General features: G+C 36.4%; 1 protein-coding gene across 1 annotated transcript; it reads left to right on the top strand.

Moving 5' to 3' along the window:
• The first annotated feature begins 14,727 nt into the window (after positions 1-14,727).
• LOC105442642 (EGF-like repeat and discoidin I-like domain-containing protein 3) lies at positions 14,728-29,587 on the top strand. The gene is made up of 12 exons (XM_030981496.1): positions 14,728-14,898; positions 15,684-15,776; positions 16,015-16,122; positions 16,726-16,839; positions 17,558-17,671; positions 19,860-20,018; positions 23,035-23,211; positions 24,255-24,583; positions 25,277-25,433; positions 26,354-26,589; positions 28,673-28,822; positions 29,384-29,587. The coding sequence occupies exons 1-12, from the start codon at positions 14,847-14,849 to the stop codon at positions 29,546-29,548; spliced, it is 1,854 nt and encodes a 617-aa protein (XP_030837356.1). The 5' UTR covers positions 14,728-14,846; the 3' UTR covers positions 29,549-29,587.
• Positions 29,588-72,089: the final 42,502 nt, after the last annotated feature.

Consider the following 72,089-nt stretch of genomic DNA (forward strand, 5'->3'; position numbering starts at 1 on the left):
ACAGCATATGGGCAGGCATAGGGATGGGGTATGAAGGGTGTAAGCCCCCCTTCCCTTCTTTCTTTTAAACCAGGCCCAACATCACGATAGGCGAAAGAAAACATCATCCAAACAAACATCTCGTTTTGCGCCTAATGATATTAAGAACTTTTTTCTCTTCCAATTCAATGAAAACAGTAGATTCGATTTTGATTGAATACACCTCCTTTGAACAAATGTCCTGTCCCTAGTCCCCCAAGGGCAATATACAAATATTTAATCGTATGATATCCACATGTTCCATATCTGTTTTTCATTGGTTTCTTATCTAAGAATTTATTAATAGGTCATCGAGAGACTTGTATAAATCCATAAACACATGTTGAATTCACATGTCTTTGAGTGATAATCATTAAGTTATCAAGGTACCTTTAGGGATGCAAAGTTTTCGAAAAAATAAACCCAAATCTTGAGTGCTGGTCATCCGGTTGTAGGAAAATATCAAACACGATGTATCGTAAAAGCTACATACATTTAATTAAATTAAAAGCAATTAGTCATCCACATCATAAGCATTTTGTCCATTGTTGCTGCTTAATGGCTGAATATAATAAAGAGAGACAGACAGAGAGAGGGCGTGAAAGAGAGAGAGAGAGAGAGAGAGAGAGAGAGAAAGAGAGAGAGAGAACAGGAAGAGAGAAAATAGAGAGCGAGGGGGATAGGAGGTAGAGGCAGAGAGGGAGAGAGAGAGGGAGTGAGGAAGAAGGAGGGAGAGAGAGAGAGGGAGAGTGGAAGAGAGAGAGAGGGAGAGAGTGGGAGAGAGAGATAGAGAGAAAGAGAGAGAGAGAGAGAGAGAAAGAGGGAGGGAGAGGAAAAAAGAATAGATACTAAGATGGTATAGGATGGTATAGAGAAGCAATAATCACTTAAAATAATTGGTATGATTGGTATGAAGTACGGCGCCAATACTTTATCAAAGTAGGCCTATAAGAATAATCAAAGTCACTCAGAGCAGTAGCATAGCATAGGTCTAACCATCAAGGGGGTACTGGTGTCATGTGGGGGGGGGGGGGGCATTGGTATCACCTGTGTATACAATGCGAAAAAACATCGTCATCGAGGAGTAGAGGTGGAGTCATCGTATCATCATCTCTGCATGTTGCCCTCTCCTCCTCCTTTACCGCTTGCGTCTTATTTTTTTCTTTCATTCTTTAGCCCCCTCTTTTGGTCATTCGATGCCAGGGTGAAGGGGGGGGGGGGGTAGAAAGTCTAGTGTCAACTAAAAACACGCCATTGTCTCCTTAGTTGTGAAAACAAACATATCAAAACGTTCGGGTCACTAAACAGTGCTTGTTTTATTACCCAAAGATGTTCTATGGAGAATGAAGTGAAAACACGTCTTTTTTTACATCCATATTCATTCTGCTAAAAGTACCACATATTTCGCCCAGTTTGACTAGTAAAATACGACAAAAACTATGTTATTTTGGGTAAAGCAAACAAATTACAATTTTATTATGATTTACTATCTCGTTTTATTTGTTAATGTAGTAAATTTACTGTTATTTTCAGCTCGCTTTCTGTGTAAAATCAACGGGTCGAGCGAGCGAGAGAGCTTAACTACTATGTCACAATTTGGCATACCGCCTTCTTCTAATTTTTAGGTTGAGAAAGCCATTTTCTATGCGATTTTATATTTCTAACCATATAAGACTCGTTTAGATTGATCAACGTTATCCCAGCGTATCCAGGATGTAAGATCATCACATCTTTGCCGAGTGAAAGTTTTTGGTGAGATGATTCAGTTGAGACCTGTGTCGCCTACAGTCTTTGTCGCGGTGGTGGAACGATACTAATCTCTTGTGCACAGAACATGACTGATCCATTTTCTTCAATTCCCAATAGAGTCCATTTAGCTCCAAACGTTTTGATATGGATCGACTAAGGATTAACAGGACGAAGTGAAATCTAATCACATTAAAGGCCCACTGCACTACTGGTAGCTACTTGCGCCCTCTATATAACAAACAATGCCTAATCGGTGACCATTGGTCCCCCATGATCCTCTTTTTCTTATGTTAACTGAGAGCTGAGTTGATGAGATAACCCCCTATCCAGTGACCTTGCAGAGCGTTCTAATCCCTCCTGTAAACTACAGCAGATAAGCTTTAACCGCTGCTGCTAAGTGATGGGGTTAATTAATCTACAGTTATTAGTTTCGGTTGCTAATATAGCGTCCGAAAATAAGGCTCAATAGTTATATTACTATACATTGTGTGGCAGATAAAGTTTTTCTTATATTCATTGGCGAGAGAGAGAGAGAAAGACAGACAGACAGAGACAGAGACAGAGACAGAGAGAGAGAGAGAGAGAGAGAGAGAGAGAGAGAGAGAGAGAGAGAGAGAGAGAGAGAGAGAGACTTTCCCAGTTCCGCCCTGGAGAGATAGATATTTCACTATACCGTCACCAACCATCATCCATTTCAAATTTGAATATTCTTTCGATATTCATGTGTTATATTTATTAAAAAAGACCCCCCTAAAAAAATTTAAACAAAAAGATTACAATAATTAAAACGTGCATTGGAAATCGACTAGAACTATGATAAAAAGGGGGAAAAGTTATAGAAAGCAGGAAGAGAGATAAATAGAGAAGGGAGGGGAAGTACTAGTCTACTGAATTATGTGCATTATCCAAGTTAATTAATAACAATCGTCACTACACATCAGGAGTTTGTCAACTTTGGCCCTTACAATCGACTCATTAATCAAATGATTATCAAAGAGATGAAGGTAAATTGATTGCCTTCTAGAGCAATTGATCTAATACCAAGGACAGACTTTGAGAGGTGGAGGAGACCTTGATATTAAATTAATTGCATGGAGGACAATCAAATTACTTTCATATCTTTGGTAATCCTTCGATTAATGTTAATGTGATTAATATTATGGCAACCGCGCCACGAAGTGGTTGCTTTGGTAACCATAATGTTAATCACATTGAAAAGATATTGTCTATATCCATTTGTATGTAGTGATGGAAACGGCAAGGTCGAAAAGAATACAGACATGATGAAAGCACGTTGAAATTGTGCACTGGGCCCAGGAGATCCGATCGATCTTCAACGTGACGCGACGTGACACTAAGACCACAGTCACATCAATCAGACTGATAGAAAGGACTACAACTTTGTTTTTCTTTATGATATGTTCGTTATTATTTTCTTTCAAATCAAATATATTTTGTACAAATCATTCATAACAATATTGTACACATTTTTCATAATACAACTGGATTGACTGTACATTGATATTTTGGCTTAAAGGTATAGACCAGTTTTGGAAACGCCCCCCCCCCCCCTCAAAAAATGAAATGGAAGCTCTTATTACCAATCATGTGAAATAATATGTTTTGACTTATACGTGATGATACACATTTTGCCGAGAAACCACTAATTGATATATTGAATAAAATATTATATCTATCCGGACTGGATAGATATCCCGTAGCCCCATATACATCTTTCTGTGTACAGTGCTTGTAACTTTACCAAGACTGGACCAAATTTCTTCTTATAATTTTGATGATTCCAGAATCTTGCAGTATACACCAATATACATATACTAGATGATCAACCTTTGCTGATCGATTCCACAACGTTTCTTTCACAATGCAATCGCATGACCAGAACTGGTCTATACCTTTAACATAAATTGCAATAATAAAAATTAAATTAAAAAAAAGAATACATTTTCATAACCTGTTTAGAATATATGTCATATGATCAAAGAATAGTATATGTGAGAGATTTTATATTATTCGTGTCTATTCTCCCCCCCCCCCCCCCCCCCCGGATGAACGATTACTTGCCCCGAAGAGCCAAATATCGTTTAGTGTGCATGAGTCGGCGCGGTGTTTGCTTGGCGGTGTGACTGAGGTATTACTATTGCATAAAATATTACGATTTGCTTTTGATCTTTAGCGGAGCGCTCATATTCATCAGCATCTCTCAGTTACTGGAAAACAATTGGAAGTGAAGCAATTATCGCCAAAGCATGTATCGAGGAACGTTGGTTCGAGATGAAATAGATGCAGTATTTTTTTTTTGTTAACATGGAAGGTTATATTCCTCTTGCGAGTTTAATGTACATCTTTGTACAATTTTTTATTGGAGGTAAGTAACTTTGAATTTACGAATGTGCCTCCAAATCATCTTTTTTTTCGTATTATATATTTTATTTGGCGTTTCATTCAAATCAGAAGCGGCAATAGAACTTTTAAACTTGGAGGGGAGGGCGATGTGTTTAAGCACACAACGTGAAGAAGGGTAGGATCTAGGGGCTGCATTGATATCCATGATTATTATTGATATTCGTTCCAAACTAATGCCTATAGCATGCGGTGTTCCTCAGGGAAGCATTTTAGGCCCAATTCTATTTTCAAGTTATATAAATGATATGTGTATTTGTATAAAAGACTTAAAACTATTATTGTACGCAGATGACAGCGTACCACTCTATTCAAATCCTGATCCCAAATATATTGAGGAAAAGCTCAGTGAACAGCTGTCTACGTGTATCGATTGGATGACTGATAATAAGCTTTCTTTACACTTGGGGAAAAACAGAAAGCATTTTGTTTTGTTCTAAAAGTAGTTCTAAAAAGTCATTTGAATTCAAAGTGACACACAATAATCAAGTAATCAAGAGAAAAGATTCTGTATTGAGGCATTGAGTTGGCTAGCGCAATTTCATTTTCATCTTTAGTATAATCAGTTGTAAAAAAAGCAAATTATCGTCTGAAATTTGTGTACAGATATCAAAGTTGCATGGATTTAAAAGCAACCGTACACTCTGTTTTGCTCTTATTCAATGTTTATTTGACTATACTAACCCTGCATGGTATAGTAGCATAAACAAGTCAGATCAAAAGAAGTTGAAGATTATACAAAACAAAATGGTGATATTTATCAACTGTTCTGGTCCAAGAACTCATGTTGGCTAAAGCGAACTTTCTAAAGCTGGTTTTCTTGAAGTCGACCAAAGATCAAAACAACTCGTATTGCATCACGTGCATAAATATATCATACTAGGTCGCATCATTATATTTGATCCAACTTCGATCTTGTTACTGACGTACATGATTATAATACAAGAAATAGCTGATTCAACTTTAACTTACCAGAAAGAGTAGGTAGTATTGGAAATTCGTTTCATTACAATGCCATAAAACATTGGAATTCCCTTCCCAATGGTGTAAAAGAAATAGGAAACTATGCTCATTTTAAGAGGAAATCAAAGGAATACCTAATACTTGACAGTCAGAGAAGAGAAGTGAATGACATGTTATATGATTGAAATTGTATTCTTCTGCCGGTTCATACTTTTTTCATTTTGTATATACTTATGTTTTCGTACGATATAGAAATTCTACAAAATTCATCATTATTTTCCTCTATTCCTCCTCCTCTTTTTCTTCTTCTCCTTCTACTTCTTCTTCTTCTTCTTCTTCTTCTTCTTCTTCTTCTTCTCCTTCTTCTTCTTCTTCTCCTTCTATTTCTTCTTCTTCTTCTCCTTCTTCTTCTTCTTCTTCTTCTTCTTCTTCTTCTTCTTCTTCTTCTTCTTCTTGTACTCATTATCATTTACATCATCAGTTTAAGGTTGTTAGTATTATTATTATCTTTAATAAGTAATTCTTTTAATTTTCTTATCTGTCTGTAAATGTTACTATTTTAACTTATTAATTTTATACATGTCTGTAAGGGACCCCACTGGAAAAAAGCTCTCGAGCTTTCGTGGGTTATCCTGTTCAAGCTGACTTATTTTTGATCTGTTATTATTGTATATTGTTCTTTGTTGGAAGCTTGCCGAATAAAAATCAATTAAAAAAAAATCAATCAATGTGCTTTTATATCAGACGACTGTTAGTCATCACGTTTTTGAAGCGAAAAAAGTAAACAACTGATTATTGTTAACAAGTATTAGTATCTCATGTTGCATTACACCCCTCTGCACTAGCCTTGGGAAATAATTTAACATGCAGCGATGGTCTCGGGCTCAACTACACCATACCTATGTTTGAAGTCTGCCGGGAACGCACCGATGAGAATGGGAAGATGGTAGCTACAATCCCCAAGATAATTCCACGCCGCGGGTACGGATCATGCCATAACTCTGGGAGGACAAGATTATCTGGGCATCGCCAGTGTAGATTCCCAGGTAAGATATCTTCACATGCATCTATCAGAATAATTACAGATCTAATTTTCAAGAATACTAAAGAGATTTTTTACAGATTTTGATTTTGAACTTTTGTAACAGTTAAATAGACCCCAATGAAAAATACATACAGGCTTATGATGTTTACTTGAAAGAAAATCAATTATATCTAGAAATTATTGCGTTATAGAATATCAAAAATAATTCAGAAAATTATCAAAATTAACAACAGAAATATATAAAGATGTTTCTTAAATTTAGAGCGAACATTTTAAATTATCTAGTTCTGTCATGATATTGTTCTATGACATCCAAGTTTAAGGCAGTCTTTATTGCTTTTCAAAAACACTGTCAAGGAATAAGCGGTTTGAGCGGCTTGTACACTGCAGATCGGATTAGTATATATTTTGCATAGTGGTGATCGGTATGTGAAGAGTTCTAGGACAATTACCCCCTGGGCAATCACCCCCGGAAAATTACCCCCGGAAAACTACCCCAAAGGACAATTACCCCCTGGAATATTACCCCCGGAGAATCACCCCCGAGGACAACTACCCCCAAGGACAATTACCCCCCGGAAAATTGTAAATCACAAATAGGAAAAAGTTTTGAAAATTACTTTCAACAAATGAAAAAAAAATTTATATGAGAGATTTTTCAATTTTACCCTTAAAATGGCGTAATTCCGTTACCAAAATTTGAAAGAAGTTTTACTCACAAAGTTATTTCTAATTTTTTTTGTAGTTGCAAATTCTCTTCCTTCATCTACCTACCAACAGCCCAAAACATCAATTTCAGAGGTATCTAATTATTTTCCTATTAAAACCCTGGTAACGGAATTACATGGTAACGGAATTACATTGTTAACAGAATTACAAGGGGCAGCAGCATTAGTAATGAGTGGTATTTGTTTTCAAGAGATGGACCTGCTGCCTCATGTACATATACTGTATGCTGTGTTACAACATTTTTGATGGATTTTGCCCCTTTTTTGAAGTATTGGCTAATTATATTAATTGCCTAACTAAAAACTAACGATCTGGCTTTGATAAATTCAATGAATGTTTTTTTAAAACTTTTTTTCAAATTTGCATAAAGACTACAAACTAGGCTGGAAATTTCAGATGTGTTTTTTTTTCATTCACTCTGAACTTGCAATTGAAATTGTACCAACATCTCTTATGAAACCTTTTGATTTAAAGTGAAGGTTGAGTTCTGGGAAGAGGTGAAAAATAATTTGTGAGCGTTATCATTCTTATCATGCAAGTGTGGAAGAACATCAGATAAGACATGTTCCCTGAAAAGCATGGCTCTTCAAATGCCTTCATATTCTAAATATGTCATGTAACATCGTAAAACTCGGGGGTAGGATTTTTACGCCACGTGTTCGTGTAGTCACATATATATCTTTCTGTGTACAGTGTTTGTAACTTTACCAAGACTTGGCCAAATTTCTTATCATTTTGATGATTCCAGAACCTTGCAATACACACAAATTCTTATATGCTAGATGATCAACCTTTTCTGGTCGATTCCACACCGTTTCTTTCACAATGCAATCGCATGACCAGAACTCATCTTCATCTTTAAGCATGGAAATACTCCATATTACTTCACCTAAGGCGATTTTAAACGGTGCCTTTTCTGATTTTTATTCTTCACTGATCTCATCTAATCTATCGAGAAAAAAAGAAAAAGAAAATCATTAGAAATAGATAGCTAAGCCATAGGGGACTAGCTCTCTTGCAGACTGTGAATTTCCATACTCTACGTATTATACATATGGGACTATATTTAAAGGGAAAGGGGAGGGGGTGACATTGACGATGTCTGCTAGCACTCAAAGAAAATACCCCACAAAAACACCCTAAAAATAGCTAGGTGGAGGTTGGAAAGCAAGGTTTACATGTAAATTACCAAAAAAAAAGAGAGGATAATTCATTAAAAGTTAGATGGCTAAGACCATAGCGGACTAGTCTTCTTGCAGACAGACACTTTTGTTATACGGATGGTGCCATTGGAGGGGAGGGGGGTGACTTTGAATCAGTCCGCTACACAGAACAAATACCTTTACCGATGACTACATGTAGGTGGAGGTTGAAAAAGCAAGATTTAATCTAGCGAAAAAATATTTAATAAAAAGTAAGAAGGCTTTGGCAGGTACCGGACAAGTCTTCTTGCAGACGGTCACTTTGCCGACTCGTAACACGTAAAACATATGGGACTGAGGGAAGGTGTCAGGGTAACATACGGTACAGGTCCGCTAGCGCTCAGAGAATATACATTAAAAAACGACAAGGTGGAGGTTGAAGGGGAAGGTCTTATCTATCAAAAAACATGTATTTTATTAGAAGTTAGATGGCTACGACCATAGCAGACTAAGCCCTCTTGCAGACGGTTAATTTCCATACTCTAAGTTTTATACATATGGGAAGGGGAGGGGGGGATGGCAGGGCGCCTTTGACTAGATCGCTAGCGCTCAGAGAAAATATAACTGTTTGGAATGAAGAATGATGACAAACACTGATGAATTGTGTAATTAATTTTAAAAGAATGACAATAATTTAGTGAATTGGCGTAATGATTTACAAGGTTTGACATTTTATTGCAACTCTGTTGATGACATTATCTTAATTAATTAGTTTTGAATCGGGTGCTAGCTTTTGTGGATTGAAATTGTAGTATGGAATTATCTGACAAGGTTTGTAATTAATTTTAAAAGAATGATAACCAGTGCTCCCTCTAAGGCCCTACATTAATGTCGCAAAATTGGCTCAGCAGGTTGAAAAATTGGCTCGACAGAAATATGAGATAGGGGAATGATTTACAAATTCTGGTGTGAAATATAATTGAAACACTGTTGACAAATATATCAAGGTCTCTTTATATAGTTAGTTTATATTTTGGTGGTTGGTTTTATGGACTGAAATCATTTTAAATAAATATTCATGTGTTTTGTTTTTAATTTACACCAAGATCCCTGTGTTCCTGATGTAGGCAGTGTTATTAGTAGCACTTAAGTGTTTTGGATTTGTTTGAATGCTTAAATGTAACCATCCACGACCAACAGGTTGTAATATTGCAATTTTCAATCGATTTTGATCAAACCTGCATAAAATAAGCTTTGAAATAATGTATTGCATGTGGCATTTGCTTGGTTAATAGGCCCTCACAATATTCAATAAAATAATTGAATATCCTTTGTTTCCTATTGAATACTGTGGAGATTATTGACCTGTTTCTATAAATTTGCATTGGCGACTTCACAACCAGTTTGTCATGTATGGTCACAAAAGGGATCTGTATATGTGTTACCGTTACCGGCAAATGGGCAATAATATATGTAGTTTGTCATACTTTGTGTGATGTTCCTACTTGCAAACTAAACCAAATTAAAATTAGTTGTAAACTAGTATATGATAACACATATTGACATAAATTTAATCACTACACACCAATATTTGCTCAGAAATGTCATATTTACTTGCCATTTAACAATATAAAAGACGCGTTTTCCAACAGTTTTTAGAAATTAAGTACACATTATGAATTGCGTTTTAGATAAAATCATTTATTGCAACCCCTGAAACAATTAAACAACAATTTAATCCTACATAATGTTTACAAAACCCCATTTTTTCAAGCTTATTTCAGAAGACTTAATTCCGTTACCATTTATGTAATTCCGTTACCGCTACCTTCTTTCATAAAACCACCCAGTAAACCATGACAACTTCACCCAAAAAATCTTGCCATGGGACAGTGAACAATATAAGCTCCCTTTATTAGCATTACTTCACCCCAATTGGCTGCAGATTTTAGACGAAACCTTTTCAAAGTTATTGTAAAAAATATCCTGATTTTTACTGCCGTCATTCCGTCACCTACACACTTTTGGTCCTAGGGTGTTTTTTTAATTTTATTTGCTAACAGGTGCGTAATGCAGAAAGAATAAAAAGATAAATAACCCCCCGAGGACAATTCCTCCCGATGACAATTACCCGCAAGGACAACTACCCCCGTGGACAATCAGGGTTCAATACTGAGCAAAAAAACAATCTAACACATTGAGAGATGGCTACGAGCCCATATTAGATCCCCTGCATGAACCCATATTCTTTCAAATACTATAGCACGTTGTCTTCCTCATTACTACACATTTACCTTTTATTATAATTTATGCAACGCCAGTGCGGTTGCTTATTTCCACGAAGGATGTAATTTTAGGTAATTGTCCAGCGCTTTTCAAAATGCATAGAAGTACATTTCTCTAGAGCAGCGTTATTTTAATTTTTTGTTAGTCTCCCAAATCCCAAAGTCTTTACAGACTATAAATTTTGCATGACTCTGGCTCTCGTCAAGTGCTATGCACACACGTATGGGCACATTTCAGAATAAAAAGGAGAAGACATTTTCAAACTGGTAAAACATTAGTTTGTAATCCACACACTAGAAACTATTTAAAGTACTGTATGCGGGCACCTTGCCGCCAAATGTACATAAATAAAAAGTGATATATTCGGTCATGGCCTTGATACACGAATATGAGGATATTCGGGCCTCTCGTTGCCCTTATTTGCCTTGCTGTCAAAATATTGTCAGCGAGCGAGGAACGAAGGCACTTATGTATCTTCAAAATTGTATTTTCTCATGTAATTACATATTTTAACCGTTTCTGGTATTTGATATAAATAACAAAGAAAAGGAAGGTTTATGCAATGTTCTGTAAATATGGATTTACATATCACTAAATTACGCAAATCAGCCTATTTCATGATTTATAATTTGAGACGCATTCGAAAATACTTTGATCAGGACAGCATGAAAACTATCATGCATGCATGTGTTACTAGTAAACTAGATTACTGTAATAGTTTATTCTATATACCTCACTTAAGAAATCAGCCATCTGATTGGTCGAAATTGCATTCATAAACTTTAACTATTCCTGTAAAATTCCCGGTTAAATTCAAACCCATCTAATAGTTTTTAAAAATATGTCTAAAATCCCAGTAACCATGGTTACCGGGAAAATAGTTCTAAAAAATAGTTCTAAAATCCCAGTTACCATGGTTACCGGAAAAATAGTTCAGTCTTGGTGAAATTGGTTTGAGCGATCGAGGATACCGTACGTGTGCAAAGAATTGGTCGGTATTTTCATACAAGACAAGACAATTCCAAACAAGACAAAAATGGCTAAAGAAACTCTCCCAAGATTTCAACTTATCAAATGCAAGACTCGCTGACAGCAAGAACAACAAAAAGGGTACGTGAAATTATCCATAAACATGTTTTTTTAGTTGCTGAAAATGGAGTACCAGCATAGACGTAGACGAAAATTGATCTAGTAGGCCTAGTCAGGGTGTCTGATCGCGCACCCGATGTTGTGTACAAAAATTCTTCCCATAGAGATTGCACGCAATGCAGTCTATGTGCATTGCGCGACCATGCAAAAAAATACAGTATTAGTAGTAAGTAGTAGTATTATACAGTAGTAGTAGTAATATCAGGTGGGCTGTATATAGTACAGACCACCTTATGTTTTCGTTAGAATATTTTTCTTATTTCGACCCACTTTTTTGTTAGCAGAATAACTTGAAAATGGCTCAACCAAATGCCTTAAAATTTGGCACACATATGCATTGGCATTAGGAAAGAGCACAATAAGGTTTTCAACTTTGACCTTGACTGATAACGTCATCCAGGCGCCATTTTGTGAAAATCAAAATATGATCATATCTTCATAACGGAAAGGAATTTCTCATTCATATTTATCATGATCAAGGTCAATATCAGTCCGGTCAATTTCAGGTCAAAAAACGCGCGCGTACGCCATTATTAGCAATAGCATTTCATAAAGAAACGCGCGCGTTTTCGTTTGTCACGGCCGAACGCAAAATAATTCATCCAGGGTATTTTTTGACAGAGTATTCCTCATGTTTTTCCGAACAATTTGATACCATGTTTATCTCTTTATGACCATTAATAAGGGAATGAGCGTCCGTCCAAGATAAATGTCCGTGCGCGCGAACTCTTGTAATGCATAGCATATATGGGCAACAACATGCCTATACAAAACCCTTAAGGCTCTTTGGGATGCAGGGGAACCCTCAATTTGTTTTCATATTCGGATAGAGTAGGAGTCGGAGATGTGATTTCATGTCTCATTTGGCCATTAACTATATCGTGTCATCATCATATTGTCCTTGGAACTCAAAATACGAATTTGCATATTATGACGTCAGCATATTTATGGAATATTGATTGTATCTCTGTAAAATTGATCGATTCTCTTCCTAATGTTGATATATTGTAGTTGAAGCAATTGTCTACAAGATCACTACACATTATTGTTCATTTTGATGACGTCATCATTGTCAAAATTGCGATTAAAGGTAACTTGGCAGATTTTCTTAATTTGCGTGTTAAGCCTATGGAAGGTGCCAATTTCGTTCACATTATGAATCTACATGACATCAATCTTTCAGCACTATCTCGCTCATTTGAGCTCTATTCTCTCCCGAATTTTGGTATGTTATAGCTGAGACTATGAGCTATACAAGTTGTGCTTTTAGTTTTTTGATTAGATGATGGGATCATGTCACAATTATCAATTGAATGTTGAATTGGCAAATTCTGTAGAACATTGCATTAATTATGCATATGTCACGTATGTCCTATTTGTGAAATTTAAACGGTAGCAGTTTCCTAGCACCTGAAATTAAAGCCCATCTGTACTAGTTTACAGGAAGAATTAGACCAGCCTGCAAGGTCACTGACAGGTGGTTATCTCATCAAATCAGCTCTCAATTGACATAAGAAGAAGAGGACCACGGGGGACCAATGGTCACCGATTAGGGAAGTTTTCTATATAGAGGGAGCAAGTAGCTACAAGTAGGACAGTGTGCCTTTAATAAAGCAAACCCCTTTACTTTCTTTACTATCAGACACTATTGAGTGACTGACCGACTATTTTCCTTCTGGTAATAAAAAACATAAAATGAGCTTAACGCCATTACACAACATAGAAACGCTTTTGTTTTCTTTCATGATATTTCATAACGGAATGAGCGTCTGTTTAAGATAAATGGCCGTGCGCACGAGCACATGTAATACATAGCATATATTGGCAAAAACATGCTTACACAAATTCCATCATAGCTATTTGGGATGCACCTAGACACCCAATTGTTCTTATATTTTGATAGAGTATGGGTCGGAGTACTCGGAGATATGATTTCATTTCTCATTTGGCCATTACAAAATATTCTGAGGTCATCATGATGGCATTCAAACTCAAATTACGAATTGATATATTATGACGTCAGCAGATTTATGAAAAATTGAGTGTATCTCTGTAAATATTAATCGATTTTTTTTCTCTCCAGATTTTCACATGTTGTAATTTAGACAGTTTTCTACAAGCTAAATGGTCATTATTTTTTATTTTGAAGACGTCATCATAGTGAAAATTTCAATTAAAAGGCACATGTGAAAAATTTCTTAATTTGCGTGTTATGCCTATCAGTGCAAGTGAATTTCGTTCACATCGTAAATCTACACGACATTGTTTTTTTTTTAGCAGTATATCGCTCATTTTTTTTCTATTTTTTTATATTTTAGTTGGAACAGCCCACCTATACTTGTTCCAAACAAGAATAACATGTCTAGTTATAATTATAATAATAATTATTATCATTATTATTAGTAGTATTAGTATTATTATCATTATTATTATCATTATTATTATCATTATTATTATTATTATTATTATTATTATTATTATTATTATTATTATTATTATTATTATTATCATTATTATTATTATTATTATAATTATTATTGTGATTCCAATTATTATCATTATTATTATCAATGAGGCCACAAAAAAAATGTTTGGTTGTCCTCGATTGCTTTTCTGGAGTGAGGATGGATGGACTGGTACACATTGTGAATATCAAGACCAACACAGAAAGTATTTTGGGCTTTGAAATACAGCACCTTTTAAATTTCCATTGTACTACTTATATCTACTTGCGCCCTCTATGTAGCAAACAATGCCTAATCGGTGACCATTGGTCCCCCATGATCCTCTTTTTCTTATGTTAACTGAGAGCTGATTTGATGAGATAACCACCTGTCCAGTGACCTTGCAGGGTGGTCTAATCCCTCCTGTAAACTAGTACAGATGGGCTTTAAAATGAGTTTAAGAATGCTCCGAACCTGATTTGAATGAACGGCATTTTGACATAGAAAAATTAAAAATGGCAAGTTTAATAAATACCTAATTGCGTACTGAAAAGACCAAACTGGCAACGGGACGCATTTTGATCCTTGCAAATCCATAAAATGGTATGTTTGGCATTTAAGATTGCTCCCCCCCCCCAAAAAAAAAAAAAAAAAAAAAAAAAATGAAACAAAAATGGAAAAAAAATGAAAAATGAAAAAAAAAAATATTGAATTAAAAAAAAATATATATATATTTAAAAAAAATAAAAAAATACGAGCGGCGGTCGAGGACAACCAAATGATTTTTTTTTTGGCCTGATCTTCGACTTGCTCTGGTTTAATTCATACATCTTTTTATTGAAATTTTGATGAACAGATTGTCTCAGTAATCCATGCAAAAACGGCTGGTGTGAGGAGACTATGGTCGGATTCAAATGCCACTGCTCCGAAGGCTTTACAGGGAACAGTTGTGGTAGGTAACATTCGCAACATTGATATAATACACATAGGCCATTGCTTCTTTATAAAATGACAAATTTATTCTTATTTTTCTTCAAACATATATAACCGTTTTTCCGTCTCTCATTCCTCCTCTCCTCTCCAATCTCTTTCTCTCTCTCTCTCTCTCTCTCTTTCTCTCCCACTCTCTCTCTCCCTCCCTGCCACTGTCCCCTTAGTTCTCTCCTCCCGTCTGTCCCGCTTTCTTTCTTTCTTTCCTTCGTTATTCATTTCTCTCTCTCTCCTCTCCTCTTTCGCTGCCCATGTCTATTTGTGGGCCTACTTTCGTTTATGGACAAGCAACATATATGATTTCTATAATTGCCTTCATCTATTCTCAGGATTTGTGGGCGGGTTATTGTTCACCCAATGATTAAAGGTAATCGTGTCCCGGATTCGAAACAACATCACTGCTTTAGTACTTTTCAGTGTTTACTGATGCTCTCCAATTAGAAAGGACAATTCATTATAGAGATCCCAGGTAAAAAGGTCCCTATATGTATATGTTATCTGAAAGTTCATCATGCTCTTACCAGTCTGTCATTCAGCAGAGAGCGCCACTGTACTCCAAAAATATCTCCTATCATGAGGCCATGTATAATAACGTTAAATAACAACGATAATTGCTTTATTATTGGCTATTTATTGCTATTCATGTATTTCCCTTTTTGTTTAAAATCAACTGCTGTGACAGTGTTACAGTCCTGTCTTTGTCAAGATCATTATGATAATAACTGCATGAATTTTCGTTCTTTTCAGAAAAGCTCGACAAAGTGGCTAGAATTTCTCGGAACGAAACACAGCGTACTACTTCAACCGTAACGACAACGCAGCAATCCGCTACTACACCAGGTACTTTATGGTATAATGTTTTAATTTTTTTCACAGACTCATAACAGATTCGTAACCAATAAATCTCCCATTCTTTGGAAGGGTAAGAGCACTTTTTTTTTTTTTTTTTTTTTTTTGGGGGGGGGGGCAATTCATGAGAATGTTTTTTTATTTGCCAGGGGTCTTCGCCCCTCGTAGTTCCGCGCCTGTGTGGCATTGCTATTGCTATTCTATTATTTTAAGATCTTTTCTTTTTCAGACATCAACAAGTGCGCCAGCAACCCTTGTCGTAATGGAGGAACATGTACTGATGAACATGTACTGTGCCATTGCGTGGCCGGATGGGTAGGGGATAACTGTCAAATAAGTGAGTAAAATGCTGAATTTTGTTCTGTGTCATTAGCAATAGCAGGGGATCCATGATTTTGTGAAAAGGGAGGGCATATTTCGAAAATTCCTCCCAGAAACAACAAAAACGTCCTCGGATTGTTCTTAATTAGGTAAGGTAGGGTATTTATTCATATCGCAGCCAATGGCTGAATTGCATGCATGATTTACAGATATTTAGATAATGATATTGTACCAATCTAAATCATATTGTCTTATACATTACAATGTACATGAAGCCATTCTAAGTAACGCAGTATTTTTAAAATCTAAATTTAATGAATTTATCTGCAAATATAAATGTTTTTGAAAATCTCCTTAGACATGAATGGGCGCCGTATGGTAGCCATGCTAAAGCCAGGTTAATAATCGGGAGAGCAAGGAGTATCAAATCTGACTGACATGAGCGCTATACAAGAACCCATTATTATTATTTCAGCCAGCCTTGTCAAAATCATGGGATTTGCTTGGAAGGGATAAATAGTTACACATGGTTGGAGCTATACTGATGCATATTTGTGCCTTTGTAAATAAAATAGATTTGTCTATCCCTACATAAATTAAATTAATCTTTCTCCGTCAGACTTGAATGAATGCTTGAGCCAACCTTGTCTGAACGATGGGATTTGCTTGGACGGAATAAACAGTTACACATGTCAGTGTGGGGATGGATGGGAAGGAACCAACTGTGAAAATGGTAAGCACCCCTAATTTTGTATTACTGCCTCCTCACATTTGCAAATTAGCCCCCTCCCCTCACCGAGGCAAGCTGACCAACCCACAAAACCCAAAGTTTGGGAAACACATGTTTAAAGTGTAAACATGATAGAAAATATGGATTTCCTGTAAGGAAATTTGCATTAGGGCAAAGGCCTTGTCCTGTGTATTGCAACAGAAGATGAGAGGCAAGTAGGGCTTTCTCACAAAATCCAAAGTTTTAGAAAAAACACTTTTAAAGTTTAAACCTTACAGAACAAAATTCAAGGAAATTTTCAACAGAGGGCATTAGAGTATATTCCTGATTAGTGCCATTGATTAGATGTCTCTGTTCGTGATAATACATGGACCTTACAACTAGCATGTATCTCATTTTTTTTGTATTACGGATGGTGACGTTAAAGTAAATAGTCATATAACATTGATACATGTCTGTAAAAACCCTTGTTACACATTCAAATGAGACTCACACTCAACTGGTAGCATCCAATTAGTACTACGCCAATGTATGATAGTGTAGAGTCAGGGTTTCGGGTCATTTCACTTTCGGAACCATGAACTGCATGGAATTAACCTTTGGAATAACGGACCTCTATAGTTATACGAACCTGCAGAATTACAAAACTTCTGAAAAACAACATATCACCCTGAAATTCCTGTTAAATGTTTCATTGTTTTTATGTCTTTCTGTCCGTCAGACATTGACGATTGTAGCAGCCAGCCTTGTGGCAATGAAGGTATTTGCCAGGATGAGGAGAACGGTTACATGTGTGCATGTGAGGATGGATGGACTGGTACACATTGTGAAACAGGTGAGTTCATAACGAAAGTCTCAGAGGGCGTATAATGAGATTTTAAGCAAGATTAAAAGACTTGGATGGTGGAAACAGAGGGGGCTCACGGTGTTTTTGGAAAAAATTATTAAAAACATATGCATTATGTAAATTATATTACGTTTTTGCTTGACTAGTGGTTCCAAAGTGGGTCATATCATATACAGAAAATATGTTTTGAATTTATTTGGAATGGGAAAGATCGAATTAAGATATCAATATTGTATCAAGGTTACAATGAAGGGGGGTTACGAATGACCAATTTTGACTCGTTTGTAAAAACGCAACGTGGAATGTGGCTGAAAAGACTAAAAATCAATGAGATGGAAGCTACACTTTGATTTCTGCTTCAAGATGGTAGGAGGTAGATTTATTTTCTTGTGTAACTATGATTCCAAGTTATTCAGTTTTAAAGTAGGCCTACCTACGTTCTATTTAGTAATGATAAAAGCATGGGAAGAGTTGGAAGGTTGTAAGAATTGTTAGGAAAAAAATAATCCTACTGTTTTTAACAATACAAAATTCTTATTAAATAAGAACATGATTTTTGATGAGAATTCGTTTAAATGCAATATAATTTCAGTTTAAGATATTTTTGCTGAAAATGGCATGCGATCAATTTCTCATTTTCAACATAATTATGAGATTAAAACAAACTTGTTGATGTATGGAATATTGGGGAAGCTATTCCGAGAAGCGGGAAAAAACGAATAACTGGGGTTTAGTGGATGTAAAAGAGTATGATATCTTAATGCAGCTTAACGGTACTGTGAAGCTCCACAGAGATTTGTTATCGAGGAAGGTTGATGAATATTTTATAGAGAAGTTACACAATTATTTGTATTGAAGATTCACGATGGACGGGGATTTTCAGATTTTACAAATGAGTTATATAGGGAGATATTTAGTGATAAGTTTTAGTGAAAAGATACTCCTGTTCACAGACTAAGAGAAATTCAATATAAACTGCTTCATGGAGCACTATATACTAAAGAACACTTCTTGAGATTCGAATTTGTTGATGATAACTTGTATTTGTAAGCAATAGATTGAAACATATTTACACATGTTCTGGGAATGTGTACATGTTCAAAGGTTATGGAAGACCGTAATAGCTAAGTTTGAGCTAAGGGAATTAAGATCTGTCGATTTGGTTGATATTCATTTAGGGTTGTTTGGTAATTCCCCGCGAATAACGATATGTAATACAATTATTTTTGCAATTAAATATTTGATATATACAGTGAGACCCAGCAAAAACGAAACCGAGAATTATCGATGTTTTATCATAATTTAATCACAATTATTATAAATAAATGACACATATTTGTAAAGCTTAGATCCTCCGTTTTGTTTGATGCATATATAATGATGCATATTTCACACATGAGTGATTAAAAGCAATTTGAAGGAAGGAAACCAAAAAGTCATTTAGCAGGCGGTAACTGAATTTCGAAGAAAATTTCACCTTTCTAGAAAGTTCAGTTTCTGCCCTTTCATATGACACCTCAATCAGGAAAAAATGTTGAGCAAGGAATAACAAAGTTCTGTTTGTTTAAAGTGTTGCTTGCATTTCCATAATTTGATTTAAAAAGTTCTTTTTCACTGGCTGCCTGCCGTAGCAACATGCAAAATTGACAAAAGACTTAACTCCGTTTCATTGACAATCAGCCATACATGAAGTATTTCGTCTATGTCTGATCGTCAACGAAACATGAGTTACCCTAGTGTAAAGAAATAGTAACACCTCTTTCGTTGATTATGGGCATTTCCCTGCGCTTTGTTAACGGGAACTTATGTTTCAATTTAACTACATATTTACATCCCACTATTCCTTTTAGCAGATGGCCCTGTAAATATAGGAGTGGCAGATCACAAATCGTTCATCAACTATTCACTAATTGCATTCACATTAACACAATTGAAACGTGTTCTAGAACGACTAAGGTTTGAGTACTTATAGTGACTATGAGTTGAATATGAGTTAGTCAATTTAGCGCCCTACGCAAAACCAATTTGATGGGAGAGCTGAAAAAAGATACATTTTAAAAACACATCGCCGTAAACTCTTGTTTAAAACCTGTTTCACCCGATCACTAAAGGTGTTCAATCTTCTTTCTTTTTCCCCGCAATATATCTGTCTTATTTTTTATTGTAAACTGTATAGATGTAACCATCCATTCGTTAAAGCTACTTGGTGAAAAGATAAATGAAGGAACACTTGCTTTAACGTCCAGCTCCAGTCCTAACACGTACGTGCTGGTACATCAAGACTATTGGAACTGGAACTTATCACAACTGGCATGTCAGTATCTAGGGTTTGAAGGTAAAACATTATAATTATCATCTTAACGACCCTCCATTGGTGTATATTATCAGCTATTCTTAAATAGCTGATACTGCTGACAGGGGCGTCGCTAGACCTTTTTCAGTGGGAGGGGGGGGGGGTGTAGAGGCCAACGATTACCGAAGCGCGGAAGCTTAGACGTTCCCTTAAATTATTAGGAAAAGAAGACGATTTATTGTACCGTTCTCGACCGTTAATCCTTGTCTGAATTCAGTTTCTCCCCCTCCCGTGCACAGCGCGGAAGCTTTGACGTTTCATTAAATTATGAGAAAAGGCAGGAATTCGGTGTACTGTTCTCGACTCTTAATCCTTATCTGAATTCAGTTCTCTTACGCAAAGCGCGGAAGTTTTGACGTTTCATTAAATTATTAGAGAAAGTAAACGATTCGTTGAACCGTGCTCGTCTCTTAATCCTTGTCTAAATGAAGTTTTGACGTTTTATTAAATTATCAGAGAAAGAGGACGATTCGTTGCACCATTTTCGACTCTTATTAAGCCCTATTTATCTGAATTCAGTTTCCCCCTCTCGCGCGAAGCGCGGAAGCTTTGACGTTTCCTTAAATAATTAGAGAAAGCAGACGATTCGTTGTACCGTTTTTCGACTCTTATTTATCCCTATTTATTTGAATTCAGTTTCCCCTCTCGCGCGAAGCGTGGAAGCTTGAGGTTTCATTAAATTATTAGAGAAAGCAGATGATTCGTTGTACCGTTTCCGACTCTTAATAAGCCCTATTTGTCTGAATTGAGTTTCCCCCTTCACCGCGAAGCGCGGAAGCTTTGACGTTTCATTAAATTATTAGAGAAAGAAGACGGTTCGTTGCATTGTTTTTTTACTCTTAATAAGCCTTATTTATCTGAATTCAGTTTCCCCCTCTCTCGCGAAGCGCGGAAGCTTTGACGTTTCCTTAAATTATTGGAGGAAGCAGACGATTCGTTGTACCGTTTTTCGACTCTTATTTATCCCTATTTGTTTGAATTAAGTTACCCCTCTCGCGCGTGGAAGCTTTGAGGTTTAATTAAATTATTAGAGAAAGGAGATGATTCGTTGCACCGTTTTCGACTCTTAATAATCCCTATTTCTCTGAATTCAGTTTCTCCCTCTCGCGCGAAGCGCGAAAGCTTTGACGTTTCCTTAAATTATTAGAGAAAGCAGATGATTCGTCGTTGACGTTTCCTTAAATTATTAGAGAAAGCAGATGATTCGTCGTGTACCGTTTTTGACTCGTCTAAATGAAGTTTTCCTCTCCCGCGCGAAGCGCTGAATTTTTGGCGTTTCATCAAAATATAGAGAAGGGAAGATGATACGTCGTAACGTTGTTGACTCTTAATCCTTGTTTGAAGTTAGTTTCCCCAAAAATTTTAAACCCCTGATTTCTTTAGCTGATATTATAGGAAAGTGAAACTTCGAGAAAATACAAGTATTGTAGTTGTAGTCACTCTCGAAGTCGTCACAGCGGATAAGCAATCACAGTTCGAAGGGGACAATATACATCTCACCGACTTCAAACTTCTGCATTGATATAGTAGGCCTACACGAGGATTTAGCAAGAATATCGACACAGCAACATATTTACCCGTGTCTTTCTTGCTCCCTCGACGAGACGACTCAACCCAGCAACCCCCCTCTATCTTTTACACCCACTCCTCCTCTCTCAGGCTCTTACCTCCCCTCTGTCTCCTCTCTTTCACCCCCCGTTTCTTTTGTTTCCCTTTTCTCTCTTTTTTCTTCTTTTTTTTCCTTTTCTTTCTTTTCTTTCTTTTCCTTTGTTTCCTCTCCTCCCTCTTTTTCTTTTTTTTCTCTTTCTTTCTTTTCTTTTCTTTCCTTTCTTTTCCTTTCTTTCCTTTCTTTTCCTTTCTTTCTTTTCTTTTCTATTTCTTTTTTCTTTTCTTTCCCTTTCCCTCTCTTTTTTCCCCTCCCCCTTTTCTCTTTTTCCCGACGGCAGCGCAATTTTACCGACAATATCCTGACAGGTGGGGGGGGGGGGGGGCCTGTTAAGTTTATATATATTTTTCTTAATTATGATTATGTGGCCTTTTTTATTGTGTTGATGAGTGATGTTTTTCTGAACACTTCTTCATTTGTTATCTTTTCTGTCCATGATATATTCATAATCTCTCTCAAAAACCAGGTCTCTGTGGTCTTTAGTCTTCTCTCGAGCTCTTCAGAATTTTATTACGTATTTCATTTGATTGAATATACCCGTTGCCATTGCAATTCTTTCATTCATCTCATGAATACTTTTCCCATCTGATGCTACAATGTACCCTAGGTTTTTTAAGGTGTGGACTTGCTTTATTGTTTCCCTATATTTTTGAGAAACCATGGAAGCGTTTGAGTTCTTTTACAAATATTATCATAAACTCTGTTCTCTTGGTTTAGATATAAATATTGTTAATTTGTTTTAAGTAATTTATAGATGTATTTCCTTTAATTTGTTTAAGAATCATCAAAATTGGTGTCATGATCAGGAGTTTATATATTTATTGTATTGTATTGTATTTATTAACATTTATTTCCTTCTCAACGGTACAATATGAAACACAATGTATATATACATGATATATGTAACAATTATTTCAACAAAGAGTATACAGTAAATAATTCAGATACGGAAGGAGGCGAAAACCCGGAAAGCATTGCTTGAGTTGGGAACGCCCATAATAAATTAACACAGTTACCGAGAGAACATTATAGATATTATTATGAAAATTACATTTTATATAACAGAAAGTTGATAGGAAAGAACAAATATAGTAAATGGAACAGAGAGAAGAAAAAAGAAAAAAAAGGAACCTGAATCCCTCTCTCATTCTTTCCAGTTTTCAAAACTCTTCTTTGGGCCTACCCAAATTGTATATTGTGTATGTCATCACAAATCAGTTCTTGTGGTACCCGATACAATTAATGTTTTGTTGCGGTTTGCATTTATTGTCTTCAAAATGATATTTTGACTACTCTGGTATCCTACTTTTTACTTTAACTTTATTGAACAAGGAGTTTTTGCGACGCTGAGCGGTTCACTTTACGAGTCCTCGTCCATCGATGCTCCTGCTGAAGCCGAATCAGTGATATGTCCTGCAAACGCCACAAACATCACCGACTGCTGGTACAGTGAGACTAAAGTGGGACGGTTAAACGAGAGTGAAATTATTTCCATTGCGTGTTGCCCTGGTGAGAAATGATAATAATGATAATGATAAAAGTAATCATAATAAAAAATAATGCTTATAATGATAATATTAATAGTCTGAAAAATAGGTTATATTTTTATTGGCAACTTCTTTATAAATGCTCGAACATTCTTGATAAAAATTCATTGATAACCTGTAGTAGTATGCCCTAGTTGATTCCAAAATAATTCAAGCGAAAAATACTAACATACGACTATTTTTGTAATGAAACTTGGCATTTTCCAACACTTAATATTTATATTGCTTTATTCCAACCAAAACTTGGATTTAAAAAAAAAATACAAACATGTAGGAAATAATAATACGCAGTAAAAGAAACTGAAGAATTTGATACAAAATTACAATAGTATATGAATAACCGACTTTGTGCAAGAATAAAATCATTAAACATTATTAAATTGATTAACTTAAAGCTATGGTCACTACTCAGAGTAGCGACCGCCAGATTTATAGCCTGCTCGGTCACTGCAGGAATTTAGGCACTGCCCAATGATTTCTGCGATGCCTGGGCGGTGGCTAGTCGATTCCCCGTCGGTCAACGGTTGATTTTAGGTAAAAACTGGACGAAAATCAGGGAGCTTCTCCGCAGGGCGTCCCGAAAGTGACCGAATGATGACCAACTGATTCCCGGGCGGTCTCCCACCAGCCACCGGATGATTTTAAAGAAATTGCCCGACGGCCGGCCGGTGATCGGCGGGGCATCTGCGGGTGTCTCATATGCGTACCCGCGGCAGGCTCCTTTGAAAAATTATAATTATAGTATTAACTCAGATCGTATATCCTTATACAATTTAAAGAGAGGCTAGGGGATATTGCAAAATCCTCACATAAGATATTTCTTCGAGGACGGTAAAATGCTTTTTAAGATATCATCTCGTTGCATTTTTGCAACACCGCGTTTTACGACTTTTATCCTATGGTGTGAAATATAATTTTTACTCTCGTGTTTCATACGCACTTTTAGGCCTCTGTCGTTTTACCCTGTAATATGCTTTTATTATTTCTTGACCTTATTTCCAAAAGTGAACCCGTGTAATATATCTGGTCAACCACTCGGCCTTGCAAGTGGTGCTCTTCCCGATTCGGCTTTCTCCGAATCATCCTGCCACTCGGCGTCCTACTGCAGTCGTTTTGGCCGCCTGAACCACGAGAGAGCCTGGGTCCCAAACTCGCCCGACCAATACCAATGGATGCAGGTCCAATTTGAGTCCAGTTATATCGTAACAGCCATAACGACCCAGGGTAGAAATGAGTATGACTATGATCAGTGGGTGACGTCATACACCTTTTCGACCAGTTTTGACAACATGGCTTGGACTGATTATTTGAACGTTTACTCTGGATTAGTTGAGGTAAATGCAAAACTGCGGTTTCCTCGTTTACATTACAAAAAACACTAAATCAGTGGTCTTTATATTAAGAAATATACAGCGTAACCTCGTAAGAACTCCTTGGGATTATGTTAAATTGATTGCTGTAATACAACTTCTTCGTACCTGGGATGAAGAAAAAAATATATATAAATAAATAAAACAAACAAAAAACGGTATATATTATTAAGGAATACAACCGTTTGGATTGTCTTGGTGAGGTTAAAGTTCATAAAACAGTGTTTTGATATAACGAGGTCCCACTGTTATTTCTATTATTGTTTTTTGTTTTTGTTTTAATAAAATAAAGACAATACAACCAAAGAAAGAAAAAGTTTTACAGTGCAACATAGAGGGATTTAAAAAAAAAAAAAAAGAAGAAAAACCCCTCTATATTCCATTATCAATATCATGCACACAATTATAAGCCGCAACTCTACTGGGGAGAAAAATGGAACAATAAGTTTACATAGCGCTGTATCTTAGTTTTAGATCTAAAGCTGGGGAACAGGAAAGAGGGAAAAGAAACTTCCTTTTTTCGTTTTACATGATATAGGCCTTTGTTTACCTAACAAACCAATAAGGATTTCTCAAAATGAATTATAAGAAACAAGAATCACAACTTACGAAAATTACATCTTAGTTGATCAAATAATGCAAATATGTTTTTTATAGATATTTCCGGGAAATTATGACCGTGATAGCCATGTGACTCACACGCTTGCTAGGCCGATAGTTGGACGCTCTTTCCGGATCCATCCAAAGACCAATCACGGTCAAATTTCTTTGAGGATGGAACTATATGGGTATGGACCTCTAACTGATGCTATAGGTAAGTGCACAGTAGAACTGTTAATGAAAGAGAAAGTTTACTTCTGGTAAAAATGATAAAAGTGACCTCTAATTGATGCCATAGGTAGGTAGAGAGTAGGAATATTACTGAAAGAGAAGGTTTCTATATATATTAGTAGATGCTGAAATAAAAATAAATATAATTGTGAGCTTTCTCTCTTTTTGTATGTCAGTGGGGACAAATATTATAGTAGAATTTTCCCCTTAATTTTCCTCTTAAAATGCTCTCATCATTCTACAAGAAATGGTAAAAACTTGGAAAATTCTAGACGAACCATTTGCGTGCAGTCCCATTTATCCTTTTCTGTGTGTAATTTTTTCATATTGATCATTTCAAAACCCCAGAGCATATATATATTTTTTTGTACAGGGCCAACCTTTTATAATTGACTCACAATTCCGTATTAAAAAAATAATTAAATTTCATCGGCAGTTGCCGAAAGTTTAGTAATTATTATCTTTTCCCTCAATTGGGAAATCTCGTTTGGGCCGACCAATATGTTTATAACATTATACGTGATTAAATAATCATCTCACACTCAGGCTCAAGCAATACAGGAAAATATTGCTAAAGATAACTCATGTGGACCAATGGCAGGTGCTTTATTAACACGTGAAAAATCAACCATCTTGTATTTTCATAATTATGATAATTGTAGATTAACTAATTTTTTTCCTTCCTTTTTTTCTTCTCCATTTGTTGTTTTGTTTTGTATTGTATTTCTTGCTCGTTTTTTATAATTTATACGTCATATGGCTTGTTGACAAGATAGGTTTCCGGATTGCATTTAAGGAAAGATATATTGAAAGGACAACCTTGCCTTGTAAATTAGTAGGAAATATAAGAAATTTAGTTACAAGGTCAGTTATGTGTCTGCTTTTTTCCCCTTTTTCTTGCAGCGTCGCTGAACCTCGATGCGAAACTTGGTTGCACTCCTCTTGTCCTCGGTGAGGGGCTTGGCATGGAAGATGGTCGGATACCAGACTCTAGTCTGACCTCGTCGTCGATCTGGAGTTCCGGTCATGAAGCTTACAGAGGAAGGCTAAATGGAGTTTCCGTTCCAAGGGGGCCCGGTGAATGGGTATCCGCCGGTGCATGGGTCGCCGCCCTTAACGACAACAACAAGTGGCTTAAGGTAATTTGCTCTAGCATGTCTAAATGCGCGTTGAGATGATTTGAATTAAATGTACCCACCTATGCATATAAAGAAATAATTTGAATACAGCTATGCATGAAAAATTCAACCTTCTCTTCGTGTTAATAGGCTGCATAGTTTTGGCGATTACCAGAAGAAGAACCTGCAAGAGGGTTTACCTGGCTTTCTATTGGCTAACTGATTAGAAGTATGAATAAAATAAAGAATAACATACTGTAACATGATATATTTCATGTGTATACATAAAGCTCTTCCATGTTTGATTAGACAATTGAACACGCCTTCAACGCGCCCGAAGGCCAAGAATTATTCTTTTTTCGTTCGATGCTTTCTACATTCGTATATACTCTTTTCGTAAAAAGAACAAAAAAGCGCAGATCAGGTTCGAGCATGCGCATTATTATATTGAGTGAAGTCGTCTCTGCTTGATTTATTCATGTATGTTAATGAATTCAATATTTGGCTAATAATGAGGCATATTGACGAATCAGTGTTCTTCAGTTTTTTAAATTATTTTGAATGAATAAATCTTTTCGTCATAACCCCAAATTAAAACACAAAACAATGACGAAGCCTAATCAAAAAATAAAACAAAACTATAAAAAAAACTCCCCCTTCCAAAAACAAACAAACAAACAAACAAAACAAAACAACAAAAAACGTGAGCAGTCTTTAGCAGTCGAGAGCGGTCAATCACACATAAATGCGAACTGAGCGGAGTCCTCCGGTCCTCATCCATTCAATTTTCTTGTTTATTCCCATTTTTTTTTTTATAATGGAGTGCCAAAGTCTTTCTTTTTTCTTATTCGCTTTTAAATAATTTTTCTTATATTTCCTCAATGCTTGGAGGCGATTTTTTTCTTCCTACTTAAAAATAACATATATTTGATTAATAACACAACGTGATTAATTATTTGCCTATCTTCATTTACTTCATCCAATCCAATAAGAACTCATAATAATGAGAACCCAAGCTTGGAGCCGTTGAGTGATCGTGACGATGGAGTTATCTTTAAGATGGTTGTTGTAAGCGTTGGTGTCGGACGAACGTTTGTATCGTGTTTGATCTCAATTATATCCAATCATTATCATAATCACTAAGGGGACCTGAACATTTTTTTTTTCAGGAAGTAATATTTGAAAGAATGTAACGATTAAAACGAGCCGTTGCTGTACAAGAACATCCTGTGTGTTTTTTATTGTCACTATTGTTATTATAATTATTATTATCATTGTTATTATCAGTATTATAACTATCAGTATTATTTCTTGAATACTATTATTATGATCATCATCATCGTCATCATCTTTACTCTGATTTGATTTGATTGTCCATATTACTCATAATTATATGGTCACATCAGGTCATAGTTAGAAGAAAGGGTCATTATAAGCACAGCTTGGGGTGGCGTCCTCATCATAAATAATAATGTAAACAATGCACAGTGGAAAGCGGAAGGTCAACACGAGAGGGAGAGAGAGAGAGAGAGAGACAGACAGAAGACAGAGAGAGAGAGAGAGAGAGAGAAGACAGAGAGAGAGAGAGAGAGAGAGAAGAGTGAGAGAGGGGAGTGTTGCGTTCAGATATTATCACCTGGGACATGTCAAGTCTGTAGACACCAAACACCTTGACAGAACTCCTGACAAATCAGATGATTATGTTTTAAGGGAAAGGATACATGCTATAAAATAATATACATAGGTCTATGTACAAATACCGATGCTACAAATGGAGGCATTTTGATAGAAAAATATATTTTTGTAATAAAAATGTAAAAAGTTTAAGGGCTGGTTAGACCCAACCTACAACGAAAACGAGATTTTCCTCTTAAGGTCCACCCTAAATACTTTAAGGGCGTAGCTTCAATCGAAAATCTCACAATCAGTATCATTCGAATCTGACCAGTCCTTTTGGTTTCCTCATATTGAAAGCAACATGTGTTCAAAGGGTTCATATTTTTTATATAAATTGCTTGACCTTAGCATTGGTATCAAATGCAAGATAATCTGCCATATGATATGTTAATATATTTTCTTTTTTCATCATTAAAATCACACAAAGGTCGATCTCGGCGAGGATACTTTGGTAACTGGTGTTATCACACAGGGACGGACCGGAACGAACCAAATAGTGACGTCATTCCAAATCTCCTACTCAAGGGACAATACAAATTGGACCTTTGCTCTGGGAGAGCATTGCGGGGTACGAAAAGTGAGTGTCATTTTGCGCTTCCAGTATTAAAATGCTTATTTCATTTTATTGTCAAGTCTTTCATCTTCCTTTTTTATTCACGCTCTTTTCATTACTTATATACTTATGTATTTTTTAAAATTTCTTTGTATGTATTTGCATGCAATTATTTTCTCATATCTACATACACAGTCATGTATTGACACATCCAAAAACATGCATTTCCTAGTGTGCAAAATTAAAGGATTTTAAAAAGTATTAAAAAAATACAAAACGTTCTATTAAAATCAATTATTTATGTGCCTTGGCGAGAAAGTCTCTGTGCCATATTGCACTTCTCACGGAAGAGTTATACCGAGGGATTCGAGACATGACATTAATCAACATTTGCCATTCTCCACTCAGGTGTAAATGGGAACCTGGAAGTTTCCGGGGGTTATATGAATTACACGGCCCTAAGGGAAAGCAGAAGTGATACTGATGAGGCTTTTCTTGGTTAATAAATAAGTTATTTATCATTAATATTATTATTATCATTATTAGAAGAAAAAAACATTATCCATTGCTTTCGTTCCTTTTCAGACATATGCAGGAAATTTTGATGCTGCCACATATGTGACAATACTGTTTCCTGAGCCAGTAACCACACGGTACGTCAGGATTCATCCTGTAACATTTCATGCGACGGCGTCTATGAGATTCGAAGTACTTGGTATCAACACTCGAACCATAACGAGTTATCACTAAATTTATTTATTGTTTTATTCAATCTAATTGTTTTCATTTATTTAAACAACATCAATTAAACACATATTGGCAACTCTGTGACGTATCTTGCGAGTTCCCCTCCCATTTGCTCTGTACTAAAATTTTTTTTTTTAAATCCCTCGAGAAAATGTTCAATGATACATGCACCCTATATAATGGTTATTGCAGATATGTTTCTATTCAAACCCCTGCATAGGAAAAAAATATGTTCCGTCATCAAGAACGAAGAGAATTAAAGTTCATGAAATTTAATGTACAGAGCCAATTCATGTTGATTGTTCGCAACTTAAAGAACTCGTAACTTTATTTGTGATCGGACTATCACTGACTTGTTCCTATATCACTTTTGTGCTTTTATTAAAACCAACTTATTATCAGGGTGGACTTCCCTTTAAACCAAAACGTAGATGCTCACTGAAAGTGGTAAATTGAAGGTCAACGAGGAGTGCATTTGGAGCGTTAAGAAAATTTGTTTTCCCCCTTAAATAATTTTGCAAAATTATTGATATAACTATGGTTGACACATCTGAATTGTGGTGTTTCGGTAAACGTCTACAGCCACTAGAGTGTACATATATTTTCAAAGGCACTCTGAATTTTACAATGCGATATACATGTGTGTCTCATGTAAATATTACTACTACTACTACTACTACTACTACTACTACTACTACTACTACTTACAATAATGTATTTATATCGTGCATTTTCTATATACGTGTTCAAATACGATTTACAATTACTCAATATGATAATGTTGATGGATAAGAGAGGATACGATACAGCCATTCTCTACCAAATGTTTGAGATTATATTTTTTATTAGATTCTGACCAACGATATGGTTTGTTTGTCAATTACGTCAGAAAGGTCAATTTAGGTCACATTGGTGACGAAGGCAATTGGATATTACGGTGGTAAAGGTTTTGTATTGAGTATCAAAAGTTTTACTTTTTGACTTTCATGATTTTTTGTAGACTGATTAACTCTGTCCTTATCTGAAATCTAAAGTAAATGTAACGTTTGTTTGGAAAAGGTATCGTAGTCGAGTGGTTTAATCTCTTGACTGGGAATGGAAAAATTGTTGGTTAGAGCCCGACACGGCAGTTATGTCCTCGAGCAAGACATTTTATTTACATTGCTCCTCTCCACCCATGTGTTAAATGGATAGCCGGAAGAATAAACGAAGGTCAAATAGCGACCAGTTAGAATGCTACCCAGGGAGTGGAGAATGTGCTCCTTAATGTGCGGAATAGTAATCGAATCCAATGACCTGGGTAATATTAAAGGTAATACAAAGTTTTGGTATGGGGTCATGAATTTGGTTCAAATGAACATATTGGAAGGATATCCGATCCTACAATATCCAGTGATCGTTGTCGCGGTTGAAATCGAGTCTAAAGTTATGAAATTGTAAATAATAAGCTCTTCATGTTGTATAGCTTCCTCTCAAGGTCAAGATATGATTTAAGCTATAAAACAATGTTTCTTGACTAAAATCGACCGATTAGCTATTCCAGTTTGGAAATTATATATCACAACTGCATATTCTGAGATTTCCATGGTCGCAGCTGCCTTTGTACGGCCGTAGGCGCTTTTTGAAATTTATCAAAATTTACCGGGAGCACCGGTAAATTTTTATATTCAATTTTTCTCGAAAGCAGAAGTGTTTTAGGGGCTAAATTTTCTTTTGTTTTACATCCACAGGGGCATCGAAATATATCAAAGTTGTAAATAATCACTTTCCATCCAATTTTCAAAATTTCCCAAAACTTTGTATTACCTTTAATACTGTAAGCGATTGGGTATGTTATAACTGGTAAAGCGCTTTATAGGGGGAAGCTAACTTTGCAGAATTTTAGCAAAACATTTAAAGAGAACTAAATGGTGTAGAATTGTATTGCTATGAGTATATGGAAGCGAGAGAACAAAATGAAATTCATTTACTTTCTTAAAAAAAGAGAAAATAAATGAGGTTTTCAAATAAAAATTTGGGAAAAAGTAACCGTAGTTCGAAGTTTGAAATAGTATTTAGTCTAACGTTCTCGCCTGTTCGTCACGAGACATTGCTGATAATTATGTGTGCGTAATTCATCAAAACAGTTACCATTATTGTGGTTATTTCATTGATTGACATGTCTTACTAAAATAACATTATGTGTCCAATTATAAAGCAAAGGACATTAGTATTTGTTGTCAATGTGTCTAAATGGGTATGCAACAGCTGAACATTATTGCATTGTATATTAGCCCATTATACTGAAAGCACTGCACTCGACTAATAATTATTTCACTCAGCTAAAAATACGGCAGTAGTTGATATTTGGTAATGTTGAAAGTATTGTAACAGTAGTAGTTTGATGTAATTATCATTGGTGTATTTAATATCATGTGAATTCAACAATGTTTTACAACTGTTTGCATTTCATAAACTCAATAAGTAGGGCTACATTTAATCATTAGTATATTACTAATTTTTTTTTTTAAAGTAACGAAATAAGAGAGGAGAAAGAAAAGGAATTACCAAAATGGTTTAAGAGAGTTTGAGACAATAACTTCTAACGTAATGCTTTAATGCCAGATTCAGATGACTAAGTTTTGTTCTATTTCATAACTCAGAAATGTGTTTCTAGATAGTTATGTGGATTTGGTAATTGAACATGTCATCGTTTTGGGTAGAAATTCTGGAGCCAAAGTGTAAAGTGTTTTTTGGGAGTTAGCAATTTCAGTTAAAGACGTATACAAGTTTAAATATAAATGTTGTGTGTCTACAACAATTGAAACTTTTATATTGACATTTCAGGAATTTCACCCAAACATGAATGTAAAGGTTAATATGGTAGGTTTGATTGAAACTGAAGAGTTGAAAATGATTGTATTTGCAAAGGTCAATTCATTCAACTTTGCTCAATAACATGGTTTAACAAAAGTGGAGGATGTTACAGGTGTAGCTCCACCTCTTGTCGGAGACAGGACGAAATCATTATTTATTCAGACTCAGACGATGTATAATATATCGAAATGTCATTGTTATTTTGGGATTTTAAATAGAAGTGAAATAAACTAAATTGAATTGAATTGAATCTTCTTTTTTGCCTCACCTGTAAAGACTAAAGGCTTGTTCAGGTATGGCGCGCTGAAGCACCGCAAGAATTAAAGCCGCCATGTAAATGAACGGCAACTGCGGGCCACACATGAGTACTTGGGTGTATACACTGAGCAATCTAAATCGCATTACATTTTACGTCGTTATATAAATACAATATATAAATTTAGAAGAATAAATGAAGAAAAAAACGCCGCGATTTTGTTGCATCATATCTGAACGAGACTTGATTAAGAGTAACCCGATTTGCATGTCATACTAAACTGTAAAATTGGCAGCACGAAATAATAATCAACTGCTTGGCCTTCATCTTGCTTGTGAGTTGTGTTGCATGTATGATTTAGTGAACAACTTTGGAATTAGGGACGGGATTGACATCATTTTAACGTCACGACTTGACGCTCAGGTGCGATCTTAATCCTTGTCAACTTCAATATATATATATTATAGAGTAATCATGCTACCAGTTGCCTGATGATCGCTCGCAAGGCGTGAAACTCGGAATTGCAACCGTGTTCCATTTGTCTGCCTTATCCAATATATATATATATATATACATATCTGATAATTTATATATATATATATCTGATAGTTTTGTGAGATATTCGGCTAGCCTAAAATAAATGTGTTAAAACTTAGATAAAAAACATATCATACCTTAATTCTAAACCTAGAATATATAATCCATGACAATTCAAATCTTGTTAAAGCCTCTCTAAAAAGTGTTTGGAGCCCAACAAATTTGATGGCAAAAATTCACTTCAATTGTAGTGAAAGAGGATGATTGTCATTTAACACTTACTTCTGCAAGGATTTTTAGAAAAAATTGTTTGGAGGCGAATATTGATGAACACAAAATTAATTTTGTTTGCATACAGACACAAAAACCCAAGTTTTGTATTCTTTCATCAATATTTGTCTTCAAACACTTTTGCTTTGAAAATCCTTGCAGATTTGAGTGTTAAATGACATCCTCTTTTCACAACATTACACAATTTAAGTGAAACTTTGCCATCAAATTTTTTAGCGAATTTGGGGCTCCCAACACTTGAAAGGGGCTTTTACCACAATGAAATGTTCATTCCTACAGTACATTATCATCTTTTATTTAGGAAGATGCCAGATTGGTATATGTACAAAGCTAATACATCCATTTGTATAATTTATACCATATCCTTATTTTTCATCCACTGCGGGATTCACCCAATAAAGAAAGTAATTATGATTATAATAATTAAAACATGCATTGGAAATCGACTAGAACTATGATAAAAAGGGGGACAAGTTATAAAAAACAGGAAGAGAGATAAATAGAGAATGGAGGGGAAAAACTTTCCTGTATGAAATCAGTTGTCCTGCAGAACGTCCGAGAAAAAATAGATAATAAGAAAATAATAACAAAAATGGTCATCATCACAAGCGTCCTTCATATCATTAATGTCAATTTATTAAATATCAACATCAATATCCTCATCACCATAAGTGACTTCATCTTCATTATCATCATCATCATCATCATTTTCATCATCATTTTCATCGTCGTCATCATTGCCATTACCATCAGCACCATCACCTTCTTCTGCTTCACTGCCATCCTCCTCTGCTCCTGCTCCCCTCCTCATCATAATCATCAATTTCATCCTCATTATCATCATCGCCACCATCTAAATCATTATCATCATCATAGTCATCTTCTTCTTCTTCTTCACTGCATCCTCCGCATCATTATCATTTTTCATAATAATAACCATCGTCATCAGCAGCAGCAGCTTCATCAGCTCCTTCATCATCATCATCAGCATCCAGGCGCGTACGCAGGGGGGGGGGGGGGTGAACCCCCTTGGTGTTTTGTATGCGTGTATTTTGGAGGAACCCCCCCCCCCCCTTTGGTAATTTTTTTTTTTTTTTTTTAAATAAAAAAAATACCAATAACTGACCTAAAAAATATTTTTTTGGGACCAAAAAAAAAAAAAGTGACCTCTTATCCCCCCCCCCCCCCGCTTATTCAGCGGCTGGCTGAGTCGTTGCGAAATTTTAAAATGTTAACCCCCCCCCCCCCTTGAAAAAATTATGCTTACCCCCCTGTCAGCATCATCATCTTCATCATCATCATCATCATCATCATCATCATCATGGATGATAATGATGATGATGATGATGATGATGATGATGATAATAATGATGTAGATGGTGGCGATGATGATGCTGAGGATGAAATTGATGATTATGATGAGGAGGGGGGGGGGGGGGCAAGAGGAGGATGGCAGTGAAGAAGGAGAATAAGGTGATGATGGTGCTGGTGCTGGTGGTGACATTGATGATGATGATGATGATGATGATGAAAATGATGACGATTATGATGATAATTGAATTTAATTGAACTTTATTTGTTTCCGATTACAGTAAAAATGACATTATACATTGTTGTAATACATACATAGGCAAATAAAAATACATTGAAATATAAACATTTATTTAAAAAAAAAAGAAGACATGATTAAATCTACTAAGAATATAGGATGAAAAAAAGGTGCATCCGTAAAAGCCACATGGGCTTGATTAATGGGCGCACCCTGAGCGCGTCAGAATATAATTTAACAATAAAAAGCTCAGTCAGCTGGAGAAGAGTAAAGGGATAAACAACGTTGTATCATTTAAGAATAACTATACAAAGACAAGAAGTGCTGCTTAAGTTTACGTTTAAATGGTTTGGTGAACTGAATAGATTGTAAAGAATGTGGTAATGTGTTCCAAACTTTGGGGCCATTATGGCGTAAAGAAACTGCAACCACTATGAACATGACAGACAATGAAAGCGGACAAAATATACAGTTCCTCAGGAAAACAAAGGAACATCCCTTCACTGCTATTATGTAAAAATGTGTAGAACGGGTGAATATGCATGTGACACCTGTTCTACACATTTTTACATAATAGCAGTGAAGGGATGTCCCTTTGTCTACCTGAGGAACTGTATATTTTGTCCGCTTTCATTGTCTGTCATGTTCATAGTGAACAGTGCTGGAAGATACTTTCCACTGGTGAAACATAGAGGCATTCCTTGTATTGTAATTGTGTGTGGTAGCATTCGTACAGAACATTTAATTCAAAACATCCGGTAATGTGTTAGTAAAACACCGGTGCATTATCAAAGAAGTTTGTAATTTGTGTATATCGTAAACATTGAGTTTGAAATCTTCTAAACAGAGGTTGCGACGGGGCACGCTAATCAGAATGAGAACAAAAGCGTAAGGCACATTTTTGTAACCTGTGTATTCTCAATAATTTAGACTGATGTTTAGAAGCCCATGCAGCATTGCAGTACGTTATGTGTGGCAAAACAAAGGCATTATATAACATAAATAAAATACGACGTGATGATGATGAAGACGATGAAGATGATGAAAATGATGACGATGGTTAATATTATGAAAAATGATAATGATGCGGAGGATGCAGTGAAGAAGAAGAAGAAGAATGAGATGATGATGATGATGATGATGATGATGAAGACGATGATAATTATAATAATAATAGGCATTTCTATAGCGCCGTCTATCTAGAAATTCCATTCCGAGGCACATTTACTATTACCCCGGCTTTAGCCTAACTGCCGTTACAGCGCTCTAGCGTTTCAAGGAATTAATTCCTGCCAAGTACCAAGTGATGAAGTCACTTATGGTAATGATGACATTGATGAACGATTACTTGCCTCCGAAGAGCCGAATATCGGTCAGTGTGACTGGGGTATAATTGCATAGATATTACGATTTGCTTTTGATCTTTAGCGGAGCGCTCATATTCATCAGCATCTCTCAGTTACTGTAGATCAATTGGAAGTGAAGCAATTATCGCCAGAGCATGTATCGAGGAACGTTACTTTATCTAAAGCTTTGAGAAAACTAATGCAGGACTTTATTCAAGATTGATATTTTGTTTTTATATATTTCAGCGTTTCGTTTGAAAAGTATTCAAAAAATCCTTGGTTCGAGATGAAATAGATGCAGTGTTTTTTTTTTGTTAACATGGAAGGTTATGTTCCTCTTGCGAGTTTGATTTACATCTTCATACAATTTTTTATTGGAGGTAAGTAACTTTGAATTGATGAAGGTGCCTCCAAAACGTCTTTTTTTCGTATTTATATATTTTATTTGGCGCTTCATTCAAATCAGAAGCGGCAATAGAACGTTTAAACTTGGAGGGGGAGGGCGATGTGTTTAAGCACACAACGTAAAGAAGGGTAGGATCTAGGAGCTGCATTGACATCCATGTGCTAATATATAAGACGACTGTTCATAATCAAAGTTTTGAAGCGAAAAAAGTAAACAACTGATTATTGTTAACAAGTATTAGTATCTCATGTTGCATTACACCCCTCTTCACTAGCCTTGGGAAATAATTCAACATGCAGCGATGGTCTCGGGCTCAACTACACCATACCTATGTTCGAGGTCTGCCGGGAACGCCCCGATGAGAATGGGAAGATGGTAGCTACAATCCCCAAGATAATTCCACGCCGCGGGTACGGATCATGCCCTAACTCTGGGAGGGCAAGATTATTTGGGCATCGCCAGTGTAGATTCTCAGGTAAGATATCTTCACATGCATTTATCACAATAATTACAGATCTAATTGTCAAGAATACTAAAGACTTTTTTAGAGATTATTGATATGAACTTTTGTACCAGTTAAATAGACCCAAATTAAAAATTCACACATGCATATTTACAATTTCATTGCAAAATATAAAAACTATATAGGATTATGATATTTACTTTAAAGGCACACTGTCCTACTTGTAGCTTCTTGCCTCTATATAGAAAACTTCCCCGATCGGTGCCTAGCCTGTTGGTCCCCCATGATCCTCTTTTTCTTATGTTAAATGAGAGCTGAGTTAATGAGTTAGCCACCTGTCACAGTGACCTCGCTGGCTCGTTGGGTGGTCTAATCCCTTCTGGCTCAAGTAGTAAAGCCTGCCTTTAAAACAAAAATATCTATAAATCATTGCGTTATAGAATATCAAAAATCATTTGGAAAATTATCAAAATTAACAACAGAAATATACAAAGATGTATCTTAAACTTAGAGCAAATTTTTCAATTATCTAGTTCTATCATGATATTGTTCCATGACATCCAACTTTAAAGATACTATTTCCCTTTTGTAGACAACATCATATTCTGTAGAACTTTGCAGGAATTATGAATAATGTAATGTATGTCCTTTCTGTGAAATTTAAACGTTAGCAGTGTCCTAATATTCAAATTATGCAAGGAAACCCAGACTTCACCGCCAGACACTATTGAGTGACTGACTGGTTTTTTTTCTTCTTTGGTAATGACATACATAAAATGAGCTGTAAAGGCTACATGAATATTTGTCTACATCAATAACCCACTTCTTGTAATGGCCAAAATTAAACTGATTGAATCTTTACGCAGCATAAAACGTACGACCATTCGGTACAATGGTCTGGAAATCAGACTATTACTTACTGGCCCTATAGCTTTTAAGTCGATTTGACAACTAATAGTCGTTTTTTCCCACTTAAAGACATTTTCAAGCCCCCCTTTTTTAGGGAAGTTCTAAATTAGCATTATCTTTCATGATGCCGTTGGTATTTAACCTTTTCATTGTTGGGCCTGCAAATGGGACATAGTACATTTAAAGTGACTCGGTAACGTTGTTGAAGGTTGATTAAAAATGTTTGTATGAAATGTTACCTATCATCTTCCTTCTACTAACCCTCCATCATGCAAAAAATCCTGAAAAAAATACTCAAACTACAAAGATATTAATGTTTTTTTTTTACGAAGGGGTCACTGTGCCACACACCCTCTAACAGTCAGTGATTAGCAGTAAATTCTCCCAACCATTTTTTAATTTTCCAAAACGTTTTTCCATGAAAATAAGACAAAAGACAGGCTTTTAAAAATCTTTGTGACGATTTACATTTACCTAAAATGTAATTAAATTGTATTAATATAGTTGGGAGAATCAAGGTATCGATAAGATCATTTCCCCCAAATTTTTTATCATTAATAATGGTCTGTTTTCACTCAAACTTTCAGATTATACATCTAGCATTAATCTTAGCACCATTTTCTTTCATCTTTACAATGTAAAGTCCCTTTAATACCATTTTTATTGCTTTTCGAAAACACTGTCATGGATGAGACGGTTTGAGCGGCCTGTACAAACAGATCGGATTCGTATTATTTTGTACAATGGTAGTCGGTACATGGAATAACCACAAACCGACACAGATGTAGGCCTATAGACTCGAACTGCGAACCATGTGATTCTACCGACGAATCCAGGACACCATCATTATGACGTAATAATGGTGTCCTGGATTCGTTGCTGGAATCACATGGATCGCGTGTCGAGTCCTGCTATTGCATTTAAGGTCCTTTACCAAGATATTAATCTAAACTAGAAATGCAATCGTGTCAGAACAATGTGCGTGCAATGACGCCATGTGTTTTCGTATCAAACGAAAGAGCATCTTACGCAGAGTATGAAATAGCATTTATTATATACCTCACTTAAGAAAAACAGCCATCTGATTGGTCGAATTGCATTCATAAACTTCAACTGTTCCTGTAAAATTCCCGGTAACCATGCTTAAAACATTTCAATATTTTTAATAACCATGGTTATTAAAAAAATAGGTCAGTCTCCATGGTTACCCCATAGGTTTACATGTTAAAAAATGGTTTGAGCGATGGAGGATACCATATGTGTGCGAAAAATTGGTCGGCAATTTCAATACAATTGAATCTCGATCGATCTTACCGACAATTTTATCTTGCATTGTTGACATGAAGACGAAAATAAACTCTCAAAAACAAAAAAACAACATCTGCCGATAGATCTTGATCTAAGTTCGTGCCAATATGCATTGCAAAAGTAAAAGAAGGGTCCGTTTCATGGAGCTTTTGCGAAGCATCCCTCACGCGGAGCCGTTTTCAATCCATTTTAATGTATATATTGGAGAAAACTGCAAAGCATGTTAACGGCGCGCGATAGCCGAGTGGTCTAAGCGTTGGTTTTCGATACACCTCTTGTTGTACGCAAGAGTTCGAATCCCGTCTTCGACAAAAATGTAAATTATTTTTTATTTTTTAGTCTATTTTTTTTCGGCATATAAAAGTATTAATGACTGCTTTAATATTCGAGAAATAGTTGTTTTCATACGCTCTCGGGAAGGTTACAATTGGGCTATTCCCCTCGGCAAGCCTCGGGGAATAGCACAATTCTAACCTTCCCTTGAGCGTAATAAAACAACTATTTCTCTCAAAGCAGTCATTAATACTATAATGTCATGCTTGACCGATATTAAAAATCCGACTTCGAGATGCTCTGCACTTGGCCACTTAGAAGGTGCTTGTAAAATTTCAAGAAAAATAAAGATCGTTCTGAGGGCCCAAGTTTTGAACCCGATTTGCCCCATAGACAATGCGTGTAATGCATGGGCGCAAAACGTACAGGATCTGCATTGTGAACGGACTTAAATTGTTTTTTTTTCTCTCTCTCTTTATGTCTCTTTATGGGCCGTATTTTGTATCATTGGAAAGAGAATTTCATGGTTGTTATTTCAAACAACTCTTTTTTTCTTCTATGATAATCCTATCGAAACACGTGATGTAAAATAGAATTATAGGACAAAATGGCGTCTTAAATGGCCCCCTTGACCAATTTTAAATCCTGCTTCGAGGTGCCCTGCGTATTGCAACTCGGAATGTCATTCGTATGTATACGTGCGGACGTGTTTGTATTGCGCTCCCAATTCAGGACATTTTATACCTTAATTGCCTGAATTCTTCCTGTGATTTGGATATTCTAAGTTTTTGGAAAATAACTATTGGAATCCAGTGGAAAAGAACTTCACTTCATATCGTCAGGAAGACACTCATTTTAAGCTATTCCAGTGGATGATTCTGGCTACGGCTTTTTTCTTCTTCCCACTGTTGTGGTAAACTATATGGGCCTACGGTGTAAGGATCCTACGACACAGTCGCTCCTGACGTAAGATCACCAACCTTGTTGCAATTTACTCACTGGAATTAAACCTCATGACATATTTTATCATCAGAAACCAGAACAATATCCCAATATAAGTATTTTCAGGAGTTTCCTGTGAGTTTATGCTATTTCTCTGTCGTGTTGAATTGTTATAGCGTATGTCTGTGAAGTGTCTGTGACTATGTGATACCATTTGCCTCCACACTACTTGACGGAGGAAATGCCTAGCTGTCCGTGATAGGAGAAGCTACCTAAAGTGAGCCATTTTCATATTCTACATCTCCTACTTGGTGTTTTTCTTATCTGTATCGTCATCACTTGACATTTTTTTTTTTTTTTATACCTATCTAATATGGCGTCTTCAGCAAAGAACGATGACGTCACCCAAAGAGTCATGAATGAAATGTTTGAACGTTTTCAAAATGAGAACAAAAAGCTAGTTGAATCAATCCATGTTACAATCCATGAGGCTGTGCAGAAAGAATTTCTTTTGTTACATAATCGATTGGATGATCAGGAGGCTCGATTGTTTGATGCTGAGTTCAAGAACAAGTCGCAGGCTGAGGAGATCCAACGTCTCTCAACCATTGTTACGGATCAACGCACCACGATGAACAACCTTCGCTTATCTGTAGCTGAACTAGATCAGTATTCGCGAAGAAATTGTCTCCAAATATTTGGTGTTGAAGAGCAGGTCAATGAATCTACGGATGACATCATCTGCCAGTTAGCGCGGGATTCCCTTGGAGTGACTATTTCCAAGGATGACATAGATCGTTCGCATAGAGTCGGTGACCCGAACAAGCAACCGAAGAGAAAGAATGGAAAACCCGAGAGAAGAGCGCGCCCCATTGTTGTCAAGTTTACATCGTATCGGACCCGGCATGCGGTAATCTCTCGCCGTCGGAGATTGAAAGGCACTGATGTTGCTATTCAAGAACAGTTAACAAAAGCCAACTTACAGCTTTTGAAGAGCGTGAAGAAGATCAAGAATGTTCTCACTGCATGGTCTAGTGATGGTCGCGTGATTGCAAAACTCCAAGCATCAAATGGGAAAACAATAAATAGAGCTATCAGGGATGAAAGTGACCTACATACTCTGGAACTCTCCTCGTAAAACCTGAACTTTGTATTTGAATAAAAGGAACTATGGCATATACCCTCTGTCACTATTTGATATTATACTCTCGTTTAAGTTGTATATATTGAATCCTTTGTACATCTGCGATTTTGTTTTGTTCATCTTATGTGCACTTTTCTCTTCCAATGCCTCCCAAATATCCTTGCACTTTTTGTAAAAAACCAGTAAGAAATAATCAAAATGCCATGTTATGTATTAGCTGTTACAAATGGGGTCATTTGAAATGTTCCGATGTATCAGATTTCTTTTTCCGATCAAACTCTGACTGGAAATGTGATGTTTGTCTCTGGAAAGAGTTGCCCTTCTCCGAGTGTTCAAGTCCTTCCTTTATAACGAACAATGACACGAGTAGGGAAATAGAACGTATCAATGAATCAATCGTAAGTGATGACTTAGACGTTGTTAAGAATGAAATAACTAAATTACAATTACAAAAGGGACTAAAGTTAGGCCATTTGAATTGCCTATCTTTAAAAAAACATATTGATGAAATAAGATCTTTGGTAAATAGTTGTGGTATGGACATAATGACACTTAGTGAAACCCATCTCTGTTCTGATATTGATGACAGTGAATTATGTATACCAGGGTACACAATCTTACGGCGTGATAGAAACAAATTCGGTGGTGGTGTTGCAAATTTTATTAGAAATGGTATCGAATTTTTGAGAAGAAATGACCTGTTGCAAAATACAGATATTGAAATGATTATAACTGAAATTAAACTTGATAAACAGAAACCATTTCTAGTTGTTTGCTGGTACCGACCACCGAATTCAAACATGAAGGTGTTTGAGGAATTTGAGCAAGTTATTCAAAAAATAGATAACTTAAAAATGCCATATCATGTTCTTGGTGATTTTAATTGTGACGTAATGAATAGCCCTATACTAAACCACACAAAAAAACTTCTTGATATAATGGAGTCATACAACTGTACTCAGTTGATTGAAAAACCTACTCGGGTGACACAGAGATCCGCGACAATCGTTGATCTAATTTTCAGTAACTGTAATGAAAAGATAATTGACAGTGGTGTTGTTGAAGTTTCTATTACTGATCATTACATGATTTATTGTGTCCTTGGTAAATCCAGAGCTGGATTAAATAATTATCATAGGTACAAAACTGGAAGATGTCTGAGAAATTTTGATAATGAAGCCTTCAAAAGAGACATTGGTGATATAGATTTTAATGTTGTCTATACTATTAGTGACCCAGTAGAGGCTTGCTCAGTGTTTCTGTCTCTTTTATTAACGGCCATTGATAAACACGCGCCACTCCGGAGAACACGAGTTAAACTTAAATATTCTCCATGGATGACGCCCGATATTTTACAATTGATTCGCACTAGAGATCGCTTAAAGAATAAAGCGAAGAAATCAAAGAAGGATGATGACTGGGCCAAATATAAAAAAGCCAGAAATAATGTAACAGCACAAATTCGACTAGAGAAGCGAAGTTTTGTCTCGAGAAATATTGAATCTGCTTTGGGAGATGTCAAAAAAGTCTGGAAAACTTTACAGAATCTAGTGCCCACAAAGAAGAATGATACTGAAATTCATTGCATTAAAGTTCAAGAAGAAAGTCTACGAGGTCAGGAATTGTCAAATGCCTTTAACAATTATTTCTCAACTATTGGTAAGGCTTTGCATGGTACATTTTCTACTACTCAAACTGAACCTACACGATTTCTGTACCCTCATGCAACTTTGTTCGAATTTAGGGATGTACTAACTAGTGAGGTTGAGAACATATTAAGGACACTCCCAGTGAATAAGGCTACTGGTCCGGATAATATCCCAGCAAAACTCTTAAGGCCGATTGCCACAATTATTGCTCCATTGTTAACACATATTTTGAATCGATCACTGCGCATGGGCGTTGTGCCTAGTCAATGGAAACATGCACGTGTCACGCCAATTTACAAATCAGGTGATAAAACTTGCATGGAAAATTATCGACCTATATCAGTTATTCCTATATTTGCAAAAATTATGGAAAAGGTTGTCTACAATCAGATTCACGATTATCTAACCAATAATGCAATTCTAACTGATTGTCAGTCGGGATTTAGGCCTTTACATTCCACTGTGAGTGCCCTTCTTAACGTTACAGATAAATGGTTGGATGTAATTGATAAGGGAAATATTGTTGGCTTGGTGATGATAGACTTAAAAAAAGCGTTTGATACGGTCGATTACTCTATTTTATTGCAAAAATTAGAAATGTATGGATTTGATCAATTGTCTTTGGAATGGTTTAAAAATTACTTCAATGAAAGATATCAGCTTACATCTGTGAATGGTTACCTATCTGAAAAGAGACAAATTATTTGTGGTGTCCCGCAGGGCTCCATTCTGGGCCCACTGTTATTCACTCTTTTTGTAAATGATATGCCAAAATGTATTAACTGTTGTGAAGTCGCACTGTACGCTGACGATACATGCATATATACATCAACAAAAGATCCACAGGAAGCTGTACTTAATTTAAATAATGACCTTATAAGTTTATCTAATTGGTTGTCTGAAAATAAGCTGACAGTTAATCTGAAAAAATGTGAGGCCATGTTCATGGGAACAGCTCAACGTCTGAAGAAAATGCAACATGTATTTGATAACTCTGATATCTTTATTGATGGCATAAAAATTCAACAAGTCGAATGTTGTAAATATTTGGGAGTCGTTATTGATAGGAATTTGCAGTGGAAAAATCACGTTGAATATGTTAAGAAAAAAGTTATAAAATATATTTATCTTCTGAGAAGACTCCGACCATACATTAACCAAAATACGGCACTGTTGTTTTACAAGACCATATTGCAAAGCCATTTTGATTACTGCAGTCCTGTTTGGACAAATACCTGTAAAACATATCTTGGAAAATTACAAATTCTACAAAATAGAGCTCTCCGTACAGTGTTAAAAGTGGATTATTTGTTTCCTTCTAATGATTTATACCGATTACTTAAACTAGACCGTCTGAACGAGCGATGGTCAAAACACCTAGCTTGTATCATGTACCGATCAATTCATCAACTCTGCCCAACCTATCTTAGCAATTTTTTTTCTTTCCACCAATCAAAATATAATACAAGATCTGGCCCACGTAAATTAAAACTTTCCCAACCCAAAACTAATTACGGTAAACGATCACTTGTCTATCGGGGTTCAAAGCTGTGGAATTCACTTAGTACCATCGCTCAATCAATAGTCTCAATTCAAGCATTTAAACACTTCCTTCAGAGTAACCCCATCGGATGATTTGTTTTACTATGTTTTGATTGTTTTATACGCAACAATTTTATATTTGGTTTTCTCTCTCGCCTCTCTATTCCTTGTTTCTTTCTTTCCCCTATCCTGCACATTTCTGTTTTCCTTAATGTATATATAATGATTTGTTTTTGTTTTGTTTGCTTGTTTATCATTGTAATCATATCTCAAATGTATTTTATCAACAATTTGTATTTTTATCTTGTGGATGGACCCCTTTGAAGACCAGCTTTTAGCTGAAAAGGGTGATCCTTCCCATATGTGGAAAATAAATAAATAAATAAATAAAAAATATACTGACCCTTGTTCAAATGCGATTTACTCACAATTTTTTGTGTGATCATATATCATACTTGGTATCTTTCGAAAGGGCACTTCATTGCGGCCAGTTTGACACCATGGTTATTTGCGCGCAATGTACTGCACGCATTAAACACGCGATTACGTAATGCATAGTAAATTCATCATTTTGGGCGAAACTTTGCGCTGAAATATTCGGATTTTACCAAACTTGGCAGACAGTTGTCACGTATATGGATACATATGTCTGCCAAGTTTCATTGATGTATACAGATCGCTATTTTAGAGCAAGTTGAAGTTATTTTGGAATTTTCTTGAAAATGGCGAATTTGGGAGCATTTATCTCAAAGTCGGTCAGTGTTAGGGTATATGATTTTGTATATGACTGGAAAGAGCATACCATCAAGTATCTAAATCCAAAAAAAGGGTACGGGTTTGCCAAGCCATAATGGAGATAAGGCCACAGAAAGAAAGCCAATTCTCATAACTTTAGAGGGCGCTATTTATGTTTTGCATGGCCATTGGAGCATGAAATTTGGCATGGCTATGTGCAATTATGAGATAAGGATAATGTGAGATTTAAATACAAAACGGAATTTATATGAGAAAGTTATGGCAGTTTTAAATTTTTAGGGGTCCATTTTACAAGAATTTGAGAGATTTTTCTTGTGGAGATAGGAAGGAAGAAAGAAAGACCTTTAAATGGACCAGAAACGGACAAAATGGCGCCTGGACTGTCATGCATGAGTGATTTCGAAAATCAAAGAAAGTAGTAACCTTGATGAGATGTTAGAGACTATGCCTATGAAATTTGAAAGGAAAAGGGCATGAGGAAAGCACCTAACTAGGAATAACAAACACTACGTGCAAAACGAATGCGATTTCCTGACGATAAGGATAAGGAAAAGGAGAATATTAATGAGGCAGAATGTGAACGAAAACAAGGCAATGACAAAGGTCGTCATTGCAACAATAATAAAACGCCATGTTGTAATACAACTTCCCAATGGGGTAGTTTCGCAGGTATGTAGGGCCAGGGGATTATTAAAGTAGAATACAGATTGTCATCATAGATTTACTATTATCTGATTTACTTCGTCAGTATAAATCCTTAGTGTAAAAAACAGTTTGGTTTCTTTTGATAGGTAGAAATTAAATGAAACAAATGTTTGCATTGTTTTTAAAAGGGATCTTCATTCACATAGTTTATCAATCAGAAAAACATGGAAACAATATCAAAGAATTATAAGTACTATCATATTTACAGTATTTATCATTAATATTTAATTGTTCAGTAGACGACCAACGGTAAGTTGCATAATATAAACATCTGTATGAAAAAGTATGAACAACTCGAACGGAATAATGACAGGATATTAAAAAAGACACGTGATCAATAGTTCAATACTATGAAAATTGTGAGAACCTTGAATCGCAAATTAAGAACGAATATACATTCACGTGAAATAAGAAACGACGTACACCAATTGTGTTGCAAACGAAATTATTTCCTGTTTTCTTGTGACAGTGTGCTGTGATAAGATTCGAGGCCGAGCACTAAACAATTAGTGAGGATAAAATTGTAGGCCAAGGTTCTGTTCTGCAAAATGCATAAACTAATCTAGTTCTTAGGATACAATCAGACATCAATTTTTCATAATGAGTTTTCCATATATAAATTGATTTAGATTTTCAATAGAAAGATAATGTTAACGTCTTGTCCGACAACATTTTTTTGCTTATATGCTAGGGGGCATTCTCATGGAAGCTCTGCTAAAGCAGGGGTAATAATATGTTTGTAGGACTCTCAGGGAGAACATTATACTGATGAGGCTTCCCTGGGTAAAAAAAGAGTTACTTTTATTATTATTATTATTATTGTTATTATTACTACTATTATTATTATTATTATTATTATTATTATTATTATTATTATTATTATTGTTATTATTATTATTATTATTATTATTATCATTATTATTATTATTATCATTATTATCATTATTATTATTATTATTATTATTATTATTATTATCATCATCATTATCATTATAATTATTCAATGATCTTCGACTTGCTCTGGTTCAATTCATCCGTCTTTTAATTTCAATTTTGATGAACAGATTGTCTCAGTAATCCATGCAAAAACGGCTGGTGTGAGGAGACTATGGTCGGATTCAAATGCCACTGCTCCGAAGGCTATGGAGGGATTAGTTGTGGTAGGTAACGTTCGCAACATTGAAAAAATACACATAGGTCATTGCTTCTACATAAAATGACAAATTTATTCTTATTTTCCTTCAAGAAATATATTCAACTGTGTTTCCGTCTCTCATTCCTCTTCTCCTCTCCAATTTCTTTTTTTCTCTCTTTCTCTCCCTCCCTGCCAGTTCTCTCCTCCCGTCTGTCCCGCTTTCTTTCTTTCTTTCATTCTTTATTCACTTCTCTCTTTCCTCTCCTCTTTCGCTGCCCATGTCTCTTTGTGGCCCTACTTTCGTTTATAGACAAGCAAAATATAATGTCTATAATTTGCTTTCATCTTTTCTCAGGATTTCTGAATATTGGGCAGGTTATGCCTAACGGTAATCGTGTCCCGGATTCGAAACAACATCACTGATTTGGTACTTTTCAGTCTTTACTGATGCTCTCCAATTAGAAAGGACAACTCATAAAGATCCCTGGTGAAAAAGTTCATATATGTATATTTTTTTGTTTTAAATGATATTTTATTTTCTTCCTCATAATTTCACATAACAAGAAATTCACATAACAAGAAATTATCAAAATAAGCAATATAAAACAAGATCTTTGATATAAGACACTTCATGAGTTACATCAATCAATGAACAAAGAGAAAGAAAAAACTTTTTTTGTTTTGCATGTAACAGTGTATAATCAAAATAACAGTAGAGGAAGGTTTAAAGTTACATATTACCATCCTGTCACACACTCTCACACCAACAAACCCATGACACCCCCCCCCCCCTCTAGCCCACCCACACAACACCCCTTTTCACACACATAAACACACATACAAACACACACACACACACACACTGCATGCAACCTGTTCCGGAAATTTCTTTCCTCATAAAATTCACATTACAAAAGAATTATCACAGTATGTAATACAAAGATCTACGTACGATACAAAAACATTTCATGAGTTACAATGAACAAAGCAAAATCTCAGACCGTACATGTTTATACATTTGTTCTTCAATTCTGGTTTTATTGTAAATAAAAACATACTGAATAAAAAGTCCGGAGACTCATACAATTCAGTTTACAAATTATAAATACATACAAGAATAAAGAAATCAATACTTTTAGCAATCTTTTTTATATTAATTACTGATTCTAATGAACTAAACAACTAATTTCAAACAATCTTGAAATAATACATGTTCTAATTATGCAGTTGTAACGTTTAAATAGTAAACTCAAATATCCACTAAATCTTTATACTTGTAGAGAGCTGTTTTGGGGGCAACCGTACAGGTGCAACCAACCAAGAAATTCATTCTTTCATGTAACAGTTAATAATCTAAATAACCATAGAGGAAAGTATGAATTTTACCTAGCCCGACCCAATCACACACTCACAAACCCTCAACTCACACCACACAAAACTCTCCCGCCCCCCCCCCCCAGCCCATCCACATCACACCCCCTTCACGCCGACACACACACTGCATGCAACCTGTTCCGGTTTGTCCACCTGTACAAGAGAGAGAATTAATAATAATAATAATAATAATAATAATAATAATAACAATAATAATACCCACATCCATTAAAGTAAAAATGCATCGATTTGTTCCCAATTCTGTAAGTGCATCCCCAGTTTCCCCTTTTTGAAGGCTTTTTTGTATTCCTCGTCTCTGTAATTTTGAAGCATATGTACTACTTTTTGTACAGATGGCAGAGTTCCTTCTTTTCTAGAAATAAAAATGATATACTTTACTAGAAATATGACACAATTTATTACAAATATTCTAGCAGTATTGCCGGATATTCCCATAAAAATGGGTTTCCAATCATCAATGTCAATTTCGATTAAATGTAACTTTTGAATTACCTCCAGCCATAATCTTTTAACTTTAAGACAATCTAAAAATAAATGTTGGTATGTCTCTACTTCTTGTCTACAAAAGGAACAAAAATGGTCTGACTCAAAACCAAATTTAAAGAGCTCTCTTTTCGTATATACAGCCCCTTGTAATTGTTTGTATTGAAACTCTCTATGTTTATTACAAAGCATTGCAAATTTCATCCTTGTGAATGTTTCTTTCAACTCCGTCATTCCAAGATCAAATTGACAGTTGCCCTCTGTAACATGTAATGTATACTCTTTTTGAAGGTCTTCAATGAAGTAATCATATAACCGCCTAGATTTTATATCACATAGTTTCTGTAAACGTCCAAATATCATCAATTCTATTTCAAAAGTTTCAGTCTTCACTTCCATAAAATCACTTTGTATCCATTCGTTTCTGATTGCTGAAAAGATCTTTTGAATTCTAAGCAAGCTTTTAGTTGCAAAACCCAAATTTAAAACAAAATGTAAGATCGGTTTTAAATGACCTCTGACAATTATATCTGATGCTTGAAGTATACCTTACTGAAATAGTTCGACATCAACAAATGTTTTATTGCTGAGACATATACACTTATTGCTAAATATAATCGGATTATTCTTATTTTCTCCAAAGTGTCTGCATTTATGAAATTCTTGCCATGCCTATAACATGTCTTTATAAAAAGATGGTATACCCTTCAAGTCCATTTTATTTATATCATAATTACAAAGAAATATAATTCGACCCCCCAGTGATCTGAAAAAGTGGTCAAAGGTTACTTTCCAACCTGAATACTTTTCTCCATAGAGCAACCGTTTGATCCACATTATTCTCTCAGTCTTGATAAATATCTTAAAATTCGTTACTCTGAGTCCCCCAGCGCAGTAATCTTGATATTATATTTTCCGTTTTATTCTGTCTCTCCCTCCCCAAATAAATTTCTTCAAAAATGTTTTGTGGGAATGTCATAAGAGACGAAACATAATTTAGTTTTGAAAATACATATATCTTCAACAATTTAATTTTGACAAACATCGTTAAATCTCGTTGCTTCCACCAACCGATTAGTCTTTTGATTTTGCTCAAAATTTCCTTATAGTTCAAATCATCTTTTATTTTGAAATGACGTGCGAAAAATACCCCTAGGATCTTTATATGCTGTACCCTATGTCCAAAAAAAGATAAACCCGGCCTATCATTTTCGTCTCCTAACCACATACAATTTGTCTTATCCATATTAATCTTCGTTCCACTTAATTTTTCAAGGTTTCTGAAAACTTTCTTCACTTTATTAATTGAATCCATATCTTTTAAAAACAATGTAATATCATCTGCATACAAAACTTGCTTTATTTCTTTATTCCCGAATCCTACTCCTTTAATGCTCTCATATTTCCTAATATAACGAGCTAGTAATTCGATAACTATTACAAATTAATATGGAGATAGGGGGTCACCTTGTCTTACCCCTCTATTAATTCCAAAATATCATGTTGAGTGTCCCCCGTTCATCACGCAACTGCTAACATTAGTGTAAAGGGTTTTAACCCAAGAACACAAAACTTTACCAAACCCAAACTGTTCCAAAGCTTTAAATAAAAGTTTATGGGAAATGCAGTCGAAAGCCTTTTCAAAATCTACGGCAATTAAAAAGCCTACAGGCTGATACAATGATTGAAAGAATGTATCATCAATTAACCGAACCGCTTCCCCAATATTCCGATCTTTAACATAGCCCACCTGATCGTAATGAATAATATCCTCCAATCCCTCCTTTACCCTTGTAGCTAATACTTTCGACAATATTTTATAATCTACATTTAAGAGAGTAATTGGCCTATAGTTTTTCATGTACAAAGGGTCTTTGCCTTCTTTCTCAATTAGCGTAATTACCCCCCGTCTCTGTGAGTTTGATAACATTTTTGTTTCAAAACCTTCATTAAAAGCCTCCACTTTTGTTTTCCCTAAAATTGGCCAGAACGTGAAATAAAACTCAGTCGAGAAGCCGTCATTGCCTGGTTATTTGTTCCATTTCATTTCCTTTACTGCCTGATAGCATTCTGCCAGTGTTATCTTACCTTCACAATACTCTTTATTTTCTTTACTTAATTTCGGTAATTCATTTAAGAACATATTTTCAATATCCTCTGTAATTTCACCATTTTTACATGCATATACATTCTCGTAAAACTCCCTGATAATCTTCAAAATCCCTCTGCCATCCCTCACAGTTTCCTTATTTTCATTATATATCTCCTTGATCACACTTTTCCTTTTATTGATTTTAGTAATTGTTTAAAAAACTTTGATTTTTTTCTCCTTCTTCAGACCATTCTGTCCTTGAACGGACTTTTAACCCTTAACGTGAATAGTCGAAAAGCTTCTCTAATTCCATTTTTTCATGTCAATTTCATCCTGAATACTTTTATGACAATTAGTATTGATCGTCAATCAATATTCCAGGTATTTAATTTCCTTTTCCAATTTTTCAATGTGGACTCTTCTGAGTTTTGCTCTTTCACGGGAGAATTTCATTATATATTCTCTTAATTTCAGTTTGATAAAATCCCAAAATTTAATTTTGCTCGTTATTTGATTCCGCCAAGTTTCCTCTATTTCAGAAATCTTCTGTTTTTCCCCATCTACAAAATATTTTTCATTACATAGACTACTATTAAACTTCCAATACGATTTCCCATAAACAAAACTATCGACTAAATTGTTAAATTCTATTCTAACTCCAGCATGGTCAGGTGTAATAGAAGGCAAAATTTCAGACTTTCTTATCAACTTGTCTACTTTCGAAGAAATGAAGATATAATCCAATCTACTCTGAACTAATGGCTGCTTCTGTCTAAAAGTGAATTCTTTCTTATTAGGATGACGCTTACGCCACACATCAATTAAATCAAGCTTATCAAGAAAGTCTACTAATGAGTCCCTGTATTTGCTTTTTGAAATATTACTTGCACCCATGTAATCCAAATTATGATCCATAATTACATTGAAGTCTCCTCCAATTATCAAGGAATATTCTTGACTAAATGCAGAACATATTATTTTATTTAGATCAGACAGAAAATCACATTGGGCGTTTTCTTCATTCCTTGTGGGAAAGTACACACTTCCTAATATTAGCTTTTTGCCTTGACATTGGCCTTTTGGGATGACGAATCTTCCTCCTTCGTCAATTAAGGTCTTTTCCGCCATAAAAGTAATACCTGGTTTAAACATTACAATAACACTCCTACTGTGGTTCCTCCCGTGGCTAAAAAACATTGGGCCTACCCAATCCCCCTTAAAGGAAACCTAAACCCAAAGAATAAGTGTAGGTATTCTGAAAAATGAGATGTATTCCTGCCCTTTAATGTACAATATTCCTTACGAAAATGTACAAGATATATATAAATGAAGATATTCTTCGCATGATGTGATGCCTTTCAGCATAGCATGGGCGCAGCCATTTTCTTGTAAATGTGACGTACCTGTTGAAGTTGTACATGTATCATGCACCAAGCTTTAGTTGGAAAGAGTTTTTATTTCAATAACGAAGCCTTTACTTTTCGATGAACAAAAATAATAACTGCGATGATAGAAATTATATTAGGTGAAAAATAAATAGCAAGAGCTCAATTGTAACAAAATTAATTTATAAATACTACACTATAGCAGTTGACAAATCCATTTCATTTAAGAGTAATCTTCACCCCGAAGAGCACTAACTTATTTATGCAATTTGCGTTCTGGCAATTGTAGTACAAAGGATAATAGCAGGTGAATGAAATGCTTCATCACTACACACGTCTGGGAAAGAAGCATCCATAAATTTGAATACATTTACTTGATAAACGACTTCGCATAGTACGTCACATTATCAAGAAAATGGCGATGCCCATGTCGTGCTGAGAAACTGTACTTTATTTTTGCTTTATACCTCTATCATACACTTTGGTGGGGAATCTTGTAGATTTATGGGCAATAATTTAATAAATCTCTCAGAATAAGTAGAGTTACTGCTTGGGGTTCGGTTTCCTTTAAGCTACAGTCCCATATACGTCCCGGACCGTCCCGGACCATCCCGGACCCCATCCGGGGTGATCCGGGATTCGGTCCGTGTTGACACCGTGTTGGCACCGGGGTGGTCCTGGATGGTCCTGGATGGTCCTGGATGGTCCTGGGCGGTCCGGGAGTCGACCCCGGATGTTTTTGACGGTCAAAAACTGCCGGGGTGGTCCGGGACGGTCCGGGACAATAGTTTGATCCGGGGTGATCCGTGTAGCCACCGTGCTGGGTCCGGGGTCATCCGTAGTGGCGCCGGGGCGGTCCGTGTTGATCCGTGGCAGTCCGGGAGTGAGTTATTGACCGCCCAGGACCATCCAGGACCATCCAGGACCATCCAGGACCATCCAGGACCACCCCGGTGCCAACACGGTGTCAACACGGACCGAATCCCGGATCACCCCGGATGGGGTCCGGGATGGTCCGGGACGGTCCAGGACATATATGGGACTGTAGCTAAAAAGCATCACACTTTTTTTGAACAAAACATCCCGGACCATCCCGGATCACCCCAGACCATGGTCCGGGATGGTCCGGAGTGGTCCGTGCTCGTCCGTGCTGGTCCGGCTTTATATGGGACTGGGGCTTTCCAACTGTTTTCAATGTCTTCTGTGCTAAAGGTTTCCTGCAAGAATATAACATTTCCCGACATTTTGCACCACTGAAAAATCTTCTTTCTTTTGACTCTATCTCTCAATCCTCTGACATTGACTGAGAGTATTTTTAAATTATCCGCCATCCAAAAATACGAATCTATACAAAAAGAAAACGAAAACTTTCAAGTTAGCTTGCAAATTTGACAAGTACAGGCAGACACCGGAACCGGAAAACCTACCACAAACCCCACTACGCAAATCGAACGACACACATATACAGCAGTAATCATGCACATAAAAAAAATTAAAAAAACACACACCCCAAACCACACCCTATTACCCACCACACACACAAACAAAATTTCATTCCCCAAGGAGAATGTAACATTTGCATAAGAACTATTTGCATATCAATCGTTGATGACAAATACATAAACAGCTGAAACGTGGACCGTATCGACACACCATATTTAACAATAATTGGTATTGGAACGGGAATAAGAAAGTTCTGAGAAATGCATATCTGTTTCGATACCTAGTGAATGTAATACATTACTGCACCATACGTCTGACTATACTTTGAATCTTAAAGATTTCTTCTGTTTGATAGGTTAAGATTTGCATAAGAATTACAATTATTCTGTTGAAAAACATGAGGCAAAGGCGAGCATCAGATTGAAATATCTTGCAAAGCATACCTTTTCCATATGCACAATGTAAAAGTAACTTAAGCATAGCACTCGTCAGGCTAATCAATATGATAGCGTAAAGTCGAAGGCCTCAACTACATACTGATGTGATATTTGCATCAAAGACAATGATGGGCTATACAAAGAAACTAGGGCGCCTTTCGAGAAATTTATGGGCGGACGAAGAAGTGAACTCCCATTGACTTCTATCGTTTGAGAATGTTTACAGCTCATACAGCCCATGGGATGCACGCAACCGAATTGGAAAAGGACGCGAAGGAGCATCATTGAAAATATGTGTAACATGTTTTTTCAAATATCATTAGCAATTGAAGCACAACAAACATGTTATGACCCAAACTGGCATTTAGGCCCGACAAAAATGGCGCTAGATCGAAAATACACTTGATATAAACCTCTGATGAGAACAAACATGTATTTGTACAATCCCCTACCATGATTACGTCTGTGAGTCCGTAAACAAAAAGACAATTTTCATCGAAGTAAAATATCTTTGAATTGATAGAATAAGTGTTCATTTTAAATACTCCCCAAGTAGTCATATATATATATAAGGTACATGCCCAAATAGTGTATAATTTAAAGACGTTGGCTGCATAGCAACAGTGTGTCAGCGCACAAGTCAATAAATAAACAAGAAAGCTATACCTCCTTCGGCATTCACTACTCTTTAAATCTTCAATTACATATACCCTGACTACATTATGCCCGGAAATACTAAACGATGATAAAGAAAAAAATATAAGCACTTCAATTCTGCATTTAAACTTTAGGTAGGTGGAGTGGATTCCAATAACTTCTTGTTTTACCCAAATTGCATCTAGCAAATAACTAGAATATGTAGCTTTGTTTTGACTCTTAAATACTCATGGCATTGTACTGCCTGTAATACTATGTATCCTATGTTCGTTTATATAGTACTTTGAGATATCTACAAAAAACTGTAAGCCATCATTATTGCGTAACGAGTCAGCAATAATATCTCTGCTATTCCAAGCTGGAAAAATTGTTTGATATTCACAAGGGAACAAACATAACAATTGATACAGATACGTACAAAGAAACAAAAAATATAAGCACAACAACTGTTTTTAGCATGTTGTGGTAAAAATACAGTAAATCAGCCATGTATATGCTTTCTGAAAGTTCTTAACAGCGCCATCATGCTCTTTCCAGTCTGTCATGTAGCAGAGACCGCATCTGTATAATTTGACGTCAGGAACAACGATAATTGCTTTATCATAGTGTCCATTCAGTGCTATATTGTACTTCCCTTCAAGCGCGTAGCCAGGATTTTATTATAGGGGGGCGGTAGCGAGCACGCGAAGCGTGCGATTCACTTAAAGAGCGCGCGCAGCGCGCTCCCTAGGGGGGTGGGTGCAGAGAGGGGGGAATTTCCACTTTGAAATAAGACGATTCGTTGTACCTTTCTCGACTCGCAATCCTTGTCTGAATTCAGTCCGCCCCTCCTGCGCATAGCGCAAAAGCTTTGACGTATTATTAGACAAAGAAGATGATTCGTTGTACCTTTCTCGACTCTTAATCCTTATCTGTATTCAGTCCCCCTCCCGCGCGAAGCGCGAAAGCTTTGACGTTTCATTAATTTATTAGAGAAAGAAGATGATTCGATGTACCGTTCTCGACTCTTAATCCTTATCTGAATTCAGTTTCCTCCCCTCCCGCGCAAAACTTTGAAGTTTCATTAAATTATTAGAGAAAGAAGACGACTCAAAGTACCGTTCTCGACTTCTTAACCCTTGCCTGATTTCTGTTCCCTCCAACCCCCCCCCCCCCCCCCCCCCTCTCGCGCGAAGCTTTGACGTTTCATTAAATTATTAGAGAAAGAAGACAATTCGTTGTACCTTTCTCGACTCTTAATCCTTGTCTGAACTCAGCCCCCCCTCCCTCCTCCTGCGCGAAGCGCGGAAGCTTTGACGTATTATTAGACAAAGAAGACGATTCGTTGTACCTTTTCCGACTCCTAATCCTTAATTTGAACTCAGTTTCCCCCTTTCCGCGCGAAGCGCGGAAGCTTTCACGTTTCATTAAATTATTAGAGAAAGAAGACGATTCGTTGTACCGTTCTCGACTCCTTTTCCCTTTTTCTTCCTACGTCCTCTTACTTTTTTCTTCTCTTTCTCTCTCTTTTTTTTTGGCCGGCGTTTGGGGGGGGGGGGGGCGACCGCCCCAACCGCCGCCCCTGGCTACGCGCCTGCTTCCCTTTTTGTTAAAAATCAACTGCTCTCTTAAAGTCCTGTCTTTATCAAGAACATTGATGATGATAATAACTGCATGTATTTTCCTTTTTGTCTACAAATTTTTAGAAAAGCTTGACAAAGCGGCTAGAATTTCTCGGAACGAAACGCAGCGTACTACTTCAACCATAACGACAACGCAGCAAGCCACTACTACACCAGGTATTTTATGGTATAATGTTTTAATTTTTTCACAGACCCATAACAAATTCGTAATCAATAAACCTCCCATTCTTTTGAGGGGTAAGAGCACCTTTTCTATAATAATTACTATTATTATTTTTTTTATTTATTTATTTTTGTGATTTATTTATTTATTTTATTTTATTAATTTATTTATTTATTTATTTATTTTTTTTTTTATTTTTTTTTTTTATTTATTTATTTATTTATTTATTTTTTTTTTTTATTTATTTTTTTTTTTTTTTTTTTGGGGGGGGGCCCAATTCGCGATAATTTGTTGTTTTTTGCCAGGTGGGGGGGGGGTGGGCCCGTCACCCCCCGTAGTTCCGCGCCTGTGTGACATTGCTATAATATATTTTTTTTTTAAAGATCTTTTTGTTTTTCAGACTTCAACAAGTGCGCCAGCTACCCTTGTCGTAAAAGAGGAAGAACCCATTATTATTATTATTTTTATAGCTAGCCTTGTCAAAATCATGGGACTTGCTTGGAAGGGATAAATAGTTACACATGGTTGGAGTTATACTGATGTATATTTGTGCCTTTGTAGTGTATTAACATGTATAGTAAATCTAAATCTAAATAAAAAAGATTTTTCTATCCCTAAATAAATTAAATTATTCTTTCTCCTTTAGATTTAAATGAATGCTCGAGCCAACCTTGTCTGCACGATGGGATTTGCTTGGACGGAATAAACAGTTACACATGTCAGTGTGGAGATGGATGGGAAGGAACCAACTGTGAAAATGGTAAGCACCCCTACTGCCTCCTCACATTGCAAATTAGCCCAACCCCCCCCCCCCTCACCGAGGCAAGCTGACCAACCCACAACACCAAAAGTTTGTGAAACACATGTTTAAAGTGTAAACATTATAGAAAAGATGGAATTCCTGTAAGGAAATTTGCATTAGGGCAAAGGCCTTGCCATGTGTATTGCAACAGAAGATGAGAGGCAAGTAGGGCTTTCTCACAAAATCCAAAGTTTTAGAAAAACACGTTTCAAGTTTAAACCTTACAGAACAAAATTCAAGGAAATTTTCAACAGAGGGCATTAGAGTATATTCCTGATTAGTGCCATTGATTAGATGTCTCTGTTCAAGATACATGGAGCCTACACACAATAAAACGGAACTAAGTATGGTGAGTAAAAATCGCAGGTCACTCATTCAGTTGAGAGAATATATCTAATAAATGCATTATTTTACACATTTGGTGAATACACCACCTTTCTCTTAGTGAAATTGTACACACATGATATTTAAAACAAGTATGTGACCCAATTATTTTCTTGATGAGTCTTTTTACTCATTTTGAAACCAATAGATTAAAACATGTTTACACATGTTCTGGGAGTGTGTTCATGTTCAAAGGTTATGGCAGAACTTAATAGTTAAGCTTGAGCTAAGGGAATTAAGGTCTGTCGATTCGGTGGATATTCATTTAGGGTTGTTTGGTAATTCCCCTATGGGATTTCACAGGGACTCCAGAAATATGATTTGATAAAATGCTTAATGAAATTTCATCATTATATTTGTTTCATGCAGTGAAGTAACCCTAGTGTAAAGTGATAGTGACACATCTTTCGTTGATTATGGGCATTTCCCTCCGCTTTGTCAACGGGAACTTTTGTTTCGATGTAACTACATATTTAAATCCCACTGTTCCTTTTAGCAGATTGCCCTGTAAATATAAGAGTGGCAGATCACCCATCGACTATTCACTAATTGCATTCACACCAACACAATTGAAGGTTTGAGTACTTATATAGTGACTATGAGTTGAATATGAGTCGGTCAATTTAGCGCCCTAATTAAGACACTTTACATTGCCGTGAAGTCTTGTTTAAAACCTGTTTCACCCGATCACTAAATGTGTTAAATTTTCTTTCTTTTCTCTCTCAATATATAAATATATATATATATATGTCTTATTTTTTATTGTAAACTGTATAGATGTAACCATCCATTCGTTAAAGCTTCTCGGTAAAAAGATAAGTGAAGGAACACTTGCTTTAACGTCCAGCTCCACTTCTAGCACGTACGTGCTGGTACATCAAGATTATTGGAACTGGAACTTATCCCAATTGGCATGTCAGTATCTAGGGTTTGAAGGTAAGACATTATCCATATCATCTTAATGGCCCTCCATTGGTGTCTATTATCAGCTATTCTTAAATAGCTGATATTGCTAATTTAATTGTTGGTTGCAAGTTTGTTCAGGCTTTGCAAATTATGAGAGGCTTTGCATTCCCTTGCTTCTCTTTCTAGCAGTCTTCCCTGTTAATATTTTATATATATATATATCTAAATTATCCTTTCCGTATGATTATGTGCATGACCAACAAATTGCATTTGCCTCTTTCTTATTGTGTTGATGAGTGATGGTTTTCTGAACACGTCTTCAATTGTTATCTTTCCGATTATGATATATTCATATATTAGATAGCTTAGACAGATACCGAGATGTGATTGGTCCAGAGCTCGTCATGTGATATCAATTGCGAGGATCCAAATTGTTATATTTACCTGGTTGGTTATATTTTACCGGCTGAAGAATTTTTTTTTTTCATGAATTTTTTTTCCCTTGAAATTATTTTTTCCACATTTTCTTTATTTCCCCTTAAATGTTTTTTTTGGTAAATTATTTATTCCAAAAAAATGTTTTTTGGGGGAAGAATTTTTTTTTCTTTTTTTTTTCCCCCAAATTGTTTTATAATTTTTTTTTTTGTAAGGTGTTTTTTTTCTTGAACTATCTCGACAGATTATTTATCCGTAATTTTGATTGTCCCCGAAAAAAAAGAAAACAAATTCGGGCAAAAAAAAATATGGACCCCCGACCCCCCCCCCCTCCCACACACACACACACAAAAAAAACCCAAGGCTATCTAATATAACAGTAATTGACTGGCAGGGGGTATATAACATTCTTTGGACCTGAAGGGAGTTATATTTTCCCTCGTGACCATATTTTTCCTCAGCGCTGCGCGCTTCGGGAAAATATAACCACTTGGGAAATATAACTCCCTTTAGCGTTCCAAATAATGTTAAATTACACCCCCTGCCAGTCAATAACTGTATAATAACTTTCTCAAAAACCAGGTCTCTGTGGTATTTTAGCATCTCTCAAGCTCTTTGTTTATTGTCCAACCATAGACTGACCCCTGTTTTCTTGGTAATGTTTTATTATTTTTAATACGGATTTCATTTGATCGAATGTACCCTTTGCTATTGCAATTCTTTCATTTATCTCATAAATACATTTCCCATCTGATGCTACAATGTACCCAAAGTTTCTTAAAGTGTGGACTTCATTTATTGTTTCCCTTTATTTTTGAGATTCCATGGAAGCGTTTGAGTCTTTTTACAAACATTATCATACACTCTGTTTTCTTGGTTTGAAATATAATTATTGTTAACTTATTTATACGTTTATATATTCTGGTCAAGTTGGAGATTGAAATTCCATTTTATGGTTGATTTTCTCCCTCTTCAACCTGAATCCCTCTCTTATCCTTTCCAGTTTAAAAACTCTTGTTTTGGGAGCCTACCCGAATTGTATGCCATCACAAATCAGTTCTTGTGGTACCCGATACAATTAATGTTTCGTTGCGGTTTGCCTTTATTGTCTTCAAAATGATATTTGACTACTCTGGTATCCTACTTTTTTACTTTAACTTTATTGAACAAGGAGTATTTGCGACGTTGAGCGGTCCACTGTACGAGCCCTCGTCCATCGATGCTCCAGCTGAAGCCGAATCAGTGGAATGCCCTGCTAATGTCACAAACATCACCGACTGCTGGTACAGTGAGACTAAAGTGGGACGGATAAACGAGAGTGAAATAATATCTATTGCATGTTGCTCTGGTGAGAAATGATAACAATGATAATAATATAAGTAATCATGATTTTAAAAAATGTGTATAATAATAATATTAATACTTTCAATAGTAATAGTTATAAATAGTAAATATTTTGATTTGCAACATCTAAAAAAATGCTCGACATCCTTGATGAAAATTTGTTGGTAAACTGTAGTAGTATCCCCTTGTGGTCCTGTGAATTCCAAAATAATTCAAGCTAAAAAAAAAACCTAATACATACGATCATTTTTGTATGAAACTTTGCAATTTCCAACTCATTCATTTTTTCTTTATTGCAACTTAAACTTCAAATTGGATTTCATATAAAAATACAAATATAAACATGAAGGAAATATACGTAAAGTAAAAGAAATTGTAAAATTTGCTACAAATACATGAATAAGAGACTATGTGCAAGAATAGAATCATTGAACATTATTAATTTAATTAATTTAAAGCGATGGTCACAACTCAGAGCGGCGATCGATGGATCGCCGGTCGATTTTAGGTCTCCGCGCCGTGTCCCGGCAGTGATCGACTGATGATCAACCGATTGCCGGGCGGTCTTCCACCGGCCACCGGCTGATTTAAAGAACAACCGGGCGGTGATCGGCGGGGCATCTGCGGGTGTCTCGTAGGCGGGAATTTCTCACGGGCAAGCTCGTTTTTCCCCACTTGCCCTTGGTTTTTTTGCGTGTTTTGGGCATTTTTCAAACTTCGGATAGAAATCTAGCTGTTGTCCCTTGTGGAACGCGTTGAGCAGCGCCTTATAAACCCAGCCATGATCGGGCAGACACCGCGTTAAATCTAGCTGGCTCTCCCTGCTGACGCCGACCGATTGTGAACACGCCGCCCAGTGACCGACTGATCTCCCAGCGGCGACCGGGCGGAGACTGGGCGGCGACCGCTCTGCAGCCTTTAAAGTGACTCTCACACTCTGCCGTGTAGGCCTACCGTGTGCCACCGTGCGCGAAAATGTCTGCGGACGCTTGAGAACGGCGAGGGCACACGGTGGTTCGTTATCAAAGCGGGCAACACGTTAATAGGGCGTTGGCGCTTGTTTACACCCTGTGGGACCCGGCGAAAGTTTTGGGCATGTTCAAAACTTTGGCCGGCTGGCACCGGCCGCAAGTAAGCGGCAAGAGGACGATGTTGAACGGTATGAGGACGGTATGAATACGTTATGAAAACGGTCACACTGTATGAACACGTTCACAACACGCTCATAACCCGTTACAGAACGGTGATGAAAAATGGAGAGCGGACTGACCGTTGCCGTTCAAATCGGGGTATTTATGGCAGTCGTGTCATGACGTCAGCAGTCCGGGGACTCGCTCACAGGACGCTCCGATCGGTGAGGGGACGCTAAGTGACTGGTAGGTGGCTGCTACAAACCCGGTGCACACGTTCGAGACCCGGTATGGGCCCGGTATGGAAACGGCCAAAATTTTCAACAAAAGTCAATCTGGGCGGTGAAGACGGTAGAAGCACGTTCAACACCCGGTATGCGCTCGGTGAGAACGGTCAGAAGATGGCAACGAAACGGTGAAAAGATTAATGTCATGAATTTTTTTTTTGCGGCCGGGGACAAGTTCGCTCAAAACCCAACGTTCTGGACTCTGTTGTTTTTTTAATAGCCCGGCAGGTGGACGGCAGGCTTACACGGCAGAGTGTGAGAGCTCCATAACCTAAATCGCTAGATGGCGAACGCTCGATTAGGTCAGTGCCCGGGCGGTCGCCGACACGGCATCGAGCGTATTTTGGGCGGCGAGTACAAGTGAGCTGGGGCCGCCCGAATTTTAACTCAAATTTTAACTTTAAAACAAACGGTGCCCGGGCGAATTTGGCTAAAAACTCGCCGCCCGGCCAGGGAGCAGGCTACTTGTTGGGGTTGTGACCATAGCTTAAGCTCATGAATACAATATCACACTGATAATGAATTTATTTAACATCGGAAGTCATTGAAACAAGGAAAGTGCATTGAATAGCATCATCGTACAATTAGCGTACACCTGGCACCTGGACGTTTCATTGCAAGCTTTCAAATTAACATCAATTAATGATACAAAAGGGGTTAAGAATTAAACTTGATATCATTTACACACACATCAATGCAACGTAATGTCTTTAGTGTTTGTTGCTATTAAACCTAAAATGAACCAAAGTGTTTAATACGAAATTCAGTTTTATTTTTTTCTTTAAAACAATGCCTTGCGTTTCCTACAGTATATTGCTTGTCTTAATGATTGAAATGTAAACGAATAGAACAAGTACGTAACTCATAGTTTAGTTCAAAACCTTCTTGAAATATTTTCTTTTGCATTTTGTTCTTAAAAGATTTCAGGTTCATGTTCATGACATTGTTTGAATTTGTCGCAAAATACAAAAGCGAAATGTGTACGCTATGGGCACTGATGCTATTTAATGTGATTTCTTTTTAAAAATTGAAAAAGTATACCTTTTGCAAAAGTAATGTGATTTCTTTAGTATTAATTTAGATTGTATATCCTTGTAAAATTTAAGGAGAGGCTAAGGGATATTGCAAAATACTCACCTACGATATTTATCCGAGGACGGTAAGATGCTTTTTAAGATATCATCTCGTTGCATTTTTGCAACACCGCGTATATTTATGGTTTTACGACTCTCATGCTATGGTGTGAAATATAATTTTAACTTTTGTGTTTCATCTGCACTTTTTGGCCTCTGTCGTTTTACCCTGTAATATGCTTGTATTATTTCTTAACCTTATTTCCAAAAGTGAACCCGTGTAATATATCTGGTCAACCACTCGGCCTTGAAAGTGGTGCCCTTCCCGATTCGGCTTTTTCTGAATCATCCTGCTCATCCTTGGCGTCCCATTGCAGTCGTTTTGGCCGCCTGAACTCTGGGACAGGCTGGGCTGCTTCCTCGTCCGACCAATACCAATGGATGCAGGTCCAATTTGAGTCCAGCTATATCGTAACGGCCATAGCGACCCAGGGTAGAAATAACGCTGATCAGTGGGTGACGTCATACACTATTTCTTCTAGTTTTGACAACATGGCTTGGACTGATTATTTGAACGTTTACTCTGGATCAGTTGAGGTAAATGCAGAATTGTGGTTTCCTCAATTACATTTTAAAAAAACCTTAATCGGTGGTCTTTATGTTCAGAAATATACAACGTAACCACGCAAGAACTCAATGGGACTATGGACAATTGATTGCTATAATACAACTTCTTTGTGCCAGGGCTGACAGAAGAATAAAAGTTAAAAAATTAAACAAAAACGAAATGGTATATATTTTTAAGGAATAAATTCGTTTGGATTGTCTTGCTAAAGTAAAAGTTTATAAAATAAGTGTTTTGATATATAACGAGGTCCCACTGTTAATTCTATTATTATTATTTTTTATTTTTTTTGCTTTTTGAAAAGTTTGAAGACAGTAAGTGAGACAGGGGTAGAGACAGGTAAAGGGTTTGAGATTTATGAACTTGAGGGGGAGACCCATATCGAATATAGAATTGCTCGTACTTGTGAGGAGAGCGAGCATGGCGAGATATGAGGGCTAGCATGGTTTTAAAAGAATAAGGTGCAAGTGTGGTAAGTGTGACATTTCAAAGGAAGATTCAGGTATTTGTAAGCGAGGGGAGGGGGGGACCCTTGTCTATATGGAGGCACTTGTGAAAGAGAGCAAGACAGCTATTAGCCTATTACTGACTCTGCTTCAATAAGTATCTTGGTGAAAGCTGTGAGGATGGTAAGACAGAAGCAGAAACGGATCAGGAATTTTTTTCTTCTTCTATGCAGATAGGGAAGTTCCGACCATCCTGGGCGCAGGAGCTCTGATAGCTCTTTGCTGTTTAAGACATTACTGTTCAGGATACTGAAATATGGACGTGCCATGAGAAGAAAAAAAAGCGAGAAAAAAAAAATTGCCATGGTTATCTTTACTGGCTCCTCATAATCACAATGTGTGTAGTCAGCATTGTATTAATACACAGGCTGTATAGGATTACGAACTAACAATGAGCTTCATTAAGATTGAGTTTTCTTTGTAATATTAATTAATATCATTTTTTCTTTTTTTTGTTTAGATATTTCCAGGAAATTATGACCGTGATAGCCATGTGACTCACACGCTTGCTAGGCCGATAGTTGGACGCTCTTTCCGGATCCATCCAAAGACCAATCACGGTCAAATTTCTTTGAGGATGGAACTATATGGGCATGGACCTCTAACTGATGCCATGGGTAAGCACATAGTAGGACTGTTAACGAAAGAGCAGGTCTGCTTCTGGTAAAAATGAAAAAAGTGACCCAAATTTATCCCATGGGTATGGGGCATAGTAGGACTGGTAATGAAAGAGAAAGTTTACTTCTGGTAAAAATGAAAAAAGCGACCTTTAATGCATGCCGTAGGTAGGTAGGTAGAGAGGAGGACTATCACTAAAGGTTAATGCATATATTGGTAGGTGCTGAAGAAAAAGGTATAAATGTGAGCTCTCCCTCTCTTTATATGTCAGTGTGGGAGAATATTATATAAGAATCATCCAGCGTACAGCGCCAAGTTTGGCAAAGTTACATGCCACTTTCTCAATTTAGCTCATTGATGACTGACAGATGTCACAAGGGGAATGAGATCTGGAGGTTTTTGGGGTGGAGCTTAGCAAGTTTGAAAAACAAATATTTCAAAAACATTTAAAAATCTATGAAACAAATTCAGAAGTTTACATATCAAAATATGAGATGTATGCAGGACTGCACACCAACATGAATACACTTGTATTTCGATGTCATGGGCCCTTTAAGGAAATGAAATTTCCAAACCCATAGGCCCGAATTCACAAAGCAAGGTTTGAGCTCAGACCAAGGTTTGAGCTCAAACCTCCTTTTGTTTCGCCAAACCTCCCTTGTGAATTCGGGCCATAATGTAGGACAAATGGACTCTAAACGCTGATGATGATGAATTGTCCCTTGAACTGCATCGCTCTTAAAATGCTCTTATCATTCTACAAGAAATGGTCAAAACTTGGAAACTATGGAAGAAACACCTTTATGCAGTCCCATTTACCCATTTATGTGTGAAATGCATGTGAATTAAAGTAAAGGTGGATCTTCTTTTTTACATTTTGATTATTCCAAAACCCTAGAGTAGATATCAATTGTTTTGTTTTACAAGGCCGATCTTTTACAATTGACTCATGAAAGTTTCTTTCATAATGTGATATTATGGCCAGTTCCCGACATGATTTTTCAAGACACGATGCAGTGGATTACCGTGGAGAATATGACACCATTTTGTTGTTAGTCGGTAACGGGTTTCAATCACAAAAATAATTAAGAGACCGATCCTCTATCATTTTCAGGAGAACCGCCCCACCGCCCCATCCTCCTGCGATCGATTTTCGAAGAAATGGCAATTATATTAGATATGGAAATCTAAACAAACATCATCTTCCCAATTTCGGCTCTGAATAATGATAAGACTGAATAGTATTAACTGGAATCTAAGTGCATTTAATTCTTGTGGTCAGAATAAAAGCCAAATCGGTCTGAAATCGTAGACAATCGCACAACTGGCCTGACGTCACTACGAGTCTGAGCCGATTTAGCTTGTCCTCCCTCAAGAAAGTTTTAAATCCCTCGAATTTTATCATTGATAATTCATATGACTATTCGGATCCTCGATCACTAAGGTTTAATACATGTTTGAATGCTCATATCAAATGTTGTTGTAAAAACTTCCAAAATAGGGTCGTAGTCAGATCGTGCAATGGGTTGAACTCATAAAAAAAAATCTCCCTCACCCGAATCCTCGCCGAGCGCGAAGGCAAGCTCAAGAAATTTCCAGGTGGCTTCGAATTTCGCTGCGTGCGACATGCTTAAATATGTCAGTTGGTATTGGCACCTTATCCGGTGTAAGCAAACAATACCCATCAGAACACATATAATCTTCCCGAGGTTATTCAATAGTGGGCCCCGCGTGTTTTGGTAGGGTTTCATTTATTTAAGATTTCAACCAATACGGTGTTAATTTGATCAAATTCCGTATGCAAATGCGTATGCAAAGATTAATTCAATATTATCGGCAATTGCCGAAAGGTAACTTTTAAGAATGAATGATTATCTTTCCCCCGGGTTTTCCCTCAATTGGGAATTCTCGTTTGGGTTACGAGATGTCGCGGGTTAAACTTCCGGACAGGCAGGTGTGACCGCGTAGAATGTAACCCGCACCGTTCGACCGTTCGTCGATCGAGAGCGGACGATCGGTGCGGATTTTATCCGCGCAGAATGTCCTTGTCGGACATTCCGTGCGCGCCTCAATTGTCTGACGGACAATCTGAGCGGAAGAGGTCTCGCACTAATAGTCCGCCTGCCGCACCGAATTTCCGTACTCTAATCCACACGTACATATAAATATTATACACAATGAATGAAACGGCTGAATAACCCATATTCAGCTTTGCCAGCTAGCAAGGGATAACACTACAGGGGGTGTTTCACAAAGGTTCTAAGTAGAACTTAACTCTAAGTTGGACTTAAATATTATGGAGAGCCATTTGTATCCTTATAATGAAATACATTCAAAAGCAAAAATCAAGTATTTTAGATTTTTTTTTCGGACGCATCGTCCCTCGGACGATTCGTGCGAGTAGAAAACCCGCATATTATGTTTGACGGACAAACGAAACTGGTAGGACGAAGGGCGCGGTCACACCGGCCCCCTCATGCTCAAGCAATACAGGAAAATATTGCTAAAAATAACTCATGTGGACCCATAGTAAGTGTTTTATTAACACGTGAACAATCGACATAGGCCTACCTGTATTTTCATAATCATGATAATTATTGATTAACTAAGATTCACACCATTCCTTAATTACACATTTCCCGTTTTGTTTCTCAATTTGTTGTTGTTGTTTTGTTTTGTATTCCTTGCTCGTTTGTTTTTTATTAATACGTCATATGACTTGTTGGCAGGGTGGATTTCCGTATTACATTTAAGGACAGATATATTGAAAGGACAACCTTGCCTTGTAAATTAGTAGGAAATACAAGAAATTTAGTAACAAGGTCAGTTATATGCTGCTTGTAAGTGTCGGCTTGCATGGTGATGTAGATATACAGTAGGTTTGCATGTGCAAGCCTACTCCAGCAAGCGCTATAGTTCTCCTTAGAACTATAAGCTAAGAAAGATAACCAACAGTCTTTTTCAAGACTACACAAACAGATCTTTCAGGACTACACATCCTCAAGAAAGATTACCGTGAGTCCTTTTCAGGACTCCTCAATCCCCCCCCCCCTCTCTCTCTCTCTCTCTCTCTCTCACATGGTGCACCCGCAAGTCTACTGTATAAGGTCAGTTATGTGTCTCCTTTTTCCCGCCCTTTTTTTTTTGCAGCGTCGTTGAACCTCGATTCGAAACTTGGCTGCACTCCTTCTGTCCTCGGTGAGGGGCTTGGCGTGGAAGATGGTCGGATACCAGACTCTAGTCTGACCTCGTCATCGTTCTGGAGTTCCGGCCATGAACCTTACAGAGGAAGGCTTAATGACGTTGCATCTAAATCCTCGATGGGTGCATGGGTATCCGCCGGCGCATGGGTCCCCGCCTTTGACGACAACAATAAGTGGGTTAAGGTAATTTGTTCTAGCATGTCTAAATGCGCGATGAGATGATTTGAATCAAAGTGTACCCATATCAAGAACTAATTTGTGTACAGCTAGAATGTATAAAAATCAACATTATCTTCTTCTTTTTTTCTGGCCTCCCTCATTCATACTTACTTCCACTCCAAAGAATTCAGAATACTGCTGCAAGGCTTGTTACTCTCTCGAGAAAATTTGAGCACATAACCCCAATATTGCGTTCTCTACATTGGCTTCCCATACACCATCGTACAACATTTAAAGTTCTTCTTCTGACATACAAAATTCTCCATGGCCTAGCCCCTAAATATCTTTCAGATTTGATTTCCTTACGGTCTTCCAGTTCTTTAAGACCTCTTCGATCATCATCAACCTTGCAGTTAAGCCTTGGACCTCGTTCTGTTACAAAATATAGCGGTCGAGCTTTTTCAGTAAATGCCCCTATCCTTTGGAATAAATTACCAGCGCATATTCATAATACCCATTCTCTTGACCAGTTTAAGTCCTTACTGAAAACGCACCTTTTTAATTCATGAATGCCATTATGCAGTTGTGAGTCGGTCAAAGGAAGTGCACACCATCTTATTCTTTGTTTGATATTTTGTTTGATCTCATGTTTGACCTTATGTTTGTTTGACCTTATGTTTGTTTGACCTTATGTTTGTTCTCATTTTATTTTTGTTATTATATATGCTTGATTTATTGAATAAAGAAATTGTTTGTGTTTATTACAAGTTTTAGTTGGTAATTTTAAGTCAAGACACTGGTGCGCTTAGAAACGCCTGTATTAAGCGCCGAATAAAGGGTCGTTATAAGCACAGCTTGAGGTGACGTCCTCATCATAAATATCAATGTAAACAATGCCTAGTGGAAATTGGAAGGTCAACGAAGAAAAATGAGAGAGAGAGAGAGAGAGGAAATAGGGGAGAGTTGCGTTAAGAAATATCACCTGGAACATTGTCAAGTCTGTAGACACCAAACACCATGACAGAACTCCTGACTACTCAGATGATTTTTTAAATATTTTGTTTATAGTATATACAGAGCAAATTTATGTTTCATTTCTCTTCACATAATATGAAAAATGACAGACAATAATAAACGTAATTATATAACAGAAATGAGCATTTAAATATCTTTGACATTGTTTTTTGGTCATTGTAATGCAAAATGATTTGGTTACAGGAAATGAAGAAACAAAACCCTACTTGAAAGCAACGCTTGTTAGGTGTAGGTTCGCACAATAATAATTTAACTTAATACATTTATAACTTAATTGTGAGAAGAAAAAAAACGGAATAAAAAAAAAACGAAAAAACAAAACAAAACATGAACAGACAATATAAACAAACAGTTAACGAGACAAAAACAAATCAGAAACAGTAGAAGAATGACAAGATGAGGATGATACATACAGAAAATGAGAATGAGAAAGTGACAAATAGAAAAAAGGGAGAAAACAGAAAGAGAAGAAAAAGACAGAGAGAGGGGTAGAGAGAGACAGAGAGAGGGAGACAGAGAGAGAGAGACAGAGAGGGAGATAGAAAGAAATGGTGGCCATGGAGGAATCGTTTTTAATTAGTAGTATATGGATACAAATCATATACAAGTGACAGTTTCGATGTTTAAAAAAAGGCCAGTTTCGCGAAATACCGAGGGGAAAAAAATGGGGAACTACTTATTCTGATACGTTTGCAACAAAAAGTGCTTGAGGGCATTTTTGAAACCACTTAACAAGGGTTTTTCTTTTAATGTGCCGGGAAGGGCAGTCCAATATTTAAAATAACGTTCTTGTTTTTGGTAGGCGATAACATTTCGCTATTCTCGTGGGATAACTATGGAATTCAGTAGTTTTGTTAAACATATTTGAGAGAACTTGTGGCAATTCATTTTTTTTTGTAGTGTGTACATACATATACAAAGGTTATGTATATTATATTAGAAGGTACAAGGAAACATGCTATGAAATAAAAGTCTAGGTCTATGTACAAATACCGATGTTACAAATGGAGGCATTAATAGAAACAAATATTTTTGTAATAAATATTAAAAAAGTTTAAGGGATGGTCAGACCCAACCTACAACGAAAACGAGATTTCCCTCTTAAAGTCCACCCTAATTACTTAAAGGGCGTACCTTCAATCGAAAATCCCGCTATCAGTATCATTCAAATCTGAAAAGCCCTTTCGGTTTGCTCATATTGAAAGCAACATGTGTTCAAATGGTTGATATGTTTTTATATATTGCTTGTCCTTAGCATTGTTATCAAATGCAAGATAATCTGTCGTTAAATATATTAATATATTTTCTTTTTTCCATCATTAAAATCTCACAAAGGTCGATCTCGGCAAGGATACTTTGGTCACTGGTGTTATCACACAGGGACGGAACTTCGCAGAGTACATCGCAGAGAACCAATGGGCTACGTCGTTCCAAATCTCCTACTCAAGGGACAACACAATTTGGACCTTTACTCTGGATGAGCAGTGTGGGGTACGAAAAGTGAGTTTCATTTTCGCGCTCCCAGAAAATGCTCATTTCATCTTACTTTTTCATTCATGGTCTTTTTATTTCTATTAATTATACTTCTGTATTTGTTAATTTTTTTAATTGCTTTTGCATGTAATTATTTCCCCATATTATATTAACACATCAAAAAGAATAAATTTCCTAGTATGCAAAATTAAAGGATTAAAAAAAAAGTTTCATTAGAATCAATTAATTAATGTGCCTTGGCGATGAAGGCTCTGTGCCATATTGCACCTTCTCATGGAAGAGTTATACCAAGGGAATCGAGACAAGACAATAATAAACATTTGCCATCCTCCACTCAGGTGTAAATGGGTACCAGGCTGGAAGTTTCCGGGGGTTTTATGAATTACACGGCCCTTGGGAAAAGCAGCAGTGATACTGATGAGGCTTTTCTTGATCAATACAAAAATTATTACTATAATATTAATACCATTATTATTATCATTATCATTATTATTATTATTATTATTATTATTATTACTAATACTACTACAACTATTATTACAATTATTATTATTAGAAATAAATATTCTCAATTGCTTTCGTTCTCTTTATATAGACATATGCAGGAAATTTTGATGCTGACACATATGTAACCATACTGTTTCCTGAGCCAGTAACCGCACAGTACGTTAGATTTCATCCAGTAACATATAATAATTTTGCGTGTATGAGATTCGAAGTACTTGGTATCAACACTTGAACCATAACGATTTATCATTACATTGATTTGTTTTTTTAAGTAATCACTTTTATTCATTTA

The sequence above is a fragment of the Strongylocentrotus purpuratus genome, unplaced genomic scaffold (assembly GCF_000002235.5).
Source record: "Strongylocentrotus purpuratus isolate Spur 01 unplaced genomic scaffold, Spur_5.0 spur5_scaffold_12, whole genome shotgun sequence".
Classification (NCBI taxonomy): domain Eukaryota; kingdom Metazoa; phylum Echinodermata; class Echinoidea; order Camarodonta; family Strongylocentrotidae; genus Strongylocentrotus; species Strongylocentrotus purpuratus.

What these genes read in the sequence shown, in the direction of transcription:
- LOC105442642 (XM_030981496.1), top strand. Translation starts at nt 14,847, where the DNA reads ATGGTCGGATTCAAATGCCACTGCTCCGAAGGCTTTACAGGGAACAGT. An exon ending in CTTTACAGGGAACAGTTGTG is followed by an intron (nt 14,899 to 15,683) that starts GTAGGTAACATT and finishes CGTTCTTTTCAG; the next exon opens with AAAAGCTCGACAAAGTGGCT. An exon ending in GCAATCCGCTACTACACCAG is followed by an intron (nt 15,777 to 16,014) that starts GTACTTTATGGT and finishes TTTCTTTTTCAG; the next exon opens with ACATCAACAAGTGCGCCAGC.